The 72,089-nt window shown below is 42.1% G+C and overlaps 1 protein-coding gene across 3 annotated transcripts; it reads left to right on the top strand.

The window, feature by feature from the left end:
- Positions 1-20,203: 20,203 nt before the first annotated feature.
- On the top strand, positions 20,204-59,548 carry GRK7 (G protein-coupled receptor kinase 7). Of its 3 annotated transcripts, XR_012380319.1 has the most exons (7): positions 20,204-20,960; positions 22,347-22,784; positions 41,137-41,411; positions 48,826-50,944; positions 51,032-51,100; positions 52,758-52,825; positions 59,003-59,548. XR_012380319.1 is itself a non-coding variant. In XM_025881272.2 (4 exons), the coding sequence occupies exons 1-4, from the start codon at positions 20,349-20,351 to the stop codon at positions 49,160-49,162; spliced, it is 1,662 nt and encodes a 553-aa protein (XP_025737057.1). In that variant the 5' UTR covers positions 20,204-20,348; the 3' UTR covers positions 49,163-51,227. The 3 variants fall into 3 exon arrangements, 1 of the variants encoding a protein (XP_025737057.1); XR_012380316.1 differs by having other exon boundaries at positions 48,826-51,100; XM_025881272.2 differs by lacking the exons at positions 52,758-52,825; positions 59,003-59,548 and having other exon boundaries at positions 48,826-51,227.
- Positions 59,549-72,089: the final 12,541 nt, after the last annotated feature.

Genomic DNA, 72,089 nt, shown 5'->3' with positions numbered 1-72,089 from the left:
TATAATATGGAAATAAAGGGAAAGTAGTTTGTAAGTATTTGCATTTCAGTATCTAAATACTTGGGCATAGTTACACCTGAAGGCGTAAAGAAGTAGGCTGATGCATGTCTGGATGTGTGTGTATGTGTCATCACTACATATAGACAGCAGTAATGCAGACTGTCGTGACTCTGTAACGTGGGAGCATTTCCACTGATGGTAAGAACTTTCCCGCCCAAATGGTGGATCATGCTTAGTAAAGCTCTGAACAAAACAATGTACAGTCTTTTGATTTACATGTTAGTTGCATGGTTGGACATTTCAGTGACATGGTTAGTGAATATTCACTTGGCAGTCTTCTAGGCCTAAAGAATAAGCTCAAAATTGTTTTATTTAATTGAAGCTAATGTAAAAGTCTTTAGGATAAAAAAAAAGTTTAAGTGTTCCTTTAGAAGTTTAGCAGACATCTGATAAGAAAGGTAACTTTTTTAAAAATGCTTTTTTCCTTTTTAAAGTTACTCCCAAGGGCTAGCTTTTCAGGGAAATGCTCTGAAAAGAAAATTAGAAAATTTCCATGTTTAGTTTAGTAAGCCCAGTTTAAAAAAAATATATTTAAAGGAAAAATTACAAGGAAAATTAGAATTAAAGTACAAATATATTTGAAGTTTTAAGCTATTTTATATTGAACATTTGAACAATATAACAAAACACATGACAAATTTTGTATGAAAGTTCCTCTTTTGCCCTTTTATGTCATTCTGTTTCTGCCACGGTTAGGTTTTGTTCAACAAAATAGTGTCTTACAGGAAAAGTATCTTCTCCGCATTTTGACACTCAGTTAGTGGCTGAGAGCTGACTCTACAGCCAGGATACCTGAATCTGAGTCCCAGCACCTCCACTTGGGTGACCTTGAGTGAGTCACTTACCTCCATTTTCTCTTCTACATTGCAAATAACAATAGTACCTTCCTCACTAGATTGTTTTGAGAATTGAAGACTAAGTGAATTCATACACAGGCAAAATGCTGAGAACAGTTAAGTACCACTGTTACTTCATTTTAGTCAATTTTGGAAGCTCCTCTAATAGAAGCGGCACTTAAAAAATAATGTATTTTTAGTTATGGGGTAAAGCACTCTTAACTGTTCTCAAAAATTTTGTAAGAAAAAGTTAATTGTTGTAAATACAGGTTATTTGTTGCACTGTGAGCTTTTGTGAAGAGTCATTAGTGAGGCTTTTAATGACTTGCCTGTCACATTTTTTCTAATCATGGGGTCAACACGATTTCCAGATTTTATATTAAGAAAAGGTTTTGTAACTATTGAGCTCTCACTTTAATTTTAGGTTTTCCATCTTAGTAGAAATATTTTACTGGCTGCTGCAGATAAGCATATGGGGTACATTTTTTGACCACTTGATTTTGCAGGAAACCCCTATAGCTTAGAAAATTTACCTTTTTTTAAGCCCTCAGTTTTCATCTTCATAGCCTACTGTAAGTCTTACAATCAGCCTGCTGCTTTTTCTTGTCTCTGCACTCAATAAACCTGGGTCAGTGATCAGAACAGAACCTGCTTTTCCTAAGTGGGCTGCAAGCAGGCTTTCTCTGGGCGAGTGTAGCTGTGGTATAGAATAGTAGAAAGACTGCAATTTAGGAGTCACTCAGCCTGGCTTGGAATCTTGAATCTATTGTTTACTACCTGTGTGATCCTGTACCAAGTTCATAACGTCTCTGTCCCTATCTCCTCAACTAAAATGGGAACAACAATATTACCTACCTCACAGAGTTGCTATGAAGATTAAATGAGTTAATACATGTTAACTACCTGGAACAGTGCCTGAAATATACTAAGCACTCAATAAATAGTAGCCATTATTATAGATCAGTATTGCCACTGTGGATTTCTGCCTTCGAGAATGGCCTTGAGAAAAGGTATCTTGTTTTCAGTGATGATTCTTGTAGGAATTAGGATGTTTGTGTGTACTCACAACCTGTGCACAACTGCCAATATGAGTTTTTAGGAGAATGGCTTTCAACTGTTTAAAAACCACTCCAAGACAGTCTGAAAAGCACATTCCCATCAGCAGCAATGGGCTCTGCCACAGTGGTTTTCAAAGAAGTGTATGTGTATAAACCAGACAGGGAGGAGAGTTAGAAAAAACAGCCCGGATGAAAATCTCAGTTAAAAGCTTTTGGAACTATTTCAGTGCAGATGAAATGTTCTATGGCATTTGCATTTTATCCTAGCTTTTAAGGAGCTACCTACTAACTAGATTTATTAAGACTTATATAAGAAGTCCAACTAAATTATTTGTACCCAAATTGTATGTAATAAAATAATCAGAATTCTTGTCAGACCACCTGGGGGAAAACTTTATAAATCAAAAAAATACATAGTATAGAACAAGCTTTGTGTGGTTGGTATAATACAATTGTCATCTAACTCTTTAGTGGTGATTCTTAGACCTTCCTTGTGAATTAACATCTCCTATACTAACTCCTGCTCTGCTTTTTCTACCTTTATAGAAATTATATATTTAATAATATTTACTATTCACTGCTTGCCTCCTATATATGAGGCTTTGCCTTAATGGTAGAAAGAATTTGAATACAAGTAAGTTTCCAATCTTCAGAGACTGCAGGGTCTGTTAGGGAATGTTAGATTCACCACAGATTTGTAAAGTGTAATGTAATGAACCTTTAAGAGACACATAGTGCCTGGGAAGTCGAAAGGACAAACCACATTCACTTGCAGTATATACAGTATATGATTCCAAAGACCATCTCTTGTGTGGATTATGAAAATCCGTTCCTACGCTATTTAACAATATGTGGTATGTATATGCTCCATAGCATTTCTGGGGAAAGAAATGCTATGTGTCCATGTGTCCCCTTGAGGTAAGTTGTTCACATAGCTTCCACTCCCTCACCTGCCTACCTTGCCTTCAGCACTTTACATACTCTCATATTTGCCTGCTTGTAACCTTCTGTATAGGGCAGGGGGAGAAGGGGGCCTCCCCACTGACAAAAAAGCCTCCGAAGGAAGAAAATAACATTTAAAATCATTTCTTGAAGGGTATAGGTCTGTGCTATCCAATAATGTAGTCACTAGCCACATGTGGCTATTTACATTTGTATTTTAATTAAAATTTTAAATTTAGTTCCTTAGTCACATTAGCCACATTACAGGTGCTCAAAAGTCACATGCGGATAATGGCTTCTATATTGGACATTACAGAATAAAACATTTCCATCATGGAAGAAAGTTCTGTTGGACAGTGCTGGTATAGATCACGTGTTTTTAAGGCCTATTCTATCAGAATATAGGAATCATGGAGTCCTCAGTTATATCAAATTTAAATGACCTTCCACCTTCCTTTTAAAGATTATCTTTGGAAACTAGAATGTTGAACATGAGCCTTATTTTACTAATTAAATCTTATCCTTGACAAAGAGAATTACACACTTTTAACTGGTCAGTTCACTACACTTAGGGGGAAAAAAATTAACCCAAATACGAAGATCCAAAATTATATTGAAACACCTCAGTTTAAAAAAGGGTTGTTGACATAGTTTCCTGTTCTTTATATTTTGTAAGAATTTCTTATGTTTTCAAAATGACTTAATATTTGAAACTATAAATTTGAAACTGTGTAGCTGCTTTTGTATCCTTGATAGATTTATAGCAGTGGTTCTCAACCAGGTAATGATTTTGCCCTGCAGGGGACACTGGACAATGTCTGGAGACATCTGTGGTTGTCACAGCTGGTAGGAGGGCTGGGATCTTTTGGATAGAGGCCATGGATGCTGCTAAACATCCTACAGTGCACAGGACAGCCCCCCACAATAAAGAATTATCAAGTCAAAAATGTCAGCAGCACTGAGGTTGAGAAACCATGATTAACAGTAATTTATATACATTTTCATATTTTTGAGAAGTTGGAATTTTCTCTTAGAAACTTCCTGAAATATGGTCGGTAATGATAATAAAACTTATGTAACACTTACTAGGTACCAGTTTATCCTCTAAGAGCTTTACATGTATTAACTCATTTAATCTTAACAAAACCCCTTTTCTGTTATCAACTCCTTTTACAGCTAAAGAAACATAGACATTGAGAGACTGAGTAACCTACTGCTACGGACTGAATTGTGTCGCCTTCCCCCAAATTCATATGTTGAAGTCCTAACCTTCAATGTGATTGTATTTGGAGATAAGGCTTTCACCCAGGCACCCCTAAATTTCTGTTATTTAAGCCACTCAGTTGATGGCATTTTGTTATGGCAGCCTGAACCAAGGCATCTGCCTCAGCTTATAAAACTAGTAAATGGAAAGCAGAATATAAACCCGGGCAGTCTAGTTCTAGAATCCATGTTCTTCACTGCTAGCTTATACTGTATTAATAGAATACCTATTTGAACATATTTTCTTCCAAGATTGCTTTTCTGAAGTTTGTCCACATACATCTGTTTTTAGTTCTGTAAAGTTATACACAAACCTCTTCATTTATACTTGTACTTTACAGCTGTATATTTTGTGTTTTCAACTATTGGCCAAGCCATTTCATTGTGTTTTATACCATTTCATTGTGTTCTAGCATACTACTATCACATATGATCTAAATTCGAACATTCATACACTGAAAGGGTAGTTTATGTTTGTTCTCAAAGAATAGAAGCATATGAAGAGACCATTGGTAAAGAAAAATATATTAAAATGTCTGGTATATTTTTTATAAATGCTAAAACAATATTAGAGCAGGTTATTAATAAATTTAGCAATGTTTTTTTTTTCAATTTGGTTCCTAGAGTAGATAATATGGTGAAAAATGTTAAGCCCCTTCTGCTTAAATAAAAGTATAATTATGTCTCAATACTTGGAGTTCCTAGGAAAACCAGTTATATCCTTAATAAAGCCAGGCTCAACAGGAAGATGTTGGTGCATAATACAAAGAGTTAATTTCATGTTTGGTATGATACCTTCTTTTAAACACTAGCTGGCAGTACATTTTTCTTCCAATATCAGAAGGCCTGACTACACTGGTTTAATAAGCTAGTGGTTTATTGTCTCACACAACAAGAAGTCTAGGAAGATTAGGGTTAGTACAATGATCAGTAATGCCCTCGGGAGCCATGCTCCTTCTTTCTAGTCTCAACATCTTCAGCGTGAAGCCTTGTTCTCATACCCTCTCCCTCATGGTCCCAAGATGGCTACTATATTTTCAAGTCTCATATTCACCTTCTTGGGGAAAAGTGAGGGGCTAAAAGATTTCTTTTTCTTTAGTAAGAATGACTTTTACTTTGGAAAGGGTGCCCTCGCTGATGTCTTCAGTCTATACCGCATTGGTCAGAATTACGTCCCAGAGCCTCTTCTGGATGCAAAAGAAGTAAGAGGTGAAGTATTTGCCTTTCCAGTTTTTAGTTTTTATTTTTTTAGAGGCGGTGGAGTGGGGGGTAGAGAGGCAGAGGCAGAGAGAGAATCTTAAGCAGGCTCCATACCCAGCACAGAGCCTTACACAGGGTTCAATCTCACAACCCTGAGATCATGACCTGAGCCGAAAAATCAAGAGTTGGACATTTAACCGACTGAGCCACCCAGGTGCCCCTGGCTTTCCAGCTTTTATAGTAGAGGAAGAAAAGAGGAACAATGATTGTAAACAGGTGTTGAATTAATCAACCTATATTATTGTCTGCCATTAGTATTAATGACTAACTTAGCAACTGTTAATACTTGGAGAGGTGCTGCTACGTGTACTTCCTTGTCATAAACTCTTAGAATTGGAAAGGATCTTACAGATCATTTTATCGCCGAAGCAACATCTTTGTGTCTATATTTTTTAAAATGCTGACTTGTAAAGCAACTTTTCAATGAGCCTTTAGCATGTGTTCATTGTGACATAAATTTGGATAATCAAATAAAATTATGTTTCAAAATATAACTGCATATGGAAAAAAATATGATGTTATATAGACTGTGACACTACTTTAAGATATTTCCCCCAACCTAATTTTATGTTGAAGTTAGAGAGTAATTGTTCTTTGGGTTCTGAAACAGAACTGAAATAGCACATGGAGCCTTTTACAGATAAAATGGTTGCTTCTACAGTTGTCCTGGGAAATTTAAACTGTTTGGAAAGATCCAAATATGCTTTTAGCCAGCTTATCTGATTTCTGCCATTGCTGCCTCAGTGTCTGCACAGCATACAGCTTCTCTACTAAAGAACGTGAGCAGTCAACAGATTACTGCCAGATGAGGCCATATTCTCAACAAAAGCTTCAAGAGCTGGATAACGGGCAAAAGATTTGAAAAGATACTTCACAAAAGAAGACCACAAATAGGCAGTTAGAACATGAAAAGGAGGGGCGCCTGGGTGGCTCAGTTGTTAAGCATCTGCCTTCGGCTTGGGTCATGATCTCAGGGTCCTGGAATCGAGCCCCGCATGGGGCTCCCTGCTCCGCGGGAGGCCTGCTTCTCCCTCTCCCACTCCCCCTGCTTGTGTTCCCTCTCTCACTGTGTCTCTCTCTCTCTCTCAAATAAATAAATAAATAAAACATGAAAAGGAGGCTAGCCTAACATTTCTCATCAGAAATGCAAGTTAAAATTACAACAAAATACCTCTGCACACCCCCCTAGAGTAGCTCAAGTTAAAGAGGCTGTTAACACCACGTCTCAGTGAGGATGTGGAGGACCTGGAACTCTCATACATCGCTGACGGGAATGAAAACTGGAACAGCCAAACAGTTAGGCAGTATCGTAAAAAGTTAAATATACATCTACCCTATGACCCAGCAATTTTGTTTCTAGATATTTGCCCAAGAGCAATGAAAACTTATGTCCACAAAAAGATGTAGATGAATATTCAAAGCTGAATTTTTTTTTAAAGATTTATTTATTTATTTATTTTTGAGAGAGAGAGAGAGAATGGGAGATAGAGAGCACGAGAGGGAAGAGGGTCAGAGGGAGAAGCAGACTCCCTGCTAAGCAGGGAGCCCGATGTGGGACTCGATCCTGGGACTCCAGGATCATGACCCGAGCCGAAGACAGTCGCTTAACCAACTGAGCCACCCAGGCGCCCAAAAGCTGAATTTTTGTAGGTGTAACAGCCCAAACTGGAAACAACCCAAATGTCCATCAACAGAAGAATAGTGGTATATTCATAGAATGGAATGCTACTCAGCAGTAAAAAGAAAAAAAAGGAACAAACTACTGATACATGCAACAACATGAATGAGTCTCAAAACATTATGTGGAACAAAAGAATCCAGACACAAAAGAGTACTTAGCTGTATGATTCTATTTATATGAAGTTCAAGAATAGGCAAATTTAATCTACAGAAATCAGAATGGTTGCCTCTCACTGTGGATATTGACTAGAAAAGCTTTCAGTGGCCATGGAAATGTTGCATATATTGATTTGGGTGATGGTTCCATGAGTGCATACATTTGTCAAAACCAGTCATTCTGTACATTTTATTCTATATAAAATAAACCTGAATGTTTTTTTAAAAAGACAGGGGGGGTATTATTATTTGAGACCACAACCAACACCCTTTCATATTTGCCACTAAGTGGAAAATACAAGAAAATGCATTAATGGTTGTTCCATTTGTCTTATTGTTCAACTCTTCAAGAAAGCACTCAAATCAAAATAATTGTGTTTCTGATCTTGTTCTGGTTCCCTGTGGAGGTAATCTGAGAAAGCTCCTTGGAGTTCATTAGAAGTGTTTCATTTTCAAGAAGTTTATCAAAATGCAGAAGAAATCAGTAATGGAAGAGGTATTTTTTTTAAAAGGGAAGATGTTTTATTCATCTCAGCTCTCTTCTAAAATATTTTTCAGGGTTTTAAGTGTACAAAGTCTTAGAGCTGCTATCAGTCATAAGGTGGAAATTTTAGTGTACCCTGCAATTCCTCACTGAACTCTGAACACCTCACCGAACAACACCGACTCAGAATTTTTCTAACAATAGGCTTAGAACTTAAGGATAAAAGATATGGACTAGGGTCATTCCCATACCTTCTGCTTTCGAAAGCTCTTGAAGGCCCTGAGGCTGTAGTGCTGGGTTTCTGTTGGACAGATGGCCTGGAACTGGGTCTTGCGAGTGAGCACGCACAGACCCCTTGATAAAGCTTGGGAGTGCTGGAGCCCTCCCATCTCCACTGTAGCCCTGCAGTTAGGTCCTTAGGTGGATGCAAAGTAAAAGGAGTTACCCTTGAAGTCCTGATGCAGCCCTAAAACCTGCATCTAACCACAGAAATGCCCCAGATCCTTCCAGCTCAGCTCAGACCACCCCTCTGTGAGCTCCACGTGCATGGACCAGGTGGGAGGGTGCCCAAGTACTCTCCATAAGACCTCCCACAACTCAGTGGTCAGATGGGTCCAGTAGTCTCAGCTCCAGCATCCTGCGTGCCCACACCAGGCCAACACCCCTCCCTGCCCCAAATCTCAGGGCCTGGCCACCACCACTGAGTTGTTGAGCCCTCAATCTCATCTTGCTCTTCATCCCTAGTTAGATCCGAAAACACAAAAAACCTATACTTTCCAGGTCATCTCACATTCTCTCAAATCTAACTCCAAGTAGTTCTTTACATCCCCTTATATTCCTCTTCTCTCACTCCCAACTTCTGAAACTTCCTCTGTGCCCTCTGGTAGTTATACCAACAAAATTTCCTCCATCCTCAACCTTCTCTGAAAGTTCCCTTCGCTTTTTTTTTTCCGATTGAAATATAGTTGACACACAATGTTACATTAGTTTCAGGTGTACAGTATAGTTATTAGACAAGTCTCTACATTATGCTAGGCTCACCACAAGTGTAGCTACCATCTGTCACCATACATGATATCATGGACTATATTCCCTAATTCGTATGTTTTAGCCCCATGATTTACTGATTTGATAACTGGAAGCCTGTATCTGCCACTCCCCTTCACCTGTTTTGCCCAGTGCTCCACCACAGTCCCCTCTGGCCACCGCCAGTTTGTTCTTTATATTTATAGGAGTTTGCTTCTGCCTTTTTTTCTTTGTTTATTCATGCATTTTATTTTCTGGATTTCACATACAAGTGAAATCAAATAGTATTTGTCCTTCTCTGTCTGACTTTCAGTTAAGATAATACCCTCTAGATCCATCCATGTTGTCACAAATGGCAAGATCTCATTCCTTTTTATGACTGAGTAATATTCTACTATATATAAATACCACATCTTCTTTATCCATTCATCTATTGATGGACACTTCAGTTGCTTCCCTATCTTGGCTATTGTAAATAATGCTGCAGTAGGGTTGCATGTATCTTTTTGAGTTAGTGTTTGCATTTTCTTTGGGCAAATTCCCAGTAGTGGAATTGTTGTCATATGGTAATTCTATTTTTAATTTTTTGAGGACAGATGGCCTGGAACTGAGGTGTTGTGAGTGACAGATCCCTTGATAAAGCTTAGGTGTGCTGGTGTATGTAGTCCCAGTAGCTCATTTTGCTTTTGTTTCCCTTGCCTGAGAAGGCATATGTAGAAAAATGTTGCTATGGTTGATGTCAAAGAAATTACTGCCTATATTTTTTTCTAGGAGTTTTATGATTTCAGGTCTCATATTTTGGTCTGTAATCCGTCTTGAGTTTATTTTTATGTATGATGTAAGAAAGTGCTTCGGTTTCATTTTTGGCATGTAGCTGTTCAGTTTTCCTAGTACCATTTACTGAAGAGACTGTCTTTTCCTAATTGTATATTCTTAAAAAAAAAAGATTTTATTTATTTATTTGAGACAGAGAGAGCATGAGCTGGGGGACGGGCAGCAGGAAAGAGACAAGCAGACTCCCTGCTGAGCATGGAGCCCAATGTGGGGCTCAATTCCAGGACCCCAAGATCATGACCTGAGCTGAAGTCAGACGCTCAAACCACTGAGCCACCCAGGCACCCCCCTAATTGTATATTCTTGCTTCCTTTGTCAAAGATTAATTGACCATATGATTATGGGTTCATTTCTGGGCTCTCTATTCTGTTTCATTAATCTGTGTGTCCATTTTTGTGCCAACACCATACTGTTTTAATTATTACAGCTTTCTAGTATACCTTGACATCTGGCATTGTGATACCTCCAGCTTTATTCTTTTTCAAGATTGCTTTAGCTATTCATGGCCTTTTGTGTTTCCATACAGATTTTGCTATTATTTGTTCTAGTTTGTGAAAAATGCTTTTGGGAAAAAAATGCTTTTGGTATTTTGGTATTTTGATAGGGATTGCACTGAATCTGTAGGTTGTTTTGGGTAGTATAGGCATTTTAGCAGTATTAATTCTTCCAATCTATGAGCATGGAACATATTTCCATTTGTTTGTGTTGTCTTCAATTTCTTTCACCAATGTTTTATAGTTTTCAGAGTACCAATCTTTCACTTCCTTGGTTAAGTTTATTGCTAGGTATTTCATCCTTTTTGGAGCAATTGTTAATGGAAGTACTTTCTTAATTTTTCTTTCTGCTACTTCATTATTAGTGTATAGAAACAACCGATTTCTGTGTATTAATCTTGTGTCCTACAACTTTGCTGAATTCGTTTATGAGTTCTCATAGCTGCTTTGTGGCATCTTGAGGGTTTTCTATGTATAGTATCATGTTATCTGCAAATAGTGACAGTTTAACTTCTTCCTTACCAATATGCCAATATGGATGCCTTTTATTCCTTTTTTGCTTTGTTTGTTTGATTGCTATGGCTAGGACCTCCAGTATTACACTGAATGAAAGTAGGGAGAGTGGAATCCTTGTCTTGCTCCCAATCTTAAAGGAAAAGCTCTCAGTTTCTCACCTTTGATGTTAGCTCTGTGTTTCTTTCCTTTTTTTTTTTTTTAAAGATTTTATTTATTTATTTGACAGAGAGACAGCGAGAGCAGGAACACAAGCAGGGGGAGTGGGAGAGGGAGAAGCAGGCTTTCTGCCAAGCAGGGAGCCTGATGGGGGACTCGATCCCAGAACCCTGGGATCATGACCTGAGCTGAAGGCAGACACTTAACGATTGAGCCACCCAGGCACCCCCAAGCTGTGTGTTTCTTATATGGCCTTTATTTGTTGAGGTTCATTCCCTCTAAACCTAGTATGTTGAGTTTTTATCATGAACAGATGTTGAATTTTGTCAAATGCTTTTCTGCATCTATTGAGATAATCATGATTTTTATCCTTCATTGTGATAATGTGATGTATCATGTTGATTGATTTGTGAATATTGAACTGTACTTGCATCTCCAGAATATAATCCCACTTGATGGTGGTGAATGATCCTTTCAATATATTGTTAAATGAGGTTTGCTACTATTTTGAGGATTTTTGCATCTATGTTTATCAGGGATATTGGCTTATAATTTTTTTTCTTTTTTTAGTATCCTTGTCTGGTTTTGGTATCATGGTAATGCTGGCCTCATTAGAATGTATTTCGACATGTATCATATGATCTCACTGATATGAGGAATTCTTAATCTCAGGAAACAAACTGAGGGTTGCTGGAGTGGTGGGGCGTGGGAGGGATGGGGTGGCTGGGTGATAGACATTGGGGAGGGTATGTGCTATGATGAGCACTGTGAATTGTGTGAGACTGATGAATCACAGATCTGTACCTCTGAAACAAATAATACATTATATGTTAAAAAAAAAAAAGAAGAAGATAGCAGGAAGGGAAAAATGAAGGAGGGGGGAAATTGGAGGGGGAGATGAACCATGAGAGACTATGGACTCTGAGAAACAAACTGGGGGTTCTGGGGGGGGATGGGTTAGCCTGGTGATGGGTATTAAAGAGGGCACATACTGCATGGAGCACTGGGTGTTATACGCAAACCATGAATCATGGAACACTACATCAAAAACTAATGATGTAATGTATGGTGATTAACATAACATAATAAAAATTTTTTTCTTTTTTCTTAAAGATTTTATTTATTTGAGAGAGAGAATGAGATAGAGAGAGAGAGCATGAGATGGGGGAGGGTCAGAGGGAGAAGCAGACTCCCCGCTGAGCAGGGAGCCCGATGCGGGACTCGATCCCGGGACTCCAGGATCATGACCTGAGCCAAAGGCAGTCGCTCAACCAACTGAGCCACCCAAGTGCCCCATAACATAATAAAATTTTTTTAAAAATAATAAAACACTTAAAAAAAAGAATGTATTTGGGAGCTTTCCTTTCTCTTGTATTTTTTTGAATAGTTTGAGAAGAAAAGGCATGGACTCTTCTTAGTATTTGGTTGAATTCCAATCTGTCTGGTCCTGGACTTTTGTTTGTTGGTCGCTTTTTAATTACTGATTCAATTTTGTTATTACTGGTTGGTCTGTTCAGATTTTCTTTCTTCCTGATTCAGGTTTGGAAGATTTTATGTTCCTAGAAATTTATCTGTTTCTTCTTGTTGTCCAATTTGTTGGCATATACATTCTTTGTAGTAGTCTCTTATAAACCTTTGTATTTCTATGGTGTCAGTTGTTACTTCTCTTTCATTTCTGATTTTATGTATAGGGGTCCTCTCTCTTTTTTCTTGACGAATCTGGCTAAAGGTTTACCTGTTTTTGTTTATCTTTTCCCAAAGAATTATCTCTTGGTTTCATCCATCACTTTCTTATTCTCACTGAAACCTGTCCCTCCCTTGAGGACACTGCTTCTTCTGCAACCTCCTGCTCCCTCCTATCGCTGAAGCTGTCAATGTGCAAGATACCTTCATTTCTTTCTGTTACTGCTTCCCTCCCTAAAAACACCCAGCTCTGACTCTCAGGTCATTAGACCACCACTCAGCACAGTCTTCCTGTGGCCCCAGTCACTCTCCTTTGTTCTTTGAAGATGCTAGCCCCGCTCTCTGTCAGTTTGTCCATCACTTCCCTTTGGGTAATTCTTGGTGATTTCAATATTCACATGGATGATGCTTCTAGTACCCTGGTTTCTAAATTCCCTGACCTCCTCTCCTCCAGCAATCTTATCCCCCTGCCCCCAACCTTGGCCACTCACTCCAGTGATCATACCCTTGAGCAAAATTCCTCAGAAGACTAGCTTATACTGACCCCACGCCTCCAGTTTACCTTCTTCCATTCGCTACTGAACATACTAATAAAGGTTTCATCATACCTCACCATTGAAACTGCTCTTGTCCAGCTCCCTAGTGACCTCCAAATTGCTAAATCTTTTTTGAGTCTCAATATTTTATTAAAATAGCACGTTTAACCAGTTAACCAATAATACCTTAATTGTCTCTCCCTGGCAACCCCCACCCCCAGAATATGCAGCACAACACCGAGTGACTTCAAATATCCTTGATCATGAGAACTCACAGAAATATAACCATGTTATGTGGTTCAACACTCTGATGGCCTCCCATTGTTCTTAGGACAGAGATCAAATCCTTAAAAGGATGGTTTGACTCGTGGCTGTCCCTGCAGCCTTGTCTGGTACCGCATATCTTCCCCCTCGTTCATCATACTCCACTGGTCTTTGGCATTGAATGGGCTGCTCCTGCTTCTGGAAATGTTCCTCCCCTCTCTCCCTTTCCTTCAGAACAACACTCAGCCCTCCCTGACCTGCCTGGCCAATTCCCCTGCCATGCCTGGTCATGGTATCACATAAACCCTGCTGGATCACCTGACACAAATGGAAAATCACACGTTTAATTTTGTCTTCCTCACTAGATGACAAGTTCCGTGAGGGCAGGGACCACATCTGCTTTGGCTCCCCCCTGTGGCCAGAGCCCCAGCACAATGCCAGGCCTGTAGGTGACCCCAATAAAGACATGTTGAAGAGAAGAAGACAGAAGGCAAGTGGCAGGGCTCTCATTCATCATTGTACCCGCAGGCCCTGGTTGTGATCTCTGATGAACAGTAGGTGCTCACTCAGTGTTCTGAGTGAATGAATACATGTGTGAATGTTTTCAGACAGCCCTTGGCCAGGAGGAAGTAGTAACATAACCAAGTTATAAACAATTTTAGGATAAGCTAAACTGGGTTGGGTAATAATAAAAAAAAAACCCTACATGTCAAGGCTTAACACATACAGGTTTGTTTCTGGATAATAGATTATATTAAAGAATATTGGTAATTGTATTAAGGGTGATAATGGCACGATCATTACACTGATCCCTGGCCTATTTGCTCACAGATACTTTCTCTGACTTTGCCCTTTTCTGATCTGTATCCCTGGGGGCTCACCTCCTGTCCTCCCTTGCTGTATTAGCCTGCTCTGGCTGCCACAGCAAACTACCATAGACTGGGTGGCTTACACAACAGACATTTATTTTCTCACAGTTCTGGAGGCTGGAAGTTCAAGATCAGGGTGCCAGCATAGCTGGGTTCTGAAGAGAGCACTCTTCCTGGTTTGGAGTCTCCCTTTTTGCTGTGTCCTCACATGGCAGGTGTGTGGGTAGTGGAGCGAGATCTTCCCCTCCTTATAAGGCCATCAGTTCTATAGGGCCCCACTCTTATGACCTCGTTTGATCTTAATTCCCTCATAACAGCCCCATTTCCAGATACAGTGGCTTTGAGGGTTAAGGTTTCAACATATGAATTTGGAGGCACGCATTTCAGCCCATTAGCACTTGCCTCCCGGCTTCTGGCCAGATTCTGGCTATGACGACAGGATACTAGGGTTTCTCTCCTGTCTCTCTCAGGTTCATGTGGCATCTCTGGTGGCATCTTCTCTGACATCTCAGCTCCCGCTGGACAAACTCTGCCTCCCTGGCCCCAGCTTCTACCACACAGCCCCTGTATTACTTTCCTATGATTGCTGTAATGAATTACCACAAACTGGGTGCTTTGCAATGACTGAAATTTATTCTCTCACAGTTCAGAAGCCCAGAAGTCCAAAAGCAAGGTGTCAGTAGGATTGGGTCCTTCCGCAGGCTTTGAGGGAGAGTCCATTCCACGTCTCTCTCCTAACTTCTGGTGCTTGTTGGTAATCTTTGACATTGCTTGGCCTGTAAATGCATCCCTCCAATCTCTGCTTCCATCTTTATATTGCCTAGTCTCTATGTGTCTCTTTATCCACATCTCTCTCTTTTCTTATAAAGATACCAGTTATTTACCCACCCACCCCCAATCTAGTATAACCACATCTTAACTTGATTACATCTGCAAAGTCCGTTTTCCCAAATAAGGTACATTCATAGGTACAGGGATTTAGGACTTGAACATATCATTCAACCCACTACAACCCATCATGGTTCTGTGGGTCATTAAGCATTTGTGGCCCAAGGGCTCTAGTAACACACCTCATCTTCCCTTTGTCCTTCCAGTCCTTGGGTTGGGAGCAGCTTTCTGCCAAGAGCTAATCTCTAAGCTGCTTCACCAACCCCTGCTTGTTATATTATATAAAATATAAATATATAATATGTATGTGTGTATATATGTATGTATACAAACATGTATGTATATGTGGTATGTATAAATACCAAAGTATTTACAGATATAATGACATGGGATCTTCTTTAAAATAATCCAGCAGGAAAAAAAGGGGTGGTGGGAAGACCCCACTGTAAAATATGAACTTTGGGTGATTATGATGTGTCAGTATAGATTCATTAATTGTAACAAATGTACCACTTGGAAGGGGAGGGGGCGGTTGATAGTGGGGGAGGCTCTGCATGTGTGGGGCAGGGAGTATATGGAAAATATCTGTACCTTCCTCTTAATTTTGCTGTGAATCAAAAACTGATCTAAAAAAATTAAATTGTTAAAAAAAAAAAAAAAAGAGGGGCACCTGGGTAGCTCAGTCGGTTAAGCGTCCAACTCTTGATTTTGGCTCAGGTCCTGATCTCAGGGTTGTGGGATTGAGGCCGCATCAGCCTCTGCCCTAGGTGTGGAGCCCGCTTAAGATTCTCTCTTTCCCTCTCCCTCTGCCCCTCACCCACCCTCATGCTCTCTCTCTCTCTTTCTCAAAAAAAAAAAAAAAAGAACAAACAAAACAAGAGGGTGTTAGATGAAAGTGAAAGAAAATTGGCAAAATGCTAACAATGCCAATAATAAAGTTGGGTGATGAGTATGGGGAAATTCATTTTACTATTCTCCGTACTTTTATGTATGTTTGAAATTTTCCATAAAAAAAGATCTCTAAAAATGGTGTGATAAAATTGTGATTTTCATCTCCTGTATGATTCTTATACTTAGTTCTCTGAAAATACCTTGTGTATCACTCCTTTCTTATTTCACTAAGAAAACTTCAGATGTCTCTAGAACTTTGTTGCAGAAAATCCAGCTGGACCACCCATGGTCTTACTATTTAGTATTTCAACAGAAAAGACAAAGTGCTTGAAGACTAATTTTTTGTGAGAAAACTCTATAACCACATTGAAACAGTAGTCTACAATTTATCTAGCTCCCTAGGTTCTCTGTTTAGTATTCAACAAATTTTAAGTTAAGATATCCTTGACTTCCTCAAATCATTAAAATATAAAGTGTGCTTAGCTGCTGTTGGAAGGATAAAGACCCTTTTGCTTTTCCTTCCAGTAGAGGGCTTCTACTAAAAGAAAAAAGCAAAATCTTTACTATGGAAAGATTTAAGTCAGAAGTTGAGGAATAATCTGGCTTCTTTGGGTATCCTAATGCTAAACTATTAATCTACTTCAGAACTTACATTCAGTGTACAAAAGATCTTGTTTCTGAGATCACATCATATCAAGTTGTATTATTTCATAATTCTCTGTCCTCCAATACATGTGCTATTGGGCCATGCAGAGAACTATGGATTGTAAAAGAGGGTCATGTTCTTTCTAGAAACCTTGCTTTACTATTTGCTTTATCCTAGGATGTATTTTCAATGTTAAAAATCCTTAGAAAGAGAAACAAATCAAGCCTACCATATTACTAATTTAACCTAATTTTTATTTATGTTCTATGAGTTTCAAATGTCATATGACATCAGAGCATTTTAAAATTTAAGAACATATATATCAGGGACACCTGGGTGGCTCAGATGGTTAAGCATCTGCCTTCGGCTCAGGTCATGATCCCAGGGTCCTGGGATCGAGCCCTGCGTCAGGCTCCTTGCTCAGTGCAGAGCCTGCTTCTCTCTCTCCCTCTGCCATTCCCTCTGCTTGTGCTCTCTGGCTCTGTCTATCTCTCTGTTAAAAAAATAAATAAAATCTTTAAAAAAAAAAAAAGAACATATATATCAGAAGTAATGCTTTAAGCCACATGCTGCAAAATGTAATGGAAGATGTGGGTAAAGAGGTTTTTTTTCTTTTCTCTAGGTTATAAAATTAGTCATAAAAGATAGTAAAATATTTTCATTGTTTTCTCCATCCTAAAAGTTTATTTTCCTTTCAAAATGAAGTATCTCCTCTTTTCACATGACAGAGTTTAATCTTCTGTGTTTATGGCAGAATGTCGTAAATCATTTCGTTGCAGTAGTTTATTGTTAGAAGTTGTGCTGTCACTTAACGAATCTGTTCTCTCTGTCTTCCAGCTGCACCAGACCCCACAGCTTTCCAAGGTCACATGAAACCCTGAGTTGGCTGCTCTACGCTAGGTGAGCATTGCTCACCACCTTCTTCTACATTGCTTAGGTCTCTCCTACCTCCTCTCTGCATATCAGAAAAGCATAATTTTAGATTCAGTTTTGATGATAGTCATCATTTAAAAGCTAGTACAGTTCACTGTGCCAAGCACTATTTGACATTTAATTCTCTAAAGAACCTACTCAAGAATCAACACTGATTATTTCCATTTTCAGATAATGAGACCAAAGCTCAGAAAAGTTAAGTAATTTGCTGAATATCACACAGCTAGGACTCCCTAGAGCCGAGATGCAGCTCTCCCAAGCGGTGCTGGAGTTACTGCTTGTAACCATTGGGTCACATCTCCAATCCAAGTTTTTTGGTACTTTTCCCCATTGGCACAGGGTATCCTGAATGTGCCCAGCATTTGGCTCTGCTTCTAAAGCTAAAGATACAGTGCTGTTCTTTAATTGGATCTACAGTTACTGTTTCATCAAGTTGGGAACAGCCCTGGACCCTAATTGTTAGTAATCACACAAAGTGTTCCATTTTAAACAGACCTTTTTTTTTTTTCCAGGTGTGTAAAACTTAAAAATAATGATATTCTGTTTTAAATTGCCAGTAGGCAACACGTAGTCATTGTATAACTTTTAAACTTGGTGTTCAAATATTATCTAAATTGTGTTCTCATCAGTCAGATAATTTTTAGTGAATAAGAGAGTGAGTTTTGCTTTTTTTTTTACACAGATGGTCTGTGGGATTACTAAATAGAAAACAAACAAACCTAAAAACAATTTCTCTTACTTAATGACAAAACTAGGTAAGGAAGGGTTAATTTTGTGTTGTCCAGTAAGGTAGCCACTGGACACATGTGTCTGCTGAGCATTTGTAGTGTAGATAATTTGAATTGAGATGTGCGGTAAGTGTCAAATACAAACATATTTTCAAAACTCAGGACGTAAAAAAGGATGCAAAATGTCTCATTAGCAACTTTTATATCAATCACATGTTGAAATGATAATATTTTACATATATTGGGCTAAATAATTATTAAAGTTAATTTCACTCATTTTTTTCTTTACCTTTTTTATTGTGGCTACTAGAAGACCTTGAATTCCATGTGTGGTCTCGCATATTTCTATTGGACAGTGAAAGTGATGACTAGATGACTAGTCCAAGTGGAATCAAGCAGTTCATAGCATGTATGTTCATCAGTGAAAAGCATTCTTTTTTTTTTTTCGGTGATAAGGTTAAATATCCATGGGATGACAATTCTACCATTTTCTCAAAGTTCTGCCCTGTTAGATTGCCATTGTATTCATAAGAACCACAGGAAAAGGCATTTCCTCCTGAAGAGCGATTCTCAGACTGATTTTTCACTACTCAGAAATGTGGCCCCAGGATGACATATCAAGAACAAAAAAAAGTACCAACATTTCTTGTGTGAGATTCAAAGCCGATGGTGTGGTTCCTTCTGAGCAGTGGTCACTGGTGTGGCTCATCCATCTCTACCATAGGCGTGATGGTTTACAGCGCAGCAGTGCAAAGCCAAAGGGCACCCACGAGTTCATTACATAATTCTTGGTAGCATGAGGCCAAGCATGTATCTGCTCTGGGGAACGGTGGGCAGGCTCTGACAGGCAGACCGAGGCGGTCATGATGATGTTTTGACAGAGTGTGTGCTAGAAGTTGTTTGTTTGGAAAAAGGCTTACCGGCTTTTTTTCCCCTCCTCCTTTCTCTCTCTCTCTCTTTCTCGTTTTCCCTTTTAAACACTCTGGCATAATACTGAATGACTTTGTTTTTAAGCTGCCTTAGCCTTGCTTTGTGAAGAAAAAGCCTGAGTACTCTTTCCCTGTAGGACACAAGTGTTATTTTTGGAGCAGAGGTTCTTAGCCTGATCTCTGTCTAAACCAATTTCTGTTCTTTGTGAGGTCGTGGTCTGGGGCGGCTCTGAGTGATCTCCATGGAGGGAAGCTTCCTGGCTCCGTGAGGGAGTGTTGGCAAAGATGTCGAGGGGCCACGCCTGAAAGTGCCCTGCCCTGGGTCTCAACCACAGAAGGCTCCTTCACATTCAGATTCCACTCAATAGATTGTGCCCTTAGGACAGTTGCAACCACATGTGGTGAAGGGGTGTTCTTTTTCTGCTTATGTCACTTGATGGGATGTTTTGGGTCAAGATGACACCCCCCCCCCTTTCCTTAGCCTAGCACTTTAGGTCCCAGGCTCCTGGGAACGAGGAAAGCCACAACTGGACAATCTCTGCAGGCTGTTCAGCGTGGAACTGGCTGTGGGAAAGCCACCGCCCACTCCAAGGGCCACAACATGAGTCCCCGAGGGCCTCTGGGAACTCATCTCAGGACTCCAAGTTCAGAGCATCCCCTTCTGTAACCTGCTCTGAGCCGGGCTGCTAGACAAGGAAGAAAACCTCTCCTGCTTCTCACCGTTCCTTTTCCTGACCTGGCATTCCTAGGAGTTTACATAGCTTGAGCCTGGCAGGAGACGTGTCAAATTAGAAACAGTTTAGTAAAATAATGCCGTGAGCAGCAAATAGTATATCACCTTATGATGACTCCTTTCCTTTGGAAAGTGGTAGCTGCATATTCAGGGAGCAGCCACGTATGGAAAAGGCCCCCGTGATGAACAAGTAGCCCCCGCAGGTGTGTCAGGCTGTTTTCCTCTTGGTGGACGGGAGCGTGACCTGTGCTGTGCCCTTCCCTGGCCTGCTATACATAGCCAGCAAAGCTTCTTACCAGAGAAACCTCTTTCTGTACCCTCCACCAGGCCCACCCGCAGACTAGAAGCCTCGCTGTAAATCCTCTGCAAGCTACTGCACCTGGCAAGGGAAACCAGCCAGCTGGCCCCCAGAGCTGACCGGGTCCCCACCACAGCCTTCCAGCCTTCCTTTTCTTCTCCCGGGAGCATACCCTGTGTTCAGCCATGGTCGACATGGGGGCCCTGGACAACCTGATCGCCAACACGGCCTACCTGCAGGCCCGGAAGACCTCGGATGGAGACAGCAGGGAGCTGCAGCGGCGACGCCGGAGCCTGACCCTGCCTGGGCCACAGAGCTGCACCCAGCTGCGCCAGTCCCTGCCCCAGGACTTCAACAGCCTTTGCGAGCAGCAGCCCATCGGCCGCCGTCTCTTTCGGGACTTCCTCGCCACAGTGCCCCCATACCAAGAGGCCGTGGCCTTCCTCGAGGAGGTGCAGAGCTGGGAGCTGGCTGAGGAGGGCCCCGTCAAGGGCAGCATGCTGCAGGGGCTGGTGGCCACTTGTGTGGCTGCCTCTGCTCCAGGGCACCCGCACCCCTTCCTCAGCCCAGTGCTGGCCACCAAGTGCCAAGCAGCCACCGCCAAGGAAGAGCAGCTAGCCCTGGTAGCACAGGCCAAGGCCGAGGTCATGGCCTTCCTGCAGGACCAGCCCTTCCAGGATTTCCTGGCCAGCCCCTTCTATGACAAGTTTCTGCAGTGGAAAGTCTTTGAGATGCAACCGGTGTCAGAAAAGTACTTCAATGAGTTCCGAGTCCTGGGGAAAGGTGGTTTTGGGGAGGTAAGTGTCTCAGAATGGCCAGACTGGAAGGGGAAGTACACAGCATAAAAGGGGTTTGTTTTACCTTTAAAAAAAAAAAAATCTTAAGAGAACTTACTTAGAACTAATTTCAGTGCTGCCTGTGGAGAATTCCTAGCTCACTCTCACATCTTTTTTCTGGTCACCACGTGAAATAAAATAAGAGTGGCATAGGAAAGACAAACAAAACATGGAGCTGGCCAAGAATCTTTATCATGGGGTCTACACCAGAAGCACGCTGAAGTGCCCCGGATGCTTTGGAGAATGATAGCAACACACAACAGCGGGAGCTCTCCCTTTCCCTTTAATTGCAGTAATGGATGTAACTTGAGAAAAACTTCAGGTATCTGAGAAAACACTTATCTTGAAGTAAAGTCTAGAATCAGTTTTATACCACTGCTGTCATCAGCCCTTTCTTTTTTTAAGTAGAAAAACATTTTCTAGTATATGTGCTGCCGAGGCGAGCACTAGAAAGACATGTTTTGAGGTAAAATTCACATAACGTAAAATTAACCACTAACAACAAAAATGTATACAATTCAGTGGCACTTAGTACATTCATACTAATGTTGTGTAACCATCCCCTCTACGTAGTTCCAAGACATTTCCATTACCCCTATACCTGTTAACAGTTACTCTCTGTCCCCCTCCCAACAGCCCCTGGTGTCTCCTGGTCTACTTTCTGTCTCCGTGGTTTTGCCGACTCTGATGTTTCGTGTAAATGGAGTCACGCGATATGTGACTTTCTGTATCTGGCTTCTTTCACTGAGCATAGTGTTTTAGAGGTTCATTCACATCATAGGTCTACCAGTACTTCATTCCGTTTCAGAGCTGACTAGTCTATTGTATGGGGATACTACATTTCACTTATCCATTCATCTGTTGCTGGACACTTGGATTGTTTCCACCTTTTGGCTGTCTTGAACAGTGCTGCTATGAACATCCATGTACGTGTATTTGAATACCTGTTTTCATTGCTCTTGTGTCTCTGCCCAGGAATGGAATTGCTGGGTCATGTGGCAATTCTATATTTAACTTTCAGAGGAACCACCAAAATCTTCCACATTTTAGGTTCCCACCAGCAAGGCATGAGGGTTCCAGTTTTTCCACATCCTTGCTGGCACTTGCTATTTCCCCTTTATTTTTCATTATGGTCCTCCTAGTGGGAGGTACAGTGGTACCTCATGGTGGTCCCAGCTCTTTCCTGAAGAACCCCTATTACTCATGGCTTCTCTTTTTCTCAGAAGCCCGCCATCTTTTTACCTCCCTTGATTTCTGCCCTTCCACACCCTGAATCAGCCTCACTCCCTTTACTCTCCAGTGCTTCCTACTTCTACCTCATCCACTCCCTTTCTTTCTTCCCTTAAGGTGTGTGCTGTCCAGGTGAAAAACACTGGTAAGATGTATGCCTGTAAGAAACTGGACAAGAAGCGGCTGAAGAAGAAAAATGGTGAGAAAATGGCTCTTTTAGAAAAGGAAATCTTGGAAAAGGTCAGCAGCCCTTTCATCGTCTCTCTGGCCTATGCCTTTGAGAGCAAGTCCCATCTCTGCCTTGTCATGAGCCTGATGAACGGGGGAGACCTCAAGTTCCACATCTATAGTGTGGGCACGCGGGGCCTGGCCATGAGCAGGGTGGTCTTCTACTCGGCCCAGATGACCTGTGGAGTGCTGCACCTCCACTCCCTCGGCATCGTCTACCGGGACATGAAGCCCGAGAACGTGCTTCTGGATGACCTCGGCAACTGCAGACTGTCTGACCTGGGGCTGGCCGTGCAGATCCAGGACGGCAAGCCTGTCACACAGAGGGTGAGTGGCTCTCCTCGGTCCTAAGGGTGGGGCACAGAGTCAGAGAGGAGGGGAGAGGGCTGATCTATTCCCCTTGCAAACGGAGCCTTGGGCATAATTCTTCTAATTTCCTTCTTCCTAAAGCCATTTTGTGGAGCCTTGAGTGGAGTGTTGTAAGAGGATTAGCTTAGCTGGCTATTTGGGGGCTACTTTGCTCTCTTCTTCTGGCAGACACAGGGAGCCTTCTTTGTGAGTTGGAGATGGTCTGTGCTTTCACGGTGAGATGGAAAGAGCTGAATCCATAGTGAGCATCTAGTATGTTCCACCAATAACCACCTCCCCAGTGCCATGATCCTGAGTCAATAGAGCCTTGGTTTCCTCCTCGGGAAAATTTTAGAGGCTGGGTCCTAAAATTCCAGGATCCTGGCAGGTAAACTTTAATAGGATAAGGAAAAGAAGAAACCCCTAATACTTAGCACATTAAAGTAAATATCTCTTTTCCCACTGAGTGCCAATTGGCGGGGGGGTGGTGGTGGCGGGGGGTATGTTTTACTTTGGATAAAGGTGAAATTTTGAATGAAAATGTATAGAAGAGAACAAAGGCAACTGATATTTATTTTGATCAATTTGGTTCGAAGTGGCTTGCAGAGAATTCTTTGATTTAAAGGGTATTAATTCTTTCATTAATTTAGCAAGTATTTAAGTAAACAATACAAACTCTCTTTGATTCTGGCAGGTCTTTACCACTGCGTTTCTGTCCACAAAGGTGGGAGAAAGCTCAGGAAGACAAGGGCCTAAGTCAGGCTCTTAAATATTCACTTGAAACTTTGTTTTTGTACAGTTTCCAACTTATAAGGCAGAAAGGATAATTGGGCAATGAAGTGAGAAAAACCGTGGCAAATTTGGGAAAGTGCAGGTGATTTTATGTAGCTGTAATATAAGGGGTGTGGACAAGATGTGTAGGGTTCAGATCATGCAAAGTCACTGGAATGCTTTCTTGTGGGGGCCAAGGAGCCATTGAAGGCTTTCAAGAAGGGGAATGACATGAGTAGATTTGCATTTTTAAAAGACCAATTTGGGTTGTAGATGGGAGGCAGAGGACCTAGTTAAGAGGCTAATGCAGTGACCCAGGAAGAGATGGTGGGTACTTGTAGAAAATAGTAGGATTAAAGATGTGGGAGGAGATTGGTGCCATTGGAAAGAGACCAGGACATCAAGACCAGCTGGGTATGATGGTGAGGAACAGAGAGGGTCTCTAGCTCCACTGACTGGAAGGAAGAGCAGAACTGTGGAAAAGCTAGCAAATTCAGTCAGTGATGACTGTGTTGTATATGAGACAGGCAGGTAGAGATGTTCCCTGGGCATTTAGACCTGTCGGTCTGGTGCTATGGAGAAAGGTCTGGGCTAGATATTGGGATTTGGAGTCACTGTGACTTGGGAAGCTTCAGGCACCACTGAGTCACATGGGAAATAATGAGGGAAGAGGACTAGGAATGGCAGCTGGGGAATATCAATGTGTAGGGGATGTGGAAGAAGAGCCTTGAAGAGGTTAGGTTAAATAAATAGAATGAGAGGTAGGAATGGCATAGTCATGGGAGCTGTATCAGTTAAGGGTTGATTTCAGCAGCCTATCATAGAAAACCCAAATAGCAGTGGATTAAATCAGACAGGGGTTTATTTTCCTTATGTAACAAGTTGTGTGGAGATTAGTGGCTCTGGTATTAGTTCAGCAGCTGCAGGATGATGAGATCAATATCTCTGGCATTTTGGCCTTTTCCATGTGCCATAACCATCTGAATTTGGAAGCAAATCTTGAGCTCTAGGTAAGAATGCAACCCAGCAGATATCTTGACTTGGGTCTTGTAAGATCCTAACCAAAGAAACTTGCCATGCTGTACCCAGACTTTTGACCTACAGAACTGTGAGTTAATAGAAGGTAGCTGGGGGAAAGATTTTCATATGATAGCATCAAAATTAATCAAAAAGATAGTAAGGTGCTAGACATTGTGAGAGGGACAATGTTTTCCTTTCCAACAGGGCTCAGAATGTGTACCATCTATTATAATAGAACTTTAGGCTGTAATAGAATTTGAAACTCTGGACTTGATTCTTCCAAGTGGGTAATTCTTCCCTAGGTAGGAGCTAGTCATCCTTGAAGGGGCACAGGCCCTTTCAGGCTATTGGGGGATATTAGGTGACGCACTTTGGACATTGCTCTATAGGCAATAGGGAGCCACTGAAGGTTTTTCAACAAGAAAGTGGCATGACTGGAGTGATTCTTCAGGAAAATAATTTGGACACTGTGTAAGATGAATTAAAGAAGAAAGAGACTGGGGGTGGGGGACCCACAAGCAGCTACTGAAAGGATCCACACATGAGGTGATGTGGGTTGAGGAAAGGCTTTGGGCTCTGAGCAGTCCTGTGTCTACAGTTCAGCCCCCCCTGGCCTCTCACCTAGGCTCCATCAAGACACACACCTGAAGGAAAAAGAAAAAAAAGACCCACACCTGGACTTCCTTCTCTTAAAACATGGCTGTCCTCAGTGGAGGGGATGAGAAAAGCACAGAACCATTCTTTTTTTTTTTTTTAAGATTTTATTTATTTATTTATTTGAGAGAGAGAGAGCGCATGAGAAGGGGGAGGGTCAGAGGGAGAAGGAGGCTCCCCACTGAGCAGGGAGCCCGATGTGGGACTCGACCCCGGGACTCCAGGATCATGACCTGAGCTGAAGGCAGTCGCTCAACCAACTGAGCCACCCAGGCGCCCAAGCACAGAACCATTCTTAGAATATGGTGACAGGAGGCACCTCAGAGAAGAAAGACACAGGTGGCTCTGCTCAGGTGTGAGAAAGATGGAGGCAGACATACCAGGAGAGGCAAGGATGCTTAAGAGTGCTGGCTGGGTAGGCAGAAAACCTGAGTCCCTATTCCAGCTGTGTCACTGACTTACTGTCTGCCATCTTAGGTAGGCCTTAAGGCCTCCTTCATCTCCAAGTTTTAAGCGTCTATGAGAGAGTCTTTGAATTATTTGGAAGAAAAGACTTATAAATTCAAAAGATCAACATATGGAATAAGTTACTATGATTTACTAGACTATCAGTCAGGGTTCTTGTGGGACAAAAGGAAGTTATTTAAGAAATGAAATTAATGGTTTTCATACCTAAGAAGCTCAGAGGCTTGGCTTGATCCAGGTGCCTGAGCAGTGGATTCCCTGAGAATCTCTTCCTGTTTCCCTGCTCTGGTGTCCTCAGTGTTAGCCTCACTCTCACTTGGGTGATCCCTGCACAAAGGCCACCAGCATCTCCATACATACCCTACCAGCTGAGCAACCCCATGGAAAGAAAACACTTCTTTATAAACAGTTCCTTCACATTTCCCAGGGAACACTCTCAATGGACAACTCAAGTCACATGCCCAACCACAACCAGTTCCACTGACCAGGATGAGATCACTTCCGTTCCCAGGAGCCAGGGAGAAGGTCTGTCCCATCTAAATCTCATGGACTGACATCAGAAGAATGTGTTCTCCAAAGGAAAATCAGGTTGGAAAAGAATGAGAAATGGATGTCAGCTAGGCAAAAAGAGTGGATACCCCTAGTAACTGCTGTTACCTCCATGGTTTGAAAAGTTTGAAAGCTTTCTGACCCCTTAAGAGATAATGGGATCTAGATCCTTTTTAAGAAGATTCTATGAGGTAGGAATATTATTAGCTCCATTTTACAGATGGAGAAATTGAGACTCAGAGAGGTTAAGTTACCCACTCAAAGTCACATTTCTAATATGTGATATGAACCCAGGTACATCAGATTCAAGGGCACTTACAGTCTTGATTCTACCCTGTTAAATTCACACAGAGAGCAGGACATGGCCTAGGTTTTTAAGGCTATAAAAGACTTTTCTCCAGTAAAGCTCAGAATAAGTATATGTGATGACATTAGCATATCTTCCTCAGACTGGTCTGATATGGATACCAACCAGAAGTCCAGCTGAACCTCTTACAGAGTTAAGACTTCAAAAAGGAGCACCCCCACGTACAGGAATGATGTGACTAATGTCTCAGAGCCAGCTTCCCACACATAGGCACAATATAAATAAACATGGTCCCAGCCACTCTCTGCATTCACTTTTAATAAATGTGATAAGCACTCCTGCCTCTTCTCAGCTGATATCTACATGCATACAATAAAACTAATTCACATCACTTTTTTAGAGACTCTGGGAAAATATAATAGGAACATTGGGCAGTGGGGTTCATGCTGGGACTTTCAAATTCCTTATTCTAAGTGGAGAACAGTGACCTTCAGATTTTATGGAACATGAATCCTTAAGATGTGTTCTTTTGTCAGGAGTGGGAACGAAGTTAGAACTGTGAGCCAAAGGCTCGTGACATGTTTGGTTACCTTGTCCTGCTCTGAAGCTTCTGACCAACTCCTTACATTCAGAGGGACGATGGGTGACAGAGGTTGGGCATTATATTTAGTCTGAAGCTTCTATTGTCCTGAATACAGTGTTAGAGACACACTGAAGAAGTGATTTTGAAAAGATCTCAGAATGTGTTTCATCAAAATTAACACCTTCATACCTCACGATCATTATGACCCTGCTCCAAAATTCTTTCTCTTTGAGAATTCACTTCTGAGAAACAGTGGAAGAGCCTTATACGAGTGGAATTCTGGTTACTTCTTGGTCACACGTTGGTCTCCACCAAAAGTATAACCACTGTCATTAACTAAATTTAGTGCCTAGTAATTTTTGACCACTACCATCCAATCCATTCTGAAAGTATTTATCACTATTAAGGGCATTCAAAAATATTCATTAAAGCCTAAGAATTATTTTTTTAATTTTTTTTAAAGATTTTATTTATTTATTTGAGGGAGAGAGAATGAGAGATAGAGAGCACGAGAGGGAAGAGGGTCAGAGGGAGAAGCAGACTCCCTGCTGAGCAGGGAGCCCGATGCGGGACTCGATCCCGAGACTCCAGGATCATGACCCGAGCCGAAGGCAGCTGCCCAACCAATTGAGCCACCCAGGCACCCAGCCTAAGAATTATTTTTAACATCTCTTCATTCAAAAGGCATTCACTCTGGGCGCCTGGGTGGCTCAGTTGGTTAAGCGACTGCCTTCGGCTCAGGTCATGATCCTGGAGTCCTGGGATCGAGTCCCGCATCGGGCTCCCTGCTCAGCGGGGAGTCTGCTTCTCCCTCTGACCCTCTTCCCTCTCGTGCTCTCTGTCTCTCACTCTCTCTCTCTCTCTCTCTCTCAAATAAATAAATAAAGTCTAAAAAAAAAAAAACCAAAAGGCATTCACTCACTCACTCCTTCATTCACCATATATGTATTGAGCATTTCCCACATGCCAGGACTGTGCTAAACCTAAAGGATAGAAAGATGAGCAAAAAATGGACATGATTTCCTGCCCTCATGGAACTTAGTCTAGGGAAAATAGAACTTAAAAATCACTCACAGGAATATAAAGTGTCAATTATAATAAATGTTGTGAAGATGTGGTACATGGGGCTCTCCAAGGAGGATTTGACTTAATTTGTGAGAATCCAAGCGTTAACCATAAGGGAAATACAATTTAACTTGCTATCAGAGGGATATCAGCAAAGTCCCTGGAGCAGTGTCTTAGGGTAGGTTCCCTGGAAACACACTTGGAGACACATTTCCATGTGAAGACTTATTAGGGTGCATTCTCAGGAGATCTCCCCATGAGGAAGGCAGGATTGGGCAGAGGGAGAAGCTGATCCACAATGAAGTGGAACCAAGACCTCAGTCAGTCCTTCAACAAGCTCTTGAGTTGGGATGGCCCTTCAGAGTTGTCCCAAATAGGGGTCAGAGTTTAGGTTTTTGTATGCCCCCATGGGCCAGTCAGTGGCTTTGTGTGGCTGCTAGCAGGGGGGCAGCTTAGGCTAGGCAGTTGCCTGGGGCCGAGAGCAGGTCCCAGGGTGAGGTGCAGCTGTGAGCCATCAGCAGTCAGTGGTCCCAGCCAGGGCTGGCTACATAATTTTCTAGGCTCCTCATGAATTGCACGTGGGGGACCCTCATTCAAATGCTGGCAGAAAGCTCTCTCGTTTCTTCCATGATTAATCTTGTTGAAAGTCATGGTGGTTTTTGCTATTCAGTGTCACACTCCTTTAGGTTTAGAAAGATAGGAGTAAGGGAAGACCCTCGTAGGCATCAGTGCCCCACCCAATGGGTGGGCCTGAAGAAGCAGGTGCCTGACCCCAACCCTGAGCCCAACCCTGCACCTGAGTCCAGGCCCCTCACAGCAGCAAAGGGTCACAACAGTTGCCGAGCAGAGACAGTGGAGGAAACAGCCAGGAGCCCACGGCTAGGAGGTGGAAATGTGGCGGGAGACAGGACTGTGTGTGAGCCAGGCTCCCCATCCCAGGGGCATGCTCTATCATCTCACTGGACTTAACTGACAAGATCCAAGATCCAAATTCAGAAATGTGTCAAGACAGCTCCCACACAGCATCGAACCCCAGCACAGGGCTACTGCTGAACACAGGGCTACTGCTGAGCACAGGGCATGGTTCAGCTGTACCGCAGACTGGCCCGATCCCAGCAGCAAGGGAGGCCACACCTGCAGAGGGGATCTGGGCAGAGTACCACAGTCTCCACTCCAGGTGGCAGAGCCAGTGCAAAGTACCTGAGTACAGGGAACCAGAAGGCCCCAGGACTGGAAAGAGACTGACAGTAAAAGGGTGGTAAAAATACACATGACCAAAGCTGTCCATGTTGGGTGCACAGGAAGGGCACCCAACGTGACATAGGATCACGGTGTCAGGAGAGGCTTCCTGGAGGAAATAACAACCAAGTTGAGATGTACAAGGCAAACAGAAGCTAGGCAGGTAAGGAAGAAAGAGAATGGGCTAGGCAGAGGGTCAGCAGCATAGGTCGTGGTCCTCAACTGAGGGCAATTCTGGCCTCCAGGGGACTTCTGGCACTCTCTGCAGACATTTTGGTTGTCATGATGGGGGAAATGCTACTGGCATCTAGTGGGTAGAGGCCAGGGATGCCGCTAAACATCTTACAGTGCACAGCACAGCCCCCACCACAAAGAACCATCTGGCCCAGAATGTCCATACTGTCACAGTTGAAAAATCCTGCCCAGCTAAAAGCCTGGAACGAGAGGCCTAGCACTCAGGCACAGAACAGAGTGACTCTGCAGCTGCTTAGAATGCAGAGTCACAGGGTTGGAAGGGGGTGACAGCCGGTGAGTATAGCAGATGTCAGTCCCTAGGAGGCTGGAGGAGTCCAACAAGGGCATTCCAACTCAGCGCCTAGGGTGTTGGGGAGCCACTGAAGGCTTTCGGGCAAGAAAATGACAAAAGCAGCTTTGGAAGGACACTCAGGAAGAAGGAGCCGGGATGAGAGTAAACAGGAGGGAGTGAGGCAGAGGGCCTGGGACCTGGAGGGGCCCTGGCAACACATTGTCCAGGGAACTGTAAGAGCGAGGAGAGAGAGGCTCCAGGGGTGGCAGGAGGGGACTGTCATGCAGGATGATATGATCAGGGACCAAAAAGTTGCATCATCATTGTTGGTATGGACACATGTTGGAAGCTCAGAGCATCCATCCAGATCGAGTGCAGCTGATGAAATACGGTCCTCAGGGTCCACAGGGCCAACCAGAGAGAAGAAGTGTGTGTGCCAGTCCTGGCTCTGCCACTTCCTGTGGCTGCTGGGACAGATGCACAGGCTGACCCCTCACGTGGGATGCCTGGCCCTAGGGACACTGAGGACTGAGGGCCAACTCGTGCTCTACATGCCAAGCCATGCAGAGTGCCTTCCATTAATTGGCACAGACATGCCACTTAGTCTGGCCATAGCCTTGCGCTTGACCCCAGGCAAGTCGTGCCTCTTCAGTGAGCCTGGTTAATACCGCCTGCCTCTGAGGTTTGATGAGAAGATTAAGAAGCAAGGCAGATAAATGCCTAGCAGAGGGTCAGCCCTTGGTAGGACTCAAAGAATGATTGCTCTGATTATTCTACGAAGCCAAGTACCAGACCCCTCGGTCACAATCCCTTCTGTTGCACTGTTTCTGCCTCACCTGTCGGCACTGTAGCTTCTCAGGTGACCTTTGCACCTGTGCTTTGCTCTCTGACAGGCACAGGGAGCCTGCAGGACCCCAGGGCTGCAGTGTGTACAGTGGGGTGGGGGGCATGCAGCTCCCCTCTTGACCGAGCCAGGCAGGCACATGCAGTTGCCTTGCTTCTCACATCTTAGAGACACCATGGAAAATATGCCTCAGCCCGCTGCCAGAGAGATACAGGGAACATGAAACCACCAAAGAGCACACAACTCTTGATCTCTGCCCACGTGCCAGGCCCTGCCTTTCAATCTGATGGAATCTTAGAGGCTTTGGAGTTTTTCTTCTTGTGTAGCTCTCCTGCCTGAGACACCTGGAACCCAGACTTAGTGACCATGGTCTCTAACACCTGTTGAGGGCCCGCTGTGTGCCAGGCTTTTGGGAGGTACTCTGTGTTTTATCGCTTTAATCCTTATCATGGCCCTGTGGAGTAGGAGCTGTGAGGCTCAGAGAGGTTGAGCCACCACCGAATGACGCCAGGCTAGACGGCTGTGGAAAGCAGTATTGCAGAAACCTCTCTTTTGGATCCCCTGCAGGGTCTCTCTGGCATGGGTGTCCTCCCAGGGGTGTCAGAAAGAGCAGGAAGCTGCATCTGGTGAGGTTCCTGCTGCACCTAGGAAGTGGCCGGCAGAAAGCAGACAGGGAGCAAAAGCAAGCCCTCTGGAGGCTGCAGCCTGGGGCTGAGCACACAGGCGGAGCCTCGCAGCTAAATCCCCTGGGGTCTCAGGCCGCATTCCTCTGAGGTCTGCAAAGGCCACCGCTTAAAGGCGCAGAGGAGCAGCTGGGAACAAGAACAAAGCGGCCAGGCCCCCCTCGGAGGAAGGAAGGAGCGAGCCCCAGGAAACAGCTGATAGCGCTAAGCTCAGCTTGTTTTTTTCCTCTGCTCAACAGTTCTCCTGCCACGGCAAACAAAAGATGTACATTCTGATTCCCTCTTCTGTTTGGATTGTGCTGTTGAGTGGATCTGGTTTGTGATGAGCTGGGGGGAAGAGGCACCGCGGGCAGTTTCTTGCTCCGCTGGCCAGTTTGCTGGGCCACCACCGACAAACGCAGAGAGCTTCCTTTTCTGCATCTTTCTCCCCGCCTGGTCATCAAATCCAGCTTGGCCTGGACACACCGGGGGCATGATGCTGCCGTTTCTTCTAATTAAGCTTGCCACCTTTTCAGATTCAGTGGGAGCCGGAGGCTTACTGGTGACCTTGACCTTGAAGGACTGGCAACATACACCTGCACGAATTCACACACACACTTTTTCATGGATATATAAAGCTATTAAGATGTGAACTGTGCCCTCCCAGTCCCTCTGAAAGGCCCCTCCCTGTTCTCAGCACTGCCAAGGTCACAGTCCACTGCTGCCCACAGTCACACTGGGACTGTTCAGAGGACAGAATCCACCCAGCCTGGCCTTGCCACTGGGCTCCCATGGGCCCAGGGGTAAGAATGACAACAGCTACAGGGTCAGTGGAAGCCAGCATCCAACAGCAAGAACAATGTAAGGGGTGTCTGCATGGGTCCGGACAGGCTGGCTCCGATCCTGATCCCACCCTAGGGTGTTCATCCTCCTCAAAGTTTCAGCACTTGTAGGTGTCCGGTGGTCCTGATGGGCCTAAGCAATACACACGCGGTAACTGTAGTAGTTGTACTTCTTGCTGCCCCCCTGGGGGGCAATATGGAAGGAGGCGTTATTACTGGCTTCCTAAACCCTGTGAGGTCTGATGCTTGATGCCCTGCAATGTTGGGTATACCTTGTTTTGCCTGACCAGGTGTTGACTATGTGGGTCCATCAAAAGGCACTATAAAACAAAAGCAAAACAAAATGAAGGAAACAGAACAAAAAAATATATACAGAAACCTCCTCTAAGAGTTTTGTGGCTGCTGACGCTTGAGTGATCCCTCTAGCCCTGACAATGGCCGTTCTGGTCACATGGACTGAAAGTGACTTTTTTGATGACACAGAGACTGATGTGTGGAGGCCCTTTGTAATTGCAGGAGTTAAACTGAGCTGTGAGAGGTCAGCGTGGTTGGACCCTGCCCCATGCTGCTTGGCCCGTTCTCTCCTCCTACCCCACTCTGAGGAGGCAGTTCACATGCAGAAGACAAATGGCATAAAGGGCAGGCAATTAATTTTTTCAGCTGGAGGCTGCGATGGAATTTGGGTGCTTAGAGTCTGGCGTGTGCCTCTAATTCCATTCTTCTCTGTGAAATAGCTCCACTCCTTAAGGAGGTGGTGCCCTTCAAAATTCCATCACTGACATTTTCTGTCTTTAGGGCCAAGAGGTAAATTTAGTCCTGAAAATTATTTGGAAGGGATCTAAAGCTACCCTGCATGCTGTCTTGTGCTCTTTCCATTACACCAAGAGACTATAGTGCTGTAAAGATGGCAAGCTGATTCTTCATTTATTTCCCTGGGGAGGGAGCAAGGTGGTCCCGGAGCATGGCTCGGGATCTGGTTCCCTCCTCCTAGCAATCTCTGTAGTGTGGAGCAGCCCAGCCAGCCTGATTAGCAGAGATACAGGCAAAGGATGTTGGGAAAAGGGGAAGGGAAGCAGCTTAAGCAGGAATGGACCAAGATGAGGTCTTGGTCCTTGGTAGATGGGGAGATGGAAGGAGAAGACTCTAAGGAGAAAAAAGAAATCCTGAAGGGAACTTGGAAGGGTAAGAAAAAGCCACATCACCTACTTCCAAAGAGGCAGTGTAATGTCGTGATTCTAAGTGCAGAGCTCTGTGTGAATCTTGGGTGGGTGACCTTGGGCAAGATTTAAACCCTCTGTAGTTCAGTTTTCTAATCTGTAAAATGGGAGATAAAAATAGTTTCTATCTCATAGGGTTATCATAAAGATGAAACAAGGGATGCCTGGGTGGCTTAGTCAGTTAAGTGTCTGTCTTCAGCTCAGGTCATGATCCCAGGGTCCTGGGATCGAGTCCTGCATTGGGCTCCCTGCTCAGCAAGGAGTCTGCTTCTCCCTCTGCCTGCTCTACCTGCTGTTCCCCCTGCTTGTGCTCTTTCTCTCTCTCTCTCTCTCTGATAAATAAATAAATAAATAAATAAATAAATAAATAAATAAATAAAATCTTAAAAAAATAAAGATGAAATAAGAAATTCACATAAAGCAATTGAGAAAGTATTTAGCATGTAATGAGCACTTAATAAGCATTTTACATTGTTATTTCCAATTTTTCCCCTAGCTGCGTCTCACATCCTTTGTTTAGGACAAGGCATGTTCTCCACTTTCACCCTATACCTTCTACTGAGCAACTGATATTTATCTGGTGTCCCAGTTAACTATTTTAATCACTAAAGTCACTTGCTTCTGAAATCTGCTCATTGGAAGGGTGCCACACACAGAGCAAACTCACAATCAGTGTTGCTAAGTAGAATTTACCAAGCACCACTGTCTGAACTGCAGCTGGATGTTGTTTGTAGTCTTTCTCCCTGCTTCTCCCACTCCGGCAGAAGAGATTGAACCAGAGAGAAGCTGGACGCAGGAACATAAAGTCCAACTGAGAGTTGTAGAGCATGAAATACTATGTGACGTGGGGAGACCCTCAGTCCCCTCCCCACCTTAGCTCCCAGCATGACAGCAAGCAGGCTGACCCCTCTCAAGTGGGGTATTGGAGCATATCTCTCTCTGAGGAAATGGAGTAGCCTAACACAAAAGGTCTGTGGGTACTCACAGGTGGGGTCCCCCCTGAAATGGCTTGGCGAGATCACCCTACAGTGAAGTCCATCAGTTGACAAGCTTCTTGTCAGCTTTTTGGTATTACATTCTTAAATACAAGTAGTCAAAGATCACTTGTTATTTGAAGGAACCCTCCAAAATGAAAGACTATGCAAAAACAAACAGAAGAGAGAAGCTTATAGAAAGTAGGAACAATGCAATGAATAGAAGGTAGCATTTTTTAAAAATGTATAATTAATGTCTTATGAGATTTAAGAGAAGATATTGCATCCATGAAGCAAGAACAGATGCTAGAAAACAGGGAACATTCAGAGAAGAAAAAGGACATTTGGAAATAAAAAAATTCACAATAAATTTGCAGGACAACATGGATAAATCTCAAAAACATTATGTTAAAAAAAGGAGTCAGACACAAAAGAGTATCTACCATACAATTCCATTTACATGAAATCCAAGAACAGACAAAACTAATCTATGGTGACAGAAATCAGAAAGTGGTCGCAGGAAGTAGAGAGGAGAATGGACTAGAAAGAGACACAAGAGGACTTTCTGGGTGGATGAAATGTTCTATATCTTGTTTGGGTGGTATTTATGTGGGTGTATTCAATTATCAAAATTTACTGAACTGAACATCTACGACCTGTGCACACTATTCTATGTCAATGATACTTTAATAAAAAACATTTGCAGAAATGAAATTTCAGTAGAAGGATTAAGCCTCTAGATCTAGCTATTAATTCACAGGAAATACAAAGAATAGAGGAACATGTTAAATGACACCACAGGGAGGCAGTCAGCAAAATCTGACCTGGGGCACTCTAGAATTTAGCCAGCTTTTCCAACAAAATCTTCCAGTGGGCTGGGGAGGCAGACAGATGAGGAATTTATATATTCACAGAGATTAAAGAGACATACCAAACAATGACACTGTGTGAACTTTGTTTAGATCCAAATTTAAGCAAACTATTTAGAGGACAATTTTATAGCACAATTGGAGAAGTGTAAACATGTCCAGACATTTGATAATGTTAAAGAATTTTTGATATTTTTAAAGCGAGATAATGATATTGTAGTGCTTTGGTTTTGTTTGTTTGCTTTTAAGTGGCCTTACCTTTTAGAGACTCATAGTGAAATATAAATGATGATGTCTAGGAGAGTCTGGGCCAGTGGGAGTGGGTAGGGGACACAGATGAAACAAGACTGACCATTTGTTGATAATTCTTGAAGCTGAGTGTAGCATATACTGGGTTTATTATTCTAGTCTCTCTTTTGTATATGTTTGAAATTTCCCATAATAAAATACTTAAAAAAAATAGAAGAGTTGGGGAAAAAATAGAGGAAGTTCTCCTAGAAAAAATAAAAAAAGGAAATCCTAGAAAAAGACAAAGAGATGGAAAATAGAAGCAAAAGATAAGAAGCATAGGGGATATGTTCAGGATTTCCAAAAACAAAAAGAGAGGAAAGAAAATGGAAGGGAGAAAATGATCAAAGAAATATTATGAGAAAGTTTCCTGATTCTGACAGCCATTAGATCCTGGATTGAGTGACCTGCCAGTAGCCAGCATCACAAATGAAAAAAGCCCCATACCAAAGTACATCGTGGAGAAATTTCATCAAGTTGGTGTACTGGGCCACAAACCTCACACACCTTCTGACAGTCCCTCTCTGCCTCTTCTCTCTCTCCTGGACAGCACCCTGTTGGCTCCACTTGTAGGCTGACTTGTACCTCCTCTTTTAGAATTGGAGGAAATATCAGACTGCAATGTGAATCCTGGTTTCTAGCAAGCTGCTGAAGGTCTGGATGATATCTGGAAATACAGACAAGTTAGCTTTTGGGTAATCCTTGACTAATGGAAATAGGAGATGGGAGGGAGCTGGGTAGATGGATTCCCTCTTCTTCACTCTCCCCTGTAGTTCTTCTTTATGACCCTTCTAGAAGATTCTATTGTGCCTGATGGACCAACAGCCACCTGGTAATGCCTGGCATTGCATCCCCTTCCCTCACTCCTTTTCCCCTCCACATTCTTTTTTTTTTTTTTTTTAAGATTTTATTTATTTGAGAGAGAGAGTGAGAGCACGAGCAGGGGGAGGGGCAAAAGGAGAGGAAAAGCAGACTGCTCACTGAGCAGGGAGCCCACAACACAGGGCTGGATCCCAGGACCCCGGGATCGTGACCTGAGCCAAAGGCAATGCTTAACCGACTGAGCCACTCAAGGGCCCCCTCCCTCTGCATTCTATTATAAAGACTTTCAAACATATAGGAAAGTTGAAAGAATTTCACAGCAAGCACCTGTATACCCACTACCTACCTGTTTACCATGAACATTTTGAACAGCTTTATTGAGATATAATTTAAATACCGTAAAATTGACCCATTTAAAGTATACTATTCAGTGGGTTTTAGTATATTCATAGAGCAATGCAAACATTATCACAATTTTAGAATCTTTTCTTCACCCCAAAAAGAAACCCCCTGCCCTTTAGCAGTCACTCCCACTCCCCCTGTCCCAACCCTAAGCAACCACTAATCCACTTTCTGGCTCTATAGAATTGCCTGTTTTGGACATTTTATATAAATGGAAACACAATACGTGGCCTTTTGTATTTGGCTTCTTTCACTTAGTGTAATGTTTTCAGGGTTCATCCATGTTGTAGCATGTATTAGTACATTCCTTTTTATGGCCAAACAATATTCCATTGTATATCATTAATATTTTTTTAGATTCACTTTATCACATGTCTCTCCATCCCTCTATTGATCCATTAATTTGTCTTATATCTTTTATGTATTTCTAAGTAGGCTTACTCCCCTTTTTCCACAACCCTCAGCACCTTTGCCTTGCACACCTCTCAAAGCTCATATCACATGGTCGCCTTAGGTACAAAGGAAGCTGAAAGATGGAGTGCTCAGCCTTCTGACCTCTCTGGTAGAGGGGTACAAGGGAAAAGGGGGACTGGGAATAAATTTTTGCTATTTTGGCATACAGTGTTTCTCAGTCTCATCTACATCTCTTCCTCTAGTCTCCCCTCCCACCATTGCATCCCACAGATCTTGTGTTCCAGAAATGCCAAATTCCTTCAAGCTCCTTGAACACCCCACATTATTTCTGGCTCCATCTCTTGCACATGCTCATTAGCTGGCTAGCCTGCTCTGGGGGACAGATTCTTCCCTCATGATTCAGCTCAGCTATCACTCTTCAGTGAAGTATCCCCAACACACACACACATACACACCCTCTCACCTCCCTGTGCTTTTTTTATACTCCCATTACAGCATTTACTGTACTCTATTTAATTAACCTTTCGACCTGTCTCCATCAGCCTGTAAATCCTGAAGGGCAACGGCCAGGTATCATGTGTCTTGGCATCCCTAGAACTCACTGCAGGGCATGGTTCAATACTGGTTGCATAGTGAATGGAAAACATCTAGTTACCATCTTTACTGTTGTTTAACAAACATTTTGTTGGGTATGCACCACATGAGGCCCTATAGTAAGTTCCTAGTTTGGATACAAAGTCGAGTAAGACTACATCCTGGGCCTCAGGGGAACCTACAGGACCCTTCTGTCTGGATAAATGCAAAACTAGACAAGGTGCCAGGACAACAGATGTAAACTGGGACTGTACTGGGCAAACCAGAACATATGGTCACCCAAATTATATATCAGCTTCTATGAAAACAGCAGTACCATGCTGACTCATGCCCGGCCTGTCAGACCCAGTCACTTCCAGAACAGGCCAATTACTTCTCATTAGTGCTTGGGTCATATATGCTTTTCATTGTTACCCATGTAGAAATTATCCATGAAACTTAATATTCCTATGGCATTATATATATAATGCATATAAAAATATATACTTAAGCAATTAGAAAAAAATCACCCGATAAAAAACTAAAAACACTTTCCAGCCTTTTTTGATGTACTGGAATGCATATTTGTAATCAGTGTGTGATATCCATATTTGTAATCAGTGTGTGAAACTAAAAACACTTTCCAGCCTTTTTTGATGTACTGGAATGCATATTTGTAATCAGTGTGTAATCAGTGTGTGATATCCAATATATATATATATACACATATATATATATTAACAATAGATTCTAGTCTGTTGTCTTTATTGACGGGCTTTTGGAGGTTTCCAGCTTGTGACCATTATAAATAATGGAGCTATGAACATCTCCATGTAGATTCCTTTTTCTTTCTTCTGAGTCATTTCTTGGAGGTATATACTCCAAGATGAAGTAACCTGGTTGAAGGAGAGGAACAGTTGGTACATATTATTTTCTGTGACTCTATATCTCACTGCTCTCCTAAAAGTCTGGGTCAGTTTGTAGAGCACATCTGTTTTTCACAACTCTGCCAATAATTTATATGATCATTTTTATGTACTAATAGAAGCCTATTGTCATTTTAGGGTGTTCTTTGAATTTTTCCTTTTTTTTGCTTTAAAGATTTTATTTATTTATTTATTTATTTATTTACTTATTTATTTATTTGAGAGAGAGAAAGCACGAACTAGATGAGGGGCAGAGGGAGAAGACTCCCCGCTGAGCAGGGAGCCTGTCATGGGGCTCAATTCCGGGACCCCAGTATAATGACCTGAGCCAAAGGCAGACAGTTAACCAACTGAGCCACCCAGGCACCCCAGGTGTTCTTTGAATTTTTAATTGCTGCAGAGATTATACATTATACTTTAACCAAAAACAAGTTAGTTTTTGGAAAACATGTGTTTGTGTGTGTGTGTGTGTGTATGTATATATATGTATATTTTATAATTACAAGGTATGTTATAGATATTCATTAAATATTTATTGGGGGCACCTGGTGGCTCAGTCAGTTAAGTGTCCAACTCTTGATTTTGGCTCAGGTCGTGATCTCAGGGTTATAGGATCAAGCCCCGTGTGGGGCTCTATGCTTGGCTTGGAGTCAGCTTGAGATTCTTTCCTCCCCCACCCTCTCCCTCTGCCTCTCCCCTTGTGTACACACATACTCTCATTCTCTCTCAAATAAGTATATAAAATATTTTCAAAAATTTGTCGAATTAATGAATGTATTAAAATAACACATTCACAAAAAGACAATAACTGCATGATTCCCCATACATGAGGTACCTAGAGTAGTCAGATTAGTAGAGACAGAAAGTAGAATGGTGGTTGCCAGGGCCTAGGGAGTGGGGGCAATAGGGAGTTGTTGTTTAATGAGTATAGAGTTTCAGTTTTGCAAGATGAAAGGAGATCGAAAGTGATTATGGTTGCACAACAATGTGAATGTACTTAATACTCTTGAACTGTACACTTAAAAATTATTAAGATGGGGGACGCCTGGGTGGCTCAGTCATTAAGCGTCTGCCTTCGGCTCAGGTCATGATCCCAGAGTCTTGGGATGGTGCCCCGCATCAGGCTCCCTGCTCGGTGGGGAGCCTGCTTCTCCCTCTCCCACTCCCCCTGCTTGTGTTCCCTCTCTCGCTGTGTCTCTCTCTATCAAAGAAATAAAATCTTTAAAAAAAATGATTAAGATGGTAAATTTTAAGTTATATGTATAAATATATATTTTTAACTCAATGGTCATTTGGTATGTATTGTCAGTACAAATGTGCCTACAAAATATAGTCATGCATGTTAAATGAATTTTCATGTGTGGAATTTTTTAGATTAAAATGACTGTGCTAATTTTTCAGTGCAGGGATAGGCAGAGATGTGTGATATTAATATCGTTATATAGCAAATAGAGTAAGAATCACAGACCAGATAATATATGAACATTCAATATTAGCAATAAAGTGTTCAACCTTTAAAACCATGCATCTAATTTTCTATTATCTGTGAATAAAATACAGAGGCAGAGCTTACGGGAATCACAGAGACATCCACTTGAACTTTTCACCTTAATGATGAAATGAGGGGCTAGGTGACTAACTCATTTCAAGAGCAGCCTCATCCGTCCCTTTATTTTATTTATTTATTTATTTATTTATTTATTTTTTAAACTCCATGCCCAGCATGGACTCACGACCCTGAGAAGACCTCAGCTGAGATTAAGTCAGTTGTCTCAGTAATGGGTATTAAGGAGGGCATGTATTGCATGGAGCCCTGGGTGTTATATGCAGACAATGAATCATGGAACACTACATCAGAAACTAATGGTGTACTGTATGGTGACTAACATAACGTAATAAAAAATAAATAAATAAATAAATAAATAAATAACATATTAAATTATATCCATAAGAAAAAAAACATAAAGTATGTGATTTCATTAAAGATGATAGGTTGTCATTACTTTACTGAAAAAATATATTTAAAAAAAAAGAGTCAATTGTCTGAACCACCCAGGCACCCCTCATCTGTCCCTTTTATAATGCACTCCAGCTAAATCCTCTTGGCTAGAATGGATGACATGGCCTACCCCAGCTACCCCAGAGGATGCTAGGAAAGCAGAGACTAGAATAGGTTAGACACATTGCCACCCCAAATACTTAGGATTCACTTAACAAAGAAAGAAAAGGAGAATGGGTATTTGATAGGCAATCAGCAGCATCTGTTACACTCACATTAGTGTTTTTGTTTTGTTTTGTTTCTTGTTTGGGGTGTTACAGGCTGGAACCAATGGTTATATGGCTCCTGAAATCCTAATGGATAAAGTGAGTTATTCCTATCCTGTGGACTGGTTTGCAATGGGATGCAGTATTTATGAAATGGTTGCTGGACGAACACCATTCAAAGATTACAAGGAGAAAGTCAGTAAAGAGGATTTAAAGCAAAGAACCCTGAAAGAAGAGGTCAGATTCCAACATGATAACTTCACAGAGGAAGCAAAAGATATTTGCAGACTCTTCTTGGCTAAGAAACCAGAGCAACGTTTAGGAAGCAGGTAAACTACCATATAACAGAGGTAATTAGCAGTGTCAGCATTGTCCACAGGTTTGGATTGATGACGAGGACTTGGGCTTAAGTATTATTATTTTTCCTATTATTATTTGCATATTATATGGTTAAGTGTTTCTGATAATTTCAGACACTGTGAGCACTTGATGTGGAATGATCTCCAAGATATATTTTAAAATAAAGTGAGGTGCAAAACAGCATACAAGAAAGAAAGAAAGAAAGAGAGAGAGAGAGAGAGAGAGAGAGAGAGAAAGAAAGAAAGAAAGAAAAAGAAAAAGAAAGAAAGAAAGAGAGAGAAAGGAAAGGGGAAAAGAGAAGAGAAAAGAAAAGAAATCTATAATTCAAATTGTTGCATAGAATATTTTGGGCAGAGTATACAAAGAATGTATATGATTGATGGTCTCTAATAAAAAGAAATTAGGGGCAGGTGACAGGGACGTAAATGAAGATTTTTACTCTATAACCCTATTATCTCCTGAATTTTGAATTGTGGATGAATGATTAAAAAATGAATACAATTAAAACTTAAAATAAATCTCATCAGTACCAGGGCACTTTCTTTTTGAAGAAAGTCGAGTTTTATTGCTTACAGGGAATAATAAGATCAAGCTATTTTAGAAGAAACAAAATAAGTAAAAGCTGACCTGTAAAAAGGCCCTTGGCAGTGGGTAACTGTTATATAGAGAAAAAACCAAGGGCTTTAGATTCGCAGACATAGACTCCCATCCCAGCTCTGTATGTCCTTTTACCTCAAGCAATTGAATTACATTCTCAGAGTCTCAATATCCTCATGTATTAAAATGGGGGATTTATGGGTATAATGATTAATTTTATGACAACTTGACTAGGCCACCATACTCAGATTTTTGATCAATTATTCTAGATGCTTCTGTGCAAGTATTTTTTAGATAGTCTTAATATATAAATCAGTAGCCTTTGAGTAAAGGAGATTATTGTTCATAACATGGATGGGTCTCATCCAGTCAGTTGAAGGCCTTCACAGAAAAAGACTGACTTCCCTGGGAGAAGAGGGAATTCTGCAGGCAAACCACCTTTGGACTTGAACTGCAACTCTTCCCTGGGTCTCCAGCTTGATGGCCTACCTTGCAGGATTTGGACTTGCCAAACCTCTACAATTGTGCAAATCAATTCCTTAAAATAATCCATCCATCCTCCCTCCCTCCCTCCCTCCCTCAATCTCTCTTTCTCTCTCTCTCCATGTCTCTCTCATATACATGCACACATATTGTCAAGGAGAAAAAACTTCTCCTCTACCCTCTTAGAGGCCTGCAAACGAAACTAACAAAACACAGATTAGTAAGAGAAAAGACAGGCTTTTATTTATGCACCTATACAAGAGTTCACAGAAAAAATGTGACTGGGATCAGTTAGAATTATAGACCATCTTAATAGGGGAAGGGGAGGAGGAGAAGGGTACTTGCATGAAAACAAATAATTTCTTAGAATTGCTGGGGGGGAACGGCACTTATGGGAGAACAAATGACGTTTAGGAGAGAGAGATGGGCCCTTAGGAGAAGAGATGGGAGATACGATAGTTTTGTGGCAGTGGCTGTTTAGGTGTGGAGCAGACTTCTGTCACTGGTGATAAGAGTCAATCTTTCCCGGTTCTAAAACTCCCAGAGAGAAGATTTATGAGTTGAGTTTTGGGGGGAGTCTCTGCTTCTCGGCAGATAAGGGGAGTTCAAAACCTGTATCGGTTGACTCGCAAATGCCTTCAGCTCAAAATAATTTTTATGCTACCATGGTACATTCTGGACCCTTTCAACATCCTGTTAGTTCTGTTTCTCTAGAGAACCCTGACTATTACAGTGGGAAACTTTGAGGTTTAGATATAATATATATAAAGTAAGTGATAGCAATTATTACTAATTTGTTCTAAGAGAGATGCCAGATAATATTTTGACTGAACTATGAGCTTGAATGTCTTAAATTCTTAGATTGAATTTTCAAAATTTAAAAATATATACAAATATGAAAGCTATAACATGAAGTAATATGACTGATTTTTACTATTACCCCAGAACATGGGCAGTAAAATTACCCTCAATCTTCCAAGTAGCTGCTAGTGAAGGCTCTAGAACAAGGCTGCCTTAATTAAAAATATTAGAGTATGGAGGTAAGCTTTTAATTTTCAACCTCATTATTTTAAATAGCGAAACAAGATCCATTTGTAATGACTTTCAAAGCATGACAGACACCAAACTAAGAAATGAGTATTTTGAAATTTAACAGAAACTCTACATTTAAGTGAAGGAAAACGTGGAACTGATTTTCCTGTGTAGATTCCAACGTTGTTGCATTAGTGTGGTCAGAATAGGCCGCGTCATGATAACAAGCAAATCACAAAGTCTCTGAGGCTTGCAATGAAGAGAATTTTTTTCTCCCTCGCACAAAGTGCCTTATGGGTGCAGCAGCACTCCCTTCGGGTACCTCCCTTCGGAGCAGAGACTCAGAGAGCCAGGCTGCATCCATCTGACAGCTCCACTGGAACTCGTGGCTTCCAGTCACTGTAGCGGACGAGAGCATAGACAACCTCGGGGAGCTTCGTACTGCCACTGGCCGGAAGTGACCCACTCGCGCGTCACTTACACTCACTTGTGTTTGCCCTGTGCAAGGTCCAAGGGTCTGGCTAGTGTTGTCTTCATTGTGCCCAGGGAGGAGAGGAGAACCGGAAATGGTGACCCCTGACCATCTCTACTGCCGGGGTTCTCAAGTGCAGGGAGTCTAAGAGGGCATCCCAACAGCGGCAGAGGCCGCAAAGAAAGAGAACCGTCTCTTCAGATGACCTCCCTGAAGGTGGCTTTGGGGAAAAGAGACAACTTGCCCGCTTGGTATGTTTGATTGAAAAATCTATCTTGACACTCTGTAAACACACTTTGGGTATAGAAAATGAAATATTGACAAACCTCTTCAGGAAAATGCCACCTTAAAGCACTGGATCATTGCCTGAGGTTGTTCCATCAAGCAAAACCTTTTTATAAAGCATCTGTTGTTGTGACTGTTTTGAATAAAACTGTTTACAACATTAGAGAAAAGGCATATAAAAACCAGCTGTTCGGTGAAAGAGAAAACCTTCCAACATTTTCATTTCAACTCTCTGTATTTTTTTTTTTAATTCAGATGAGATAATCTAGTGGTGTCCTTCAAAGCCAAGCAATGCCTACTCAACATGTTACACAGCAGAGAGGTCAAGTGCCCCCTCCCTCTTGCATTCACAAACATTTGAAAAAAATTTTAAAACCCTTTTCCCTCTTTAGACATCACTGGAAGGATCTCCTCCTTTGTTTTCATAGGTCTGTGAATTAATTTTGTTTTGCAGAGAAGTTGAAAGCTTTAAAAAAAAAAAAATAAATTGCAAGCTTTTCTGAGCATCTCACAAGGGCTCCAGATAGAGTTTATGATGTTTTCTAATAAAATAAAAGCTGAAGATCACTTAAGCATTTTGCAGGTTTTCTTCTGATCAGTCAGTGCAGCAGAACAAGATCAACTAATCATGCAAGTCTCTGACTTAAGTGCTTCTCCAACACATAATTTCATACCAATACTAAAGATACTGTTCTTGGCAGACCAAACCCCACAGAGTGGTCTTCATGTATGGTCGGGTGGTATCTTTACTTCATTGACTATTATAAGAAAATCCATTGTAATCTCTATGTAGGGTTCAGTAACACAAAAGCTCCTATAAATGCTCTGAAATAGAACCTACTCCAATCAGCAGGAGAAGTCTTCCTGCAGCTGCCAGTTTGGCTAGGGCAGAAGATGTTGCCCCCATCAATAGCCTCTCTTATTTGTCCAAAGTGCACTGCCTAAGGATGGGCCAAAAGATCCCTGCATGAAGCAGCCCAGCAAGATCCAAGAGTAAAATAACATCCATGCTATTTTTAATTACGGAACTGAGTTAAGAGTCATTAGTGCAAAAGATAAAGTGATCAAATTTGTCGTGGTCCAGACACTGAGTAAAAGGAATAGGGGAAAGCCTAATCTTTTGTTGTTAGCATCAGCAACCACAGACACTTAGTGAGAAAGGGCATTAAAGCATAGGCCCTGCCCTCCAGGGTCATCTAGTCAGGGTGCTGAGGAACATAAAGAAAACCTTTAGTGGCCTGTTGTTCCCTTATTCTTTGCAGCTCGTTGCAAAAGGGCTAAAGTGGCCATCCCTGTTGGGCAAACCAAGGCCATTTGGGCCTGTTGCTTGAGGTGTTCCTTGAGAACTGTTCATACTGATGTCAAGACTGGCTTGGCAAGTTTCTCAAGGTTACTGAGCCCCTGGGCACTCTTTGTTTATCCAAGTTAAAGCTGCTCAGAGTGAGTTTAGGTTGCTCTCTTGACCTGTGGGATACTGTGTTCATGCCTGCTGGTGGCCATCAGGATGGTACAAGCTCCTTTCTCATGGCACCTGGTCCCATTCCAGCTCCTTTGTTTTCTTTGAGACACAGAGTCTTGGGGTTATTCCTGATTTACATAGATGGAATTCTAGCTCTGTCCTTGTTCTGCCACATTTAAATTCTTTTTTAAAAATTTTTTAATTATTTATTGGCGAGAGAGAGAGAGACAGACATAGCGAGAAAGAAAGGGAGCAGGAGCAGGGAGGAGAGGGAGAAGCAGGCTCCCCACTGAGCAGGGAGCCCAACAAGGGGCTCCATCCCAGGACCCTGGGACCATGACCTGAGCCGAAGGCAGACGCTTAACCGACTGAGCCACCCAGGCGCCCCTCTATCCTTATTCTGCCACATTTAAATTCTATCTGATACCCTCCCTACGACCAAAATCTGATACCTTAAAATGGTGAATGTTGCTGTGAAAATTATACCTGAATAAACCTAACTTAAGAGAAAAATTCATCTCTGAAGCTTTGAAGCTATCTCAGTAACCCTCCCTCGAGGCTCTGACTCTACAGGATGTAAACCACTCCGACATCAGTCAGTAGGTTCTAGTAGATAGCAAGCCTGCATTTTCCTTCTTTTAAATTGATGGAGACTTGGTGGCTTTGGGGAAAAAAGAGACAACTTGTAGTATCTCATGATACAGTTCTCCATTTCTGTTTTTCAGCTGGGTCATAATGAGATAAGTCCAAGGAGTCCTGCATCATTCTGGATGGGGCTAGGCCTGAACCACAGAACAACCCAGGGAATGGCTGGACATCAGAAGCCTACAGCTGGATTTCTCTTTTCCATAATAATATTTGATTACAATTTTCCTTTGAAAAATTCACCCATGTTTGGCTTTTTCAGATGCACAGCCATTTATGAATACAGAAGCAAGTGAAGAGGTTAAAATACAATGAAAAGACAGACAGGCATTATTGTGATGGTTAAATGTGATAACATAAGTGCAGAGCTTAACTTTGTGTTAGCTGAGAGTAGGTTCTGGATAAATGCCAGTTATTCCCGCTGTTATTATTAGTAATGTCATTACTGTGTTTAGAACTGTTAGATAGAGTCCACTGCAGTAATTATCTGACATAGTAGGGAATCTGTAAGGGGGCATATGGGAGAAATCCTCAATTCTTTTCCTAAAAGTTTTTGATAACTGGAATAAAAGTAAAGGAAACCTATGAATGTGATTAATTTTTACCAAGGTTGATTTATGACAGAAATTGACTTTTCCCTAAGGGGAGACATTTCTTTCTTTTTCTTTTTCTTTTTCTTTTTTTTTTAAGATTTTATTTATTTAATTCAGAGAGCGAGAGAGTGAGAGAGAGCAGGAGTAGGGGGAGGGGCAGAGGGAAAGGGAGAAGCACTGCTCCCCACTGAGCAGGAAGCCCGATGTGGGGCTCAGTCCCAGGACCCTGGGAACATGACCCGAGCCGAAGGCAGATGCTTAACCGACTGAGCCACCCAGGTACCCCTCTTTTTTTTTTTTAAGATTTATTTATTCATTTTAGAGAGTATACAGGGGGAGGGGCAGAGAGAGAGGAAGAGAGAGAATCTCAAGCAGACTTCCTGCTGAGTGTAGAGCCCAAGGTGGGATTCAGTCCCACAACACTGAGATCATGATCCATGCCAAAATCAAAAGTCAGATGCTTAACCAACTGAGCCACCCAGGTGCCCCCCTAAAGGTAGACATTTTTTTTTTGTCAGACCAACATATCTACTCACATAAAAAGGAAAAAATCATTTGAATCTGATGCCACAATACAGCCCCCTTTTATTTCTTTAAAAACCTGGACTTAAGAGGAACCAAGAGAAATGTGTGGTAGGCTGTCCCTAGTGTGGTCCCCAAATATCCCCATCTCCTGTTATCCATACTCTTGTGTAATCCCTTCCCTTAAGGGTGGGATGGACTTATTCATTTGCTTCTAACAATATGGCAGAAGTGATGAGATGTCATTTCCAAGATTAGGTAGTAAAAAGACTGTGCCTTTTATCTTGGGCTCAGGGGAAAACCAGGTATAAAGTTATAAGGTAGCTTTGTGGAGAGGCTCATGTGGTGAGGGATGGAGACCTGCCAATAACCATGTGAGTGAGCTTGGAAGCAGATTTCCTCCCCTGGTCCCAGTTGAACCTTCAGATGAGACCACAGCACTGATGAACAACCTCATAAAAGACCTTAAGCCAGAGGCACCCAGTTAAGCCGTTTCTAGATTCTTGACCCACAGAAACTGAGATAATAAATGTTTGTTGTTTTAAGCCGCTGAATGTTGGGGCAGTTTGTTACACAGCAATAGATAACTAATACAAGAGGTTACACAATTGGGAACATACATTTTCCCCCCTCTTATTCTAAGGCAAATACTGGCATAATTTCTAGCACAAGGAAAGAGGGCTTGGTAACCAATAACCATAGTCTTGAGCATTGAATGTATGCTCATTCATGCTGCTAAAAATTACTAATGGATTTTTTTAAAGTCTTTGAAAGTATTGTGGCTGTTGGGGGAGGTAGGTGGAGCTCCTAATAATCATGTCATATGAAGACTGAGACAATATGGGTGCTGTTTTTTAGGATGTGAGTAGGGCTGTGTGTGGATAGACATGCTTCCCTTGTTCTATGTGACCCTGAAGGGTCTAGCAAAATGCAATGACTGGAAGTTGCAGGGAAGCAGGTTCTGGCCCCACTGAATTTTGCTTGTATTTCCACAAAACACTAAGAATAAAAGTCATGTCAACTACTTGACTCCAAAAATTAGACATGTGAAGGTTATCTGCAAACAATGAAAATGCTACTGTCTGCATAAGATGGAATTGTGGGTGATTTTTTAAAATTGTGGGTGAAATTTAAAGTTATTATTTTTCCAAATTATTCTTTACGTTGTTATATTGTCTTTGCAATTAAAATGAAATGTATTACAGGAAAAGAATGCTAGACACTTTGTATTGTTAGAACATTTCCTGTTTTGGTTTGTTACTGTGTCTCAGGCTGACCATCTCCTTTCTTCACAGAGAAAAGTCTGATGATCCCAGGCAACACCCTTTCTTCAAAACCATCAATTTTGCTCGCCTGGAAGCTGGCCTAGTTGAGCCCCCATTTGTGCCAGACCCTTCAGTGGTTTATGCCAAAGACATCGCTGAAATTGAAGATTTCTCTGAGGTTCGGGGAATCGAATTTGATGATAAAGATAAGATGTTCTTCCAAAGATTTGCAACAGGTGCTGTCCCTATAGCATGGCAGGAAGAGATTATAGAAACGGGACTGTTTGAAGAATTGAACGACCCCAACAGGCCTGCAGGTTGTGGTGATGGTAATTCATCCAAGTCTGGTGTGTGTTTGTTACTATAAGTTGTTCTCTCCACCAGATAGGCAGCAGGAATCTCAGCTGACATAATCCTCGAATGTTTCCTAACACATGAAAATCTGTTGAATGAGGACTGATCAATCAGGAGGGGCATTTCAACCATAGAACAATTCAAAGGGCAGGTGAGCTCACCACTAGGACACATTTTTCTCCCCTCCCCCCTCCCCTCCTCCCCCTCCCCTCCTCTTCCTCCCCCCTCCCTTCCTTTCCCCTCTCTCCTTCCCTTCCTCTCCTCTCCTTCTTTCCTTCCTTCTTTCTCTCTCTCTCTTTCCCCCTACTTCTTTCTTCTTTCTCTCTTTTTTCATAAAGATGAGTAAAGTCTCAGTTTTCACTGAGGCCTGGGAAAAGGAACACTCAGGTTTATTTTGATAAACTAAAAGCATGAGCCCTCCACCATCACGTCCCTTTAAATTACACAAAGTCCTAGGAATAGAGAATGGAACGTTGTGGTATACTCAGAAAATGAGCATTTGCAATTCTTGGTAAATAATCATTTTAGTTTTTCTTTGTTTATATCCTTTCTTCCCTTCATCTTTCAGTATTTCTTCTGCTTCTGTACTTATAAAAAGGATTTGGAAGCTGGAAATAAATGTTCCTGATATTCTCCCCCTAAAAAGGAGTGGATTGTAATATACTGGCAGTATTTTAAATTACAGAATAATTTTTAATTTACCGAGAGTCTCTTTTTCATATTTTTGAAATATTTTACCATTATAATGTTGAAGTATTTTAAATGGAAACATTCATGAGATCTGTGAATTAAGGTATTCTGTAAGTTGAGTCCTTTAGGTAACATGCCACAAATTTTAATGTAGCTACATGCTACATGTATTTTTCCACATGCCATTGTTTCCCAAACTTTGCTGAACTTTAGAATCACCTAGGGATCTTTTAAAAATACCAATATCTGACTCCTACCCCCATATTTTAATTGATCTGGGGGAGGCAGCCTGGGCATCTAGATTTTCAGAAGCTCCCCAGGTACTTCTGATGTGTGTCACGTTTGAGAACCAGAGCCATGTAGGCTGAAATGCTGTTATGTATGGGTTCCTATCTTGGTTGCTCAAAGTTTCAATTATACATTTGACAGCAACTTTTCAAATACCCAAAAAACATGTAATTTTGGCAATTGCAGTATATATGAAACTGAACATCATCTATATTCATCTTGTAGACTTTCCTGTCCTTGTACATGTTAGTTCTTCCCACATATCTTGTGAAGTAGACTCTTGGCTATTTCAAGACCTGAAGGAGAAATATGGCCTTTGGCAGCTGATTTGAACAAATGGTAGTCCTCAGTTCAAGTGGCTGCCCAGCCAGCACTTTCCTGTAGAATTAGCACTTCTCAAGAGCACAGCCAAAGTGAAAATTCTAAGGGTGAAAAAAAATATTCTGGACACAATTATAAATCTGAGATGATTATACTTAAAGAAAAAAGGGGGGGCACCTGGCTGGCTCAGCTGGTAGAGCATGTGACCCTTGATCTGGGGTCCTGAGTTCAAGCCCCATGTTGGGCACAGAGCTTATGAAAAAATAATAATAATAAAATGAAATTTTAAGAAAGGATAAAAAACGATATATGTGTGCATAAGGAAATCTCACTCGTGCCAGTGGTGACAAACCTGGCTGAAATCATTTTAAAAGTTTTATCTCTTGAGTACAGGAGCCAAGAGTTGCAAAAACACTAGTCAAAAAATATTTGGTTAACTGGAACCCAGCCAACATTAATCCTCAACTACAAGACAGCATTAGCCATATCCTGCACAGTAAGTAAGAAGTACGAAATCATCTCAGACTTGAGTCCTGGGTTAGTGCACCTGCTACTCACCTTCCTGCTCATTCTCTATCCTCAGCAAGCTCTTGATACTCCAAATCCTGCCCTGGAGATACTGCAGAGTCCTGGGTCATCAAAGCAGATACAGGTGTGTCCAGCAGATTCTTTTCCTAAGCAAGGAAATAGATTAAAATTTGATGAAATTCGTAACACGTCTATTGTAACAAAAAACAAATTCACAGTTAACAGAAATCCAACTAACCAGAGCATTCCAAGAGTAGAGGTCTTAGTATTTAGTTTTATAATTAGACATTTAAAAGTAATGTCTTATTGCATTGGTTCCTTAATGTGAATGTCTATTGCTTTTGATAAACTTTAATACAAATCTGTGTTTCATTTCTTAGAACTAACTCAGGAAAGTAATTGAGTAAGATAACTATATTCAAACAATCACCAAGTAAATATGTATTGAGCTAAGTTACACGTTGAGCTCCATCCTGGACATTTGGAGGACACCACTGAGAAATAAGACAACTGTCTAAGAGAAGCTATATGGTGTAGGGTAGAATGCAGACTCTTGTCATTGTTATTATTCACATTTTATTTTATTATTTTTTAAAGATTTTATTTATTTATTCATGAGAGACAGAGGGAGAGAGAGAGAGAATGAGAAGCAGAGGGAGAAGCAGGCTCCCAAGGAGCAGGGAGCCCAATGCGGGACTTGATCCCAGGACCCTGGGATCATGACCTGAGCCGAAGGCAGACGCTTAACCTTCTGAGCCACCCAGGTGCCGTATTATTCACATTTTAAATGAGAAACTGGGGCACCTGGGTGGCTCAGTCAGTTGAGCGTATGACTTTTGATTTCAGCTCAGGTCGTGATCTCAGGATCATGGGATCAAGCCCAGCATCAGGCTCTGCAGTCTGTGGGGAGTCGGCTTGGGATTCTCTCTCTCCCTCTCCCTCTGCCCTCCTCCCCCACTCCCTCTCTCTCTGAAATAAATAAATAAATCTTCTTAAACAAATGAGAAACTGAAGCTCAGAGATGTTCTGTAGTTTGTCCAAGGTCACACAGCTTTTCAGGGAGGGGTGTAGCAAAGACTAGAAATAATGTATATGAAGCACATAGCACATGACTTGCATACTGTAGGGGCATAATAAATTGAAGACTATAGTCAGTAAGTAGCAGCAGGTCAAATGATTCTAGGTCAGGGAACACACTAGTAAGAGCTAAACTTGGCCACCTTAATTAAAAGGTCCAAAGGAGGTGAGAGAAGAGAGCTGCATCCCAGGGAGCAGTTTAAAAGGAAAGTTTTTATGCACAATGAAAGAAAAAACTAATTAGAATAAATGGAGACATTGGAGTCCATCCCAGGCCCCATCCTCATCACAGGCTAGGTACAGGACCTACCTGGGCCACTTCAGAGTGAGGGAGGCTTCTGGCTAAAGGGTGGGGCACATGAGAGACAGACCTGATCGGGGAGATTAAATATCAGAGATGGAGAGAAATAAGAGAATGCAGAGCCATCTGCGCAGGTTGTGGGTGGGATTTAAGTAAAAACTTAAATAAGACGAAACCAGATGTTTCACCAAAAGAAGAAAGTGATTTTTGAAAGGGGATGATGCTTGCTTATTTTCCAAAAGTGAAATTGAGCTTATGTTTTATAGAAAAGTTTCATAAACATAATGAAACATCAGGGGAAACAAACACTTATATAAATGAGGTATTCAGACAAAGAACCAGAGTGAAGTCATCTTTATTCTTCCAGTTTGTCAGAGGTTATCTGAATGTTTATTTCCTACAGGAGGAGATGGGTTTAAAGGAGATGGCTAAGCTGCAGGAAGGGACGTAGTGGTACCATCAAAGCAGAAGGTATGCATAAGGTTTTCAAAGAAAACAGTGATGAATTCTTGAGTTTAAGATTGCACGCCACAAAGAGTTAAAAATACTCTTAATTGTTTATTTTCAATACCAGGTGTAAGATGTTTTTCATTTAGGTGACCAGGCATGGAAGTGAAAATTCAGTTAATTGGCTTCTTAGAAATTACACGTCTTGAAATCATGAGAGTCTACCTGATCAATTTTTAAAGGTTATTATATTGTATGTATCATTAGGGCATTTTAATAATAAGACTTGATTTATGTAAATTGTTTGGACGTGAAAATACATAATCCTTGCTTCTTAAAGAGTTGTCCTAGACAGTTTTAAATCTTAAGAGTTTTAAAAAAAATGATACAAGGAAAAAAAATAAATGCAAGAAGGGGGGTGCCAGGAAGACTTATCATATTAGCCATTTTGATTATCAAAAAATTTTTCAAAGACTTACTGAGTTTTCTTGGATCATCTAGGATAAATACTTGCAGTTATTTAGGTTTAGTTATTTGTTCAATACATATTGCTACCTGCATGTGCCAGGCTCCATTTTGGTTTGGGGAGAGATGCTTGGTTTTCTCCCTTTACGATTTTTAGATTGGAAAGTGCTTTTGTTGCCCCTGTGTGTCAGTAAACCTTTATATCTCTCTGGGTAGAGATGAATTTTGTTCTTCCCACTGACCACATTTTTATTTTAAAAAAATCAGGAAAAAAATATATTATTTAAAGCAAGTCAGGCTCCATCATAGCTGGACCTCGGTGTGTGGGGCATGCCCAGGCTGGCTCTGGCAATAATCAGTCCCTGAGGACCCCTTTCTGGCTGAAGGGTATCCGCCTGGATCCTGGGAGTTTCACCAGACCTGACTCCTGGTCTAAACCAGCAGAGTCCCCTTGGACAGAGCCAGCATTTGGTGCCTAAAGTTAGGTCAGATTATTGGTTCCACAAACTAGGCCATGAACTGTGGGGTTTCCTGGTGAGGTTTTACCAAACCTCAGAGAAATGAAAGCAAGTACAATGCAGCAAAGTTTCTCGTGCACTATTTACTTCAAAATATCTTTTTATGCAGCAGCTCTTTCTGCCATGGGTCCTATCCCTGTGCTTTTTTTTTTTTTTTTTTTAAAGATTTTATTTATTTATTTGACAGAGAGAGAGAGAGACAGCGAGAGGAAACACAAGCAGGGGGAGTGGGAGAGGGAGAAGAGGGCTTCCCGCAGAGCAAGGAGCCGGATGCAGCGCTCGATCCCAGGACCCTGGGATCATGACCTGAGCCGAAGGCAGACGCTTAACGACTGAGCCACCCAGCGCCCCCATCCCCATGCTTTAATAAAATCACCTTTTTGCGCGTACACACACACACACACACACACACACACACACACACACACAAATCTTTTTATGAAGCAGCTGATATTTTATAAAAGTAAAATTGGAGACCCTCTGACCATCCCTCAAATTTTTTTTGAAATTTTACGGACCTGTGAGATTTCAAAATCTGGGAACCCCTGAACCAAATGACCTTGAACGCTCTGATTGTAAGGAAACATTTGTGCTTCAGTGGAAAACTGATGCATTGCCTGGAGGAGGATATGCAAACTTCTTCTGTAAAAGACCAGAGTGTAAATATTTTAGACTTTGCAAATGGCAACTACTTATCTCTACCTTTGTAATAGGAAAGCAGCCATAGATAATGCAAGAAGGAATAAGTATGGCTGTGTGCCAATAAAGTTTTATTTATAAAAAACAGGTAGTAGGACTAGATTTGGCCCACAAGCATAATTTATGGATCCTAGTCATAAATTATCTTACTACTAAACTAAAGAGGTTATCTGACTCTAAAGGAGCTGTTTTACAACTCTATAAACTAGATAACTAATGGGAATGCAAAATAATTCTTGTCTATAGACATGCAAACAACCGCCCCCCCCCCCCACCATTAGTTGGTCAGGGCTAAGATAACAAAGTATTGCAAACTGGGTGGCTTGAAAACCAGAAATTTATTATATCACAGTTCTGGAGCCTCCAAGTCCAAGATCAAGGTGTCAGTGCGATTGATTTCTTTTGAGGCCTCTCTCCTTGACTTCTACAAGACTGTCTTCTCCTGTCTGCCCATGATCTTCCTGCCGTGGGTCTCTGTATCCTAATTTATTCTTATAAGGACACCAGTCGTATTGGATTAGGGCCCATCCTAATGACCTCATTTTAACTTAATCACCTCTCTTAAAGACCCTATCTCCAAATACAGTCGCAGTCTGGGGTACCTGGGGGTTAGGACTTTAACATAGGAATTTTGAGAGCTACAACTCAGCCCAACACCCCCTAAGCCAGTTTTATGTGTATTTGCTCATGCATTTCAACATTCCTTTATTGCTTACAGATGTATGGTTTTTATTACTTTTTTTCAACTGGTTGTAACACCAGTTTTCTCATGAATGAGTTAAATAAAAATCTTTAACATGTATTCATTTTTATTTTTGTATGACAGTCACGATTTTACTTTTTTTTTTTTTTTTGGAGGATTATCCATCGACACAGCCCAGAATGTCATAATGCCATCAAAGAACCTGAGGCATATTTTTGAAATTCTGCTTCCATTAACGGAAGTTCTCACCAAGAGCCCTTTCTCCTGTTGTTCTCTTATGAAACACACAGCAAAAAGAAGAGCCCCTAAATAGGGGGCTGGTGGGAGAGGTGGCAAGCCCAGAAAGCAGCTAGCATTTCCCCAGCAGTTGGGTTGAGGTGCGTGGGCCAGCTGACTAGTACATATTTTTAAACCAGTTCTCTTCGCCCTGCCTCTCCCATCTGCACCGCCAGTTGTCAAGTGCATTCCTGCCGTGCCCATACTTTCTGCGTGCCGCAGGAGATGCTGTTGGGGAAAGAGAGGCAGAGAGGAGAAAGCCAGGAGCCAGAAGAAGCAAGAACAGCTTCAGAGGTTCACCTGCTAGTACACAGGGTGCTGAGCCCCCGAGGCAAGCAGGCATTCCAGAGACACACCCAGCGGCGGCACCATTTTCAAGTCCCTGTACTAACAACTCCCCTGCAAGGTTTGCCAGGTCCAATGCAGGATGTCAGTTACATTTGAATTGCTGAAAGCAAATTAATTTTTTTTCTAGCATCATTAGGTCCCCAATGTTGCACCAGCCATACTTAGGCTAAAAAATTATCTGTTGTCCATGAGTATAGATAATCAAATAAGAATAGTCTGTGGTCAGGGTGAGAGAAAATACAGGAAAACTATCCCAGCACCTGGCTCACAGTCAGAGTGAATTGCCCGCATCTATCAATTCTGTGCTCCAATACAGCTTCTGCAAATTTTTGTGGCCGGTCCACATGTGTGCTCGCTCCCACTCGAGGAGTTGGCCAGGCGGTGTGGCCAGCATCACCACTACTACTGCCAATAATAATGATGCAACAAAAGTTTCCATTGGCTGAGCACCTACTATGTGCTGGGCACTGTACTTGGTACCTTTTGTGTATTACTCCCAAGGCTCACAGTCATCCTGTGAAGTAGGTATTATTTTCTGCATTTTATTGATGAAGAAAAGAAAGCTCCAGAGGTTAATAGTCTTCTTCAAGTACACAGTTAAGTGCTGAGTAAACCCAGGTCCACCTGACACCTCTTGGCTCTGAGGTCATTGGTTTCCCGGGTAGGAGCTGCCTCTGTCCCTATTCCCTGCAATGTCTCCTGTGAGGCTCAGAGCAGACTTAGTGGACCAAACCCAAGGAAGAAATAATTTCTAAGAAATATTCTGTAGGCCCTAGATGGAGTAGCAGGGCTGGGACTAGAGTGAGGTGAGCGGGGCAGCCAGGGTACAATATTTAAGGCAGCACTTGGTCTCAGGAGCACACAGTGGCATGGAAACGTGCACAAACTGAATGTTCCAGTCGCGCACCTTGGACCTTGCATTTCACTCACCCAACTTCTGGTCCTGTGGGCTAATGGCTTGGGTGTAGATACTTAGAAAAATCCTTTTGAAACTACACTTCTTTATTTGTCTCCTCAAAAATAATCATATACATTCACTCGTTCAACAAATACTAATTCAGGGTTTACCATGTACTAGGCCTTGTGGTAGGAGACAGGAATTGAGCCCAAGACAGACCATGCCCATCCTGAGTACTTCCTCCTTTGGCTGGATATCTCTATGAGCCAATGTGGATCAATAATTTTTCCTGCTTCTCTTTAGTTGATGCCAAGGACCAAGAAGCATAATGCCTAGGGGGATTTAAGAACCAGAATCCAGTTTTCCCTCTTCCTTTCCTCTTTATAAGAATTTCTCCCAGGTTTATGCTTTAAAAATCCTTGTTCTTAAAAAGCTGTGCAATTAGGACTTGTAAACTCCTTATTACATCTCCCTTAAAGTGGAAAGTTACAGGCAGGCTAAAAGACACATCCAGACTGGATCTCGGTGAATGTTTTCTTAACAAATGCCAGTGAAATTAAGGGGAGAAGGCCGCTTGGGCACATGTCATAACTGGTAACAAGGCAGACAATGGTGAAATAGCAACTCAACCAAACAAACATTCAGATGCCCTTGTCCACGCCCGGCTTCCTGGGGAGTGGTGTGCCCTCCGGCCCTCACCTTTGCTTGGTTCTGTTCTGGGCTAGGCCCATAAAACAGAAGAGCAGATACCGCAGGGCAGAACTTTGCCCAGGCATGTGGAATTTTCACTGTTTTTATTACTTTATGCATCTTCACTGGCAACATTTCATAGTCCAGCGTTTGATCAATTCTGTCACTTAGTTCTGACATGCAGTGTGTAGGCTGTCCAGTCATCTTGCCTCTCCCTCCCACAGTCCCCTCTAGTCACTTTGTCACTCACCCTGCCCTACCCCACCATGTGTGGCGATGCAGAAAGGAAGTGAAATAAATCCCTCCATTTGATTTTGGAAGAGGAGTTTAAGAAGAAGGTAGAAACCATTGACTGACATCTGGATTCTCTGAGAATTTAAATGATCTACTCTATCTGCTCACCTTCTCCCACCCACCACCCCCTCCTTTATTTTCCTGTAGCAGAGAAAGCTCAGCTAATTCATCTCAGATGTTACGTTAAGTTGAGAATTTTCTTGTGTGTAGCACTGGAGACCCACAGAAGGAGCCAGTTGCTTTTCCTCCTCTCCTGCATGGTGACTGTCTTGCCAGTAAAAGTGACTGACTGACTATAAGCCAACATTACTCCACACAAGGAACAAGGAACAGTGGAGAAGACAATGAGCAAAATGCAATTCTAACTCAAAGTTTACTTTCAGTTATACTTCCATGCCGCCAAAGCCTGACTTGGGGAGAATGGGTGTGAAAAGTTTCCTTTGGCAAAACTTCCAGAGGGAATGTTTGACTAGTTCTTCCCTGTTTGGGAGGTAGCAGACTACTGCAATATCGCATCATGAGGACAGACCTGCCCTTGGCCCAGGGAACGGATGGTGCGCACCTTTTCTCAACTCCACTTTCAGCCTCACCTGACCTCATCTTGGTAGCTTGAATTAGGCCATGGTGGGTAGATCTGCAACCAAAAAAAACAGCAGATCCCACAATTAAGGGTTTGTTTTCCTGGAGAGTGGGTTGTTAAGCATTTACCAGCACTTCACTGACTTGCCCCTGAAATAAACTGTGGTTGGTTAGTTGTGACTCGGTCCAGAATCTGGCAAGGTCTACCCCAAGCTTGGTTCCATTTTTAGGAGGTAAACAAGGTTGTAGGGGAGAAACCAACTAGAGTCACAAGTCACAGCCCATGGAAGATATTCACCAGACAGAGAGGCTAAGAAATGCCAGGGAAAGCTAGATACAAAGCTTCCAATATCTAAAAGATGAGAGAACATGAAAGTCAGGGGCAAGGACCAGAACCAGAACAACAACCAAAAAAGAAACAAATACGGAGATAGGAAAACAGACTGAGTGGTCTATAAACTCACTACAGAAATTTTACATAATGTCCTGATAGCTTGAATCATCACTCCACAGTAGAGGGTTCATTAAAAATGTGATGAAGCTCATGTTGGCATGTGATTTTTTTGATTAAAGTTACTTTACATTAATGGGATATGCCACTTCTTCCATATGCACTGTCTTAAAGCAAGCCTGATTCATTTACCTGCAAAAGTAGAAAACAGAGAGAGTTACAAGTGTCCCCCATAGGCTCCTGAGAAAGACTTCCTTCTAATGAGAATTCTGTCCTTCAGGCATAAACGCCACCCCAAGCACCTGCGACAAACCTAAACCATAGACCCCAAACCTGCAATTATGAGTGGCTGGGTTGCTGAACATCACTGAGAAGACATTGGAACTCTCTCCTGCCCTGAAGTTCCCCCTTCTAAAAGTTCTGAGATTGGAGGATCAGATATCGGAACATGTGGTGGGCTGAATATTCGTGTCCTAATTCCCTATAAATGCTATATGGCAAAAGGGGCTTTGTAGATGTGATTAACTTAAGGACCTTGAGATAAGGAGATGATCATGAATAATCACAACTCTCCTTCTAGGAGAGATACAGGAGGAATTGGTCAGAGAACGCTGTGTGATACAGAGAAGCTGATGCCATTGGTGTGGAGTCGTGCACACTGAAGAAAAAGGGCCACAAGCCGAAGAATAAAGGAAGTCACTAGAGACTAAATAAAACAAGGAAATGGATTCTCCCCAGATCCTTGAGCAGAAACAAGCCCACAGCCAATACCTGGACTTTTAGCCCAGTGAAACTTTTGGATTTGGGATTTCTGGCCTCCAGAACTATAAGAGAATAAATTTGTGTTATTAATTTTGTGGTAATTTATTACAGCAGCCATAGGAAACTGATACAGGATATAACATACTTTTCCCAGCCTTGGAATTAAAGAATTTTCTGAGGCCTTAGGAGAGTTAGGAAAATACAAGGTCAAATTATTCTGCAAAAGGATAACTATGAATTTCACTAATGAGCAGACCATGTCCCCTGTTCCCCAACCCTGACCTTGACCCTGCCCCAGGCCTTCTACTTTTTAGGCTCGTTAGAGGAAAGACATGAAAGGAAGAATAAAGGGGTTATATATCAGCCTACCCAAAAATGATCTCCTTCTTCCTTGCACACAGATGTCAAATATTTCCGAGGGAAGCCACATGCCCTGACCTAGAGGATGAATTAGGATTGGTCTTTTTGCCAGTAATTGGGCTAGACATTGTCATGTGACCTCACCCTGGTCAATGAGAGTAAACAGCAGCTTTTTGGGCTGTTCTTAGATGGATTTTTTGGCCTAAATAAGAGAGAGCCATGTGAAAAAAAAGCCATTTTGACCCCTTCCTTTTTTATGTCATCGTGTTTTAAGAGGACAGTGATGCCTTGCCCTGGGGCAGCCATCTGCAACCATAGGTCATGGGCTTGAAAACAAGAGCTAACACACGAGGAGGCAGAGGGGCAAGAAGGAAGGACCTGGGTGTTCGATGACATCACTGAGCTGTCACACATACTGGGCAACCCTCCTTCTTTCAGACTTCTTAAGGAGCTCGTAACCTCTTTAGAGTTTAGATTTGCGCTGACAGTCGAGTTTCTGACTACTTGCTGCCGAACACATTTAAAGAATGAAAGAGGGAAGGAAAGAAGAAAGAAGGAAAGCCAGAGGAATGCAGGTCGACCTTTGCAGAAGTGAGCTGTCAAGTCTATAGCTGCTGCCAGAGCCCCAAAAGTGAGAGTCCCCGAAGTGGACTGGAGGACTTCCTGTGGGGGCAGGGGGCACCCAGCACACCTTTAGCTAGTAAAACCACATTTGTGCTCTGTCTGCTTACCACAAATCCCTTCTCAAACCCTGGGGCCAGTTATGCAAGTGACAGTGTCACTTAGGGCACCAGCACCAAAACCATGAGAAAAGCATGTGACAGCAAATATCAGAAGAGTCATAGGCAAATATTAATTTTTTTTAACTCTCTTACCCTAATCCAGAATTTGATGTGATTTGGATTTGGATTACATATGGTAAGAGACACACTATTTTTGGTGCTCCAACTCCCAAACAATGAAATCACAGAGTCATTAATTGTACCAGCCCTAGGGCCAGGCGGCTTAGGTGTGAAGCCTAGTTCTGTTACTCACCGTTTGTATGACCGTGGGCAAGTTGCTTGGGTGCTTTTGGTCTCAATTTCCCCATCTCTAAAAAGGTAATGATGCTGGTGATAGCATTTGCCTCTTACGGTTGTTAGGAGGCTTTAATTAGTATTTATATCTAACATTTAGACAGTGCCTGGCACAGAGCAGATGCTATATGTTTATAAGTTGCCGCTGTTATGACTATTCTTACTGTTAGAACCTCTAAATATCTCAGCATGGTCCCTTTGGTCACAGGGAAATGACCAGACCCTAGGTCCATCAGACAGAGACCTCCCCTGGTTGTATGACTGAGAGCGGTGGGACCCGTCCCTCCCTTGCTGAGAGGCTGTGAGCTGACATGCCTGGGACTCAGGTCAGCAGCATGACAGTAATAAGCCCAAGGCCCTGGGGACACTCTGCATCCATCAGCCACCCCTCCTTCTGCCTGCACTCCAGTGGGATCACAAGAGCCAACTGTTCCCCACATTCACTCAACAGAGGTGGGTTTCTGACACTTGCACCGGAAGCTAGTCTCTACTGAGATGTTTGCCTGATGAAGATCTGGCCTAGGTCTGTGCAGAATTGCTTATTTGCTCCTGATATGATTAAAAATGGCAATGCTCTGGACCACTATGAATATTGACCTAATTTTCTTATTATTTGGCCTGTAGTTGGAATGAAATGAAAAATAATTCCTCTTATACAGTCTTGAAAAACTTTTAAGTCATTTTTTCCTATTAAAAATACAAGGTGAGGGGCACCTGGGTGGCTCAGATGGTTAAGCGTCTGCCTTCGGCTCAGGTCATGATCCCAGGGTCCTGGGATCGAGCCCCACATCAGGCTCCTGGCTCAGCGAGGAGCCTGCTTCTCCCTCTCCCTCTGCCTCTCTCCCTGCTCATGCTTTCTCTCTCTCTCTGTATCTCTGTATCTCAAATGAATAAATAAAATCTTAAAAAAAAATACAAGGTGAAACAAAATTGGTCATAAGCTAATAATTGCTGAAGTTGATATGCATGTGGCCACAGTGGGGATGGGGGTGGGGTAGCTATCACAATTCTTTCTCTTTTTATGTTTTAATTTCTCCAAAATAAACAGAAAAAAGCACATGTTCATTGTATAAAACTGATTTTTTGAAAAAGGAAAATACCAGTCACATCTTGAGATTAGCTCTGTTTATATTTTGGTGGATATATTTAGTGGACTGGTAATAGATTTGGTTCATTTGGTGGATTTTTGGTGGATCTATCTATCTATCTATCTATTTATATCTATATTGGTTTTTAACCCTTCTGGGATCATAATGTATATATATTGTTTGATAATCTGTTTTTTCATTTAACTATATATATATATTTTTTTAAGATTTTATTTATTTATTTGACAGAGAGACACAGCGAGAGAGGGAACACAAGCAGGGGGAGTGGCAGAGGGAAAACAGGCTTCCCACTGAGCGGGGAGCCCAATGCGGGGCTCAATCCCAGGACCCTGGGATCATGACCTGAGCCGAAAGCAGACGCTTAATAACTGAGCCACCCAGGCGCCCCTTCATTTAGCAATATATTGTAAGCATCTTGCCATGTCAAAAAAAATTCCTTGTTAATCATATTTAGAACTGCATTTCATTACATGGATGCACTATAATTTGTGTACCCAATCCTGTTATTATCAATATTTTCCAGTTTTTCCTTAGTACAGATGATCCTGTAATGAACATCCTTGTGGCTATGTTGCAACATCCTTTATTATTTGTCATTGTCCTAGTATAAATTCCTAGAAGTGGAATGTTGAGGTATAAATACTTTTCAGGCTTTGATAAATATTGCCAGATGACCTCCAGAAAGGTTATACTGGGTTGTACTTCCTAGGAGCCCTGGGTTGTGATCTTCTGATAAGATAATAAAAGACCAGCAGCACCGGAGATCGGTAGCCAGCTACCTCCTCGGCCTGTCTTTGCTGTACAGATACAACTTGTAGGCCTCAGTATTTCCATTAGGAAAATGCAAAGAATGTAATTCTAGGCTTTTAAAGTCAGATTGGACCTTATCTGGACAACTCCCTCATTTTACAGGTAGGAAAATTCAGCCCCAAGATTGCGCAGCTAATTAAAAACTTTCTGGAATTTCTTTAGTACAGAAGAGCTATTGTGATGTTGTAGCCCTGATGACAATAATCGCTAACATCTGTTGAGCACTTACTCTGCTTTCCATGAATTAATCATTTGATCCCTCCCCAGCCCCATGGTGTTGGTACCATTATATCCCCATTTTACATTTAAGTTAAGGGGGCACTAAGAGGGGAAGTAACTAGACAAAGGACATACAACAAATACTTTGAGAATCCCAGGTTCAAATCCAGGTACACCATGTCCAAAACCCAAATTTAACCATAGATTGTCAGCACATCTGTTATTTTTGATCATGGAAGGGAAATTTACTCTATAGTTCCTTTCAAGCCAGGACGCTTGTCCTGTTATACACCTCACCTACCCTCCTGCCTGTCAACTGCTCACCTCCTCACAATGGAAGGATTTTTTTTATCAAACTTCATTTTTGTACATTTCTTTTCTGATCAATGATAGAAACTACTATTCTTTTTTTTTTTTTAGATTTATTTATTTATTTGAGAGAGCGGAAGAGCATGAGCTAGAGGAGCAGAGGAGAGGGAGAGAGAATCTCAAGCAGATGCCACACTGAGCACGGAGCCTGACACGGGGCTCTATCCCGGGACCCTGAGATCACGACCTGAGCCAAAACCAAGAGTCAGACACTTAACTGACTGAGCCACCCAGGTGCCCCAAGAGACTATTATTCTTAAGCCAACCCTTTCTGGGTACAGACTGAGTAGACAATGTTTGTGATTTCCTTCTCCTTAGTCAGAGTTGGATGTCCAAATTTTAGCTCCTCAGTAGCACTGGAAATGTCAAGCACCCACCAATTGTATGTTGTGAACAGTTACTAATTGATAGCTCTTCCTGGGGTCTTCCTGTCAGAAGAAAAGAGTCCTGGCTGCACCTGGACTATTATTTGGTTAAAACAATGAAAGCACTCACAATAGCAATGAGGAAAAAGTTACTAGGCTGGAAAATAATGTAACCTGCAAATAATCCCCAGGTCTCTTTGGAGCAAACCAACGCAGAATTTTTTAAAAAGCTCTTTCCTTCTCACGTCTTCCAAGGCAGCAAACATAATGAATTGTACTGCTGGGACAGGGGCAACCATGACTCAGTTGCAGGGCAGGTCTGCAGCCCTCACAGGAAGGGAAGGCAGAGGAAATGGACCCACTTATAATAAAAGTCCTTCATCTCAACTTTATCCCCCTTTCCAGCCCTAACCTACACTTAGAATTCTGAAAGAGAACGTGGTCATTAAAGGACAAGACAGCCACTAGCAGATTACAATCTTATAATATTGTTTTTTTTGCCAGAAAGGAGTACCCCACCTCATGAATCATCCAACCACTACTCTTTGTTTGGCTTTTTCTCAGCTCATTTCCTTAGTTCTATCAATTGTCTTTTTTTTTTTTTTTTTTCTTTTCCTGCTAGAGGAAAAACCTCACTTCAGGTTAATCCCCTGTCCTTGGTGCCAAAGCTTGCCAGCCCCACAACCCACTTGAGATAGGGGACGTCTTAATTGTCCGTGGCAGGAAGGAGCAATGGCAGACAAGTTCTACGGTGTCTGGGGCTGTGAGCTGGGGGACAGAGAGAGAGCCTGGACTCCCTTGACTTGCTCCAGGGTGTCAGCAGAGCCAGCCCCACACTCACTTGTCACAGGGTAGTCAAACCAGCTACACTGTCTTTCCCTGTCTGTGTGTTCTGTTGGGTCGTCCTGGCAGAACTTAAGGGTTATTAGTGAAATGTTATTATTTCTGTCATTGTGCACAGTGCCGTCTGCAGCACCCCACATCACAGAACATTGTGCCTGTCCCAGGATTACGGCTCCTCGATCCTTCTGCCAGGTCAGGCCGGCAGCTCGAAGGCTCTGAATCATTCCCAGGTTCTCTTTCTTCACTTTTCTCTCAATTTTTACCTCATCACAGCGCTTCATTTCCATCCCTGCCCATTGTCTCTCTCTTCAGTGGTTTCATTAGGATTTCTCAAAGTTCCTAAACCTGGGTCAGCCAGTTTTTGTACTTCTTTAAAACTCAACTTTGAACAAGTAGATAACCATTCAGAAACACCTTTCAAAGATAAAGGTGACCCTCACAAACATTCCATAGGCTGCCCTGAATTCAAAGCATATGAGGAGAGTTTGACTTTGAGAAGGGTGGACTCTAGGCTGAATTTCAAAGAGATAAAGTAAATAATCAAGAGTCTCTTCTTGTAAATGGTCACTGTCATGAATAAATTAACCTGGCTGAAAGACAGTAGAGGGAAATGGGTAAACATGTGGACTCCAGAATCAGACCTGCCTGAGTTTAAATCCCACCTCTTACTAGCTGTGTGACTGTGGTCACGTTACCTAAGGTTTCCCTGTCTATAAAATGGAGGTCAGCAAAGTAGCATATCTCACAGGATTGTTGTGATGATTAACAATGTTTTTATAATTAATTATTTTTTTAAAATATTTATTTATTTATTTATTTTAGCAGGGAGGGGCAGAGGGAGAGAGAGAGAATCCCAAGCGGACTCCCCACCCAGCGTGGAGCCCAAGGTGGGGCTCGATCCCAAGACCCAGAGATCACAACCTGAGCCAAACCCAAGAACCAGATGCTCAACTGACTGAGCCACCTAGGCACCCCTATAATTAATTATTAACAGTAAGAAATCATATAAAGTACTTATAAAAGTATCTGACACGTGGTAAGCACAGAGGAAATGTTAATTATTAATATTTTCAGAGGATCACAAAGTGCCAGGAGGATGTAAGTGATTTTGCTAATGAAACTTAGTCTTTTGTTCATAGAGTTTTCCCAGAAGATGGGTTCATCTTTGCCTCCGTAAATTTGTATTTGCTGCAAGCAGATTCTAGACCTCCTAGAGTGTATGGCAACAATTCATACTTATTAGCAATAAACTGTAATCACCAAAGCTTGGCCTAACATTCTATAATATAAATAATATATATCTCCTAGGTTTAATTGGATGTGCTAAATATCTTCTAGGTTAGTATTCCCAGGAATTTCCCTTTATTCTCCTATGTCCCATGCTTGGGAGCAGTCTCTATAGGTCAAAAGGTAAGGTCATGATTTCCTCTTTTACCCACAGACATAAGGCAACTGTTAAATTTTCCTGGGACACACACTCGTACACACACACAATCTTACATTTGCATAATGCTGAACAGTTTGTAAAGAACTTTCAAATACACTCACTTCCTATCCCCGGAATAACACTTTGGAGGAAGTGGGGCACCTCTTCTTGCCTTCATTCCTGGAACTGGACGCTTAGAGAGGTTCAGTGACTCAACTGTTCACCCACCATTCCCCTGTGATTCTGTGAATTTTCATACCTCCTAGGCTGGTCTGTGCTCCCTTTTCTGCCTACCATGCCTCTTCCAGAAGGGTCACCTCCAATGCCATGCTCTGCAACATGCCTTTGCTCCTAGCCCATGTAACTGCTCCCCCCCTACCCCCCGAGCTGCCAGGGAATACTTGTATCATAACGGGGCTGGTGGGGGTTCCATGGGCTCAAGAGGGAACTGCCCAGGTTTGACTCTCTGATCCTTCCCTTGCTAGCCAGGTGACTTTGGGCAAGCCCAACCCAACCCCGGCTGTGTCTTCTTGAGTTAAATGAGAAAAATATTTCTACCATTTATTATGTACATGCGTCAGGCACCTTACAAATTAGCTCATTTATTTCTCCCCAAAGTTTGGGCAGATTTTGACCCCAGGCTATCTGACTCCCACCAATTTCTTTCTAATGGATTATCCTCTACCTTTTAAACTGAAATGATTCTTTTGTGATTCCTGCTGCCCCAGTCTTTGAGAAGGTTCAATGGACCAGTATGTAAACAGCTTTGAGACTCAGAAGAAGGGTTGGTCTCCTTGTTTCTCTGCCCAAGTCACATAGTCTGACTTGTTCTCCACCAGACTGGCTTGACAAGGTGCAGGCTCAGGAGGTCCTCAATATACATCACAGATATACATCACACACTGAAGATATGTAATGTTTGCATCCACTAGTGACTGACTCCAAACAATACTGACCTCAGTCTTTGTAAAAACACAGGCACAATTTTTTAAACTGTGAAAAACAACACATTGTTTAAAAGAAAACCACAGGCCCAAGATGGAGTCACTTGTGCTAGGCCAAGTCACCAAACCTGGACTTAATACTTACCCAAATTGCACTTTCAACCTCCCCCAGAAATGTAGGCTTAACCAGTCAGAAATTTTCCGGTCAGCCCCAGTAAGGTAATCTGTCACATGGGTCCCTGCCCCCACAACCTCCCAAATAGAGATGAGGTAATCTGCATGATAAGACCCTCTGTCTTCCCCCACCCCTCCCTCCACCAAGGGAAAGTGACCTTTCCAGAAACAATTCCTTCTTTTCTTTTGCTAATAACTTCCTTGCCCCACCCTTCTGCCTATAAAAACCTTCTTTTTTTGTACAACCCTTTGAAGCTCCCCTCTATTTGCTAGCTGGGGTGCTGCCTGATTCATGAATCACTTAATAAAGCCAATTAGATCTTCAAATATACTCAACTGAATTTTGTTCTTTAACAACACATACCTAACAATTCATAAAAATAAGAATGCAAGCTTAAAGAATTATTATAAAGTAAAAACCCATGTAAATAGCCACCAGGTCAAGAAACAGCTTATCACCAGCACCCAGAAGCCCTCATCATGCCCTTTTCTAAACACAGCTCCCACTCTCTCTTGCCAGAGTTAACCACCACTCTTTCATAGCAATCGCTTCTTTACTTTTCTTAATAATCAACCGCCCAGTAGGCATCCCCAAACACTATAGTTACATCTTGCCTATTGTTGAACTTTATGTAAATGGGGTCAGACAATATGTATTCTTCTGTATCAGGCTTCTTTCACCCAACATTATGTTTTGAGAGCCACCCATGTTCTATGTGAAAGCAGCTTGTCCTTTTTCATTGCTGTATAGTATTCCATTGGAGGAAAAGCCATATATACCATTAAGCTGCTGTGGTTTATTTTAGATTTCCATTGTTTCATATATGTACCTATATATGTGTGTGTTTATGTATATATTACATGTATATATGTGTTTATGTATATATTACAATTTATTTTTCACTTCTACTGCAGATAGATATAGGGATCCCTCCAGTTTGGGGCTATGATGAATAATGGTGCTTCAAAGACCCCTAGTGTATTGAGTCTAGTGGCCTTTTTCTCTAATCCATAGGTGTGTTCCATCTCTCCACTGTCCAGAAGTAATAAATTTTTCCTAAAACACACTACCCTACCCCTACCACTTTGCCTGCTGTTTAGCTTGGAAATGTTAACACATAACAGTACAAGCTGGAAACCAAAAGCTATTAAAGAAATGGGAGGTCAGAGACTTTCCGGAGGCCTCCCTTCCTTTCTGCTTTAGATGTGACTTCTGATAACAATAGCAACAACAACAACAAAATACTTAAAAGCATGAAAAGAATTCTTATTCATTTCCTCCAGGTCTTGGGGGGAAGTAGAGGAGAAAGTGCTGATCTTCTTGGTATTGCTAGTAAGGCTGGGCCTAGGTTCTTAAAGCTCTCAAGCAGAGAGGTGATTCCACTTCTGCACAAGGACAGGGCAAGGGAGAAGTGGCTGAGCTTCCTGCTGTCTGGGCTTCTGCTCCCATGCAGGGCATGCTCTACAGCCAGTTTTCAGATAATTTTGGGGGAAGGACAGTGAGACCAGCAGCAAAGGGCTCCTTCAAGCTGTAGACCATGCGAGAGGCTAGGCTATCTGGGCCATCAGCTCACTCCATCAACCTGCTCAGAGAAAGTGGGCCTACGTGAACTAGAGGGAGGGTCTCCTTGCCTTCTTATGCCAAGAGGTGCCTGAGTGAACTCCACCACAATGGAGAAGGTGTATCTGACCACATGGGCCTCTTACTGGGTAGATCAAATATGGAGGGTTTGGTATAGTTTCCAGGGGACAAGGCTTGAGTAGAGGAAGACTTTCTTACAGGCCACGAACGAGTCCATGAATCTCTCTCCCCAACTCACAGTTTCCTGAGTCATCAGACAGAGACACCATCCAGCTGCTGTGATTTATTCTGGATTTCCATTGTTTTAGTGTGTTGAACTTAAATTTTTTTGACAATACAATGCTGGCAGAAACATAATTGCTGCCATCTTTCTGAAGGACTATTTGATAATAAGAATCAGAAGCTGGAAAATGTGCTTTCCCTTTGACCTAGCAATTCTACTTCTAGGAAGACGTCCTAAGGGAATAATCAGAAATAGACACAAGAATAGGCATCCCAGTATTGTGTATAATATGGAAAAACTACAGACAACCCCACAGCCACAATAATGAACCAGTTAAATAAATCTCTTTTCATCCTTATAGAAATGTCATCAAAGAATGTTTAGTAGCATGGGGTGATGTTAACTCATATGATAACATGATAGTTAAGTGTCCTCCCAAAGGGGAAAAAGACTGAAAAGATACACATCTTCATAGAAATATATCTATGGATTCATATGAAATTACAGAATCAGTATATGCTATATATAATATTTTTAAATCTTTATTTTTTTTTACTATGAATGTAATGCACAGTCATCAAAAAAATTTAAAGTGAAAGCACCATTCTCACATCATTAGTCAAGGTCACTCCTTGGAGGTAACCACTGTCAACAGTTCACATTGACAGTTTCAAATGTAAGTTCACAAAACAAACATCTCTTCATTCTCACAACAGTCCCTGCAGTAGTTTTATTTTCCTGATTTTTACAGCTGAAGAAACAGGCTCACAATGGTTAAATCTGGAACACCATCACTATTTTCTAAAATACAAAATGTACATCAACCTAGAGTCATATCTTTGGCTGGTCCTAGACCACTTTGTAGCATCAGTTCTGTGGCCTTTTGGAGATTTTTGAGGTGATGGCCTTCAACCCCCTCATGGTATAGGAGTTCCTTCTGCTCCACTCAGAGGTGGCCCTTCAGCCACTTCTTGCCCATGCCCGGGGACAGGGCCCCTGCTTTCCAAGGGAGCCTCTTTCACTTCAGGGAGCTGAAACCTGCCCGCCGGCAACTTGAATTCTCTGGCCCTAGTTTCTCTTCTGAGTCCAGATCCAATTGGTGAGTCCTGGCAAACCTGGCAGGGTATTTACCCAGAGGGCTAGAGGCAACATTCCAAGAGGGGAAATACAATCATGATAAAGAACAAAGGAGCTAGGCCACAGTTTGGACTAAGGGTCAGGTTTGAGAGCCAGCTTCTAGGCCCCAAATAGAAAATGAGTCAAATGGACTGGGGACTGAAGAAATAAAAAACCAGTCTGGAAGTTGCCTGTATGTTAGGGCAGGTATGCTGCTATTGGACTGCTTCCAACAACTAGCCCTGCGCAGAGTTGGGCTAGACACTGGAACAGTGCAGAAATCCACTCACTCTTCATATAACAGCACTCCAAAAATTTGCACACCTGCCATCATGGTTCACCTTAATCTTCTCTTCTAAACACCCCTGTAAGGTTCTGATGTCCTTTCCCATCCAGTTAATATTTATGGAGATGCGGTACATTGAATCTTTTCGTTGTTAATTTGGTTTTAATTAGCCATGTTCACTGATCGATGGAAGAACGTCCTATCCTACACTTTGTTCACTGGGAGTGGGACACAAGGGACTACACTAATAAGGGATGCATGAATAAGGGATGGTAGGTACATGAGCATTTGCTGTGTTACTCTTTCTATCTCTGTGTTGTATTAAATATCTCACTAAGAATATCCCAAGTCTCCTTAGAGGATGTGGGAGCACAGCTGCTTCCACTCATGCACAAACTACCATGCTAGCTAAATGGCAGCCTGGTAAGCTTCCACCTTCCCTGGAGCTACAGAGGAATCCACTTCACACTCTAAAGGCTGGATGACTTCCACTTCTAAGGAAAGCAAAATTCTTTAATGGAACAGCCAATTGATCTTTAGGTCTTGTTCTTCCCTTGGGCTTCCTCCCAATTTAGTGGAATTATGAGGAAGTTTGTTGACCATACCAAGCCATAGAGTGAAATACTTGATACTGAGCCCCAACTGGTCCTTTCTACACACACACACACACACACACACACACACACACACACACACACACACCCCTGCCTGATGGGCAGTATCCAAATAAGATTGAATATGGTGACTTGATCATTTTGACAAGACTAGTAGAAAATTCCAAGTTACATTCCTTTCATAAATAAGAAAATAGAGAATATGAAATCTAGTGATATTCAGATTAAATATTCTAGTTCCTATATTTCTGATTTAAAGCAAACTCCCTACGGGCACCTGGCTGGCTTAGTTCATGGAGCATGTGACTCTTGATTTCCAGGTTGTGGGTTTGAGCTCCATGTTGGGTATAGGGTTTATTTAAAAAAAATTTTTTTTTCATTGAAAAAAAAAAGCAAACCATCCTAAAATGGAAAATGGTCATCAACCTAGCTATTTGGGGTCTTGAAGACCAAAAATCCCTTAAGGAGTTACTTGATTGAAGCCACCCTTTTCATCTTTATATTCAAGATATAGGCTAGTAAAAAAAAAAGATATATGGTAGTAAAATAAAACTATTGCATTTATAAAAACATATAACTTTCAAATAATTTATTCATTCACTTATTCACTCATTTGGTTCTGAATGATAAGGATCCAGCCATGCACAGATCTGGGAAAGAACATTCCAGAGAGAGGAAACAGCAAGGCCAAAGGCTCTAAGTGCAATTGAGTTTGGGAGTTCCTAAGAAAGCAAGAGACCAGTGCAATTGAGTTTGGGAGTTCCTAAGAAAGCAAGAGACCAGTAGCTAGAGTATAGTAAGGTGACAAGAAGAGAGGTAAGGGATGAAGCCATAGGAGTGGGCAACTTAATACAGGTCAAGGGAGAAGTCCAGGCTGGAGATAGAAATTTGGAAGTCAGCACCAGTTGATGGTATTTAAAGCCTTGAGAGTGGAAGTGAACACCTAGTGAGTATGTTCAGAGTACTGGGATATGTCAGCTGTTAGAGATTCACAATGACGAGGCTTGAGGAGGAAAGGCCCGCAAATTAGAAGGAGAACTGAGTCAAACAAAGGAAGTGCTGGAAAAAGGAGAGAGGGATCCTGTGTGT

Source organism: Callorhinus ursinus, unplaced genomic scaffold (genome assembly GCF_003265705.2).
Source record: "Callorhinus ursinus isolate GAN/ISIS: 27379988/994484 unplaced genomic scaffold, GSC_fseal_2.0 scaffold1, whole genome shotgun sequence".
Lineage (NCBI taxonomy): Eukaryota > Metazoa > Chordata > Mammalia > Carnivora > Otariidae > Callorhinus > Callorhinus ursinus.
Note: the sequence above shows the minus strand (reverse complement) of the source record. Positions and strands in the feature narration are given on the sequence as shown.

Excerpts from the sequence above, each read along its gene's own strand:
- GRK7 (XM_025881272.2), top strand. The coding sequence starts at position 20,349 with ATGGTCGACATGGGGGCCCTGGACAACCTGATCGCCAACACGGCCTAC. Across the intron at positions 20,961-22,346 it reads GGAAAGGTGGTTTTGGGGAG|GTGTGTGCTGTCCAGGTGAA; the intron begins GTAAGTGTCTCA and ends TCTTCCCTTAAG. Across the intron at positions 41,412-48,825 it reads GAGCAACGTTTAGGAAGCAG|AGAAAAGTCTGATGATCCCA; the intron begins GTAAACTACCAT and ends CTTTCTTCACAG.